Consider the following 64,648-nt stretch of genomic DNA (forward strand, 5'->3'; position numbering starts at 1 on the left):
TGGCTGAATGACTGGCAGTATTTTGTAATCAAAGATCTCAGAGTATATCAGCATCAACATTTTATTTTTCTTTTTTAGAGAGTTGGGGGGGTCAGGGGGCAGTGGGGGAGAGAGAATATCATCTTAAGCGGGCTCCATGCTCAGTGTGTAGCCCGACACAGGGCTCAGTCTCACGACCCTGAGCCAAAATCAAGAGTTGGACGTTTAACTGAGCCACCTAGGCACCCCTTTTTTTTTCCTCCTTCTTTTAAAGGTGGTATAAAATTTCCTCAAAAGGCTAATCAGAGTTTTCTGAGATAGAAGAATATGTTCCTGAAAGTATGATATGAGAGACGTTAGCGTGGATGCTGAATTATGGTCTGAATTCATTTTTCTTTTTTTAGAATATATTTTCTCCGAAGTCGGCAAAAACTCTACATTTTTTTTAACTTTACATTTTTAAATTACAGACTCAAAGAATTCCAGAGATGGAGGGACCTTAGAAATCATCTAGTTCAAATATTATAGCCTCATGTTTAAGATAATGGTGGGTGCCCTTAGTGAGAGTACTGGGAGGTGGGACCTGTGGAAAAAGATCTATGTCTGTCTGTCCTGTCTTTTTCTTAATTTGTGTAGCGTTTATAGCTGGTACCCCACACTTTAGCACTAGTCAGATGCTATCAGCTTTTATTATCTCATGTATTAATCTTACCTCAGAACTAGATATTAAGTGTTGGGAGTCAGTGATTACAGTTGATGTTTGTACTGCAGCCCCTGTAATACTGAATATAGACAGTGCCTGGTAAATACTCGGTTGATTCATTATGAGCTAAAGTATGGAATCATTTGAGCCAATCATCCATGCATTTTTTTTAATCTTGGGAGAGCTCCCTCTGGCCAGAAATTGAGCTTCTCATACACTTCACATTGAGATGAATCTGAATGAATTGTTCTAAGCAAAGTAATTCTTGGAAAATAAATATTTGGCTTCTGATTATATGAACCAGCATCTTGGGAAATTAAAATTACATCAGAGGGGCGCCTGGGTGGCTCAGTCAGTTGAGTGTTCAGCTTATGATTTTGGTTCAGGTCATGATCTTGGGGTCAGGAGATCGAACCCCACATTGGGTTCCATGCCCAGCAGGGGAGTCTGCTTGAGATTCTCTCCCTCTGCCCCTCCCCCCTCTAAAATAAATCTTTTTAAAAAAGTACATCAGAATTTATTTTAACTTGTACCATCTGCTGCCCCCTCCCAAGAGACCCCAAAACATAGTCTTAGAATTGGGATGAGATCTTGATTCTGAAAACAGCAAAGGGCCAGTGAAGGTTAGGGTTGTTCACACAAATGGGGAATAACCTTTTTTTTTTCCATGTTCAATTTCATACTTTAAATGATATTTTAAGCCTCACGGCTACTGCTGATCCGGTAAGAATCTGACCTAGTAAAGTTTTCACACTGTCTTTTCTGTTCCCATGGCTGGGGGATTCTTGGTGTAAGTGACTGAGATTATTGGGAAGTTCCTTGACTGAAATAGAATCTCTCAAACCCTTCTTCAGGTACCAGCCTGTGTGTTTCTGGTTTTTGTCTGGACCATGTGAACAGAATGCATGTGTGTGAGATAATTGGGCTTTTCCTAACGGCCCCCTTTCAGCAACCATGTATGGGTAAAGCTGTTCAGGTCCCTGCTCCTCCCTCTCTGAGCACGGAGCAGAATGTGTTCTGCTGAAGCTGCTGTTCCACTTTTCAGCTTTCTATATTTGTACAGGAGCAGCGGCCCACTAGCGAGGCGGTGTGGCCGCCCTGTGCACCCATGCTGGCGAAGGCCTGAGCAGGGCTCGCAGTTTGTGTTCTTACGTGCGTCCCTCTGTCTGTCTGTGTACATTTCTGTGGAGGATTGAGGTTTTCAAGTGAAGGAGGTGATCGTTTGTCTTTTCTGTTTTGTCAGTTATAAATTGTGGAGAATGTTTCAGAATCTTGGGGATGGGGCAGGGAGACAAGATTTGTATTATTTAACAAAATATGTTTTAGGGAGGAAAGCCAAACTGGTAAATAGAGGGTCAGAAATGGTCTTTGGGTTCTCCTCGAAACTTATCTTTCTAAAGACATTGTGGTTTTTTTTCTTTTATTTTTTTACTGGTCACAGAGGTCAGTTCTTAGGGGTAGAAGTGAATTCCTTGTTTGGCACACAAATTTCCTGATACAAAATTTGAGTGAAAGACTGAGACACCTCCACCTTCTTTTTTTTTTTTTTAATGTTTTATTTATTTATTCATGAGAGAGAGAGAGAGGCAGAGGCAGAGGGAGAAGCAGGCTCCCCGCCTAGCAGGGAGCCCGATGTGGGACTCGATCCCAGGACCCCGGGATCATGACCTGAGCCGAAGGCAGACGCTTAACCATCTGAGCCACCCAGGCGCCCGACACCTCCACCTTCTTAAGAAATGATTTTGTACACATCTTTTTGGAAGAGGGTGTAGTAAGGGCTGAGTCTCTTAACTCGGCCCTTTTCTGGGAAAGGAACTGTGGGCACAGTGCCCTGTTGTTTTGGGCTTTGCAGCAAGGGTCCTGTGCTGTGTTGCATGGATTCAGAGTGCTTTGTAAAGTTTGGCCTTACAGAGGGCTTGTAATGTTTTTTGGTGTCATGTCTATTTAAGGAATAGTAGGGGATGTGACATGTAGACAGATTTCAGGCTGTTTTCAAAGACTATTGGGTTTGTTACTCTATTTTTAAAGGATCATTTTCTTGGTTATGAGATATTCTAATTAGGCAGAAACGAATTCCTCACTTTCGATCAACTTCAGTCTAAATTCAAGTTTGTTTCTTTGTTTTACACTTTCTTTTTACCCCCCCCCCCCATGAGTCATAAGCATGCAGAGTTGGGAATAGAACTTGTCAGCTGAGTAAGGATGAGACAGTTCTCTGCACATATTTGTTGCTGTGGCCGATGAAGAGAGAAAAGGGCTTTAAATGCTGGAGGAACACAGTTCCCTGAGGCAGCTTTTTCCTGTGGCTGTGTGGTATGGTTGGAGAGTTTGTGTGACTATTTGCTGATAGATTCTGGCTTTGAATCACTTAGGAATCTGTTTAGTGACTTGTCCATTGTTGGCTTTGGGTGTATGTGTTTGTTTAGAGTTTGAGACCCGGTGCTGAGTCTCTGGTGGGGCCTGCATACTTAATGACTTTCTAAAATTCTGTTGAGTATGACTTTAAATTGGCTTCACCCTCCCCTTCTTGGCGACTTTTAGTGCCCATCTCATTTTACCATCCTACTAATGTTTTCCCATTTATACTATGAATCACTATACACCCTCTGTAGGGGCTGTCATTGGAGATTAAAATCAGTGGCAGCTCTTTGATTTTACAGCTCAGCCTCAGTAAAGGACACTGGCTAGCACGTCTCAATTCCTGCTTTCCCTTTGTTTTTGATATTTTAAAAAAATGCATATATGTAATTTCCCTGGTCTCATTAGTTTATATTTTTTTCATTGTATGCATTTTGAAAGCTTCCACAATTTTTTTTTTTTTGGTATGATGGGGGTAATAAATGTTCACAAATAAATAAATGCTCTTAGAACAAGTGGTTCAGTATTTCCTAATGAAGGTTATACTTCACTGGTTGCTGACAGGCCTAGTTGGAGGTTGAAGATGGGTCAGCCAGTCATTGCTTTCTTATCTATTCCTCCCAACCCTTTTTTTTTTTTTTAAAGTAGGCTCCACACCCAGCATGGAGCCCAACGTGGGGCTTGAACTCATGAACTTGAGATCAAGACCTGAGTTGTGAGCAAGAGTCAGACGCTTAACTGACTGAGCCACCCAGGCACTCCAATACACCCCACTTTTAATAAAAAATATTTCTGTAGAATCTTAGGTATTCCATTATGTAAAGATAAAACTCATCCTTTTTCACCATAGGCACAAACTTTAGTGTCTGTTAATGATAGCAAACATTTATTGAGCACTTTATGTGTGCCAGGCACTATTCTAAATGCTTTATGTATATAAATCCTTTAATTCTAACAAACACCCTATAAGGTAGATACTGTTATATAGCCATTTTCCAGGTGATGAAACAGGTATAACAGAGTTAAGCAATTTGTCCCTAGTTACCTGGCTAGTAAGCAGCAAAATTGGGATTAGAAAGTGGTGGTGTGATTCCAGTGTCTGAGTGTAGGATATAAGGTTTATAGTAAATACTTGTCTATTAATTTTATTAACATATATGGAATATTTGGGATTATTGAATTATAAATTAGTCTGACCCACCTTAATTTTAGAATTTCCTTAATGAAAATGATTATGACTTTGGTTTTATGGCTCACTGTCGACTAACTCATTTATTGATGATAAAAAGCTGCAAGGCAAATAGCAAGTTCATGGAGTATCCCCAGAATTACTGCTTTATCTCTGCTAGTGCCTGCCTGTTTACTGAAGATATTGGAAGCAGAATTAACTTTAGCTTCTTTAACTCTTGTTACCTGCGCTATTCATCATCAGATGTCTTGACAGGAGGAGTATGAGAAGGGGGGAGTTGGCAGGTTTTGCCTCATCCATTAACTGTGATCTGTGTGAGTTTAACAGGGTAACGGGGAGATCTGTTCAAAAGGAATGATGATGGGAGAATTATTGGTAGGCTGAATAATTTCAGTGGAGGGTAGCAAAAATGTTACTCTTTCCTAGACAGTGTGATTGAATAGCACGAAAATTTGAGTTAGGGAAATAGGAATCAGCTCTCCTGAGATGTTTTAGTCTCTCTCAAATTGATGGCAGATTTTCCCTTGGCATATATGCTTTCCCTTGGATGTGTGCTGTCCTATGCTTTTTGTTCTTGTTCTTTTCTTTCTTGTTCTTGTAAGTCATGTCTTCTGAACAAGACTTAAAAACTCATTAAGGACAGGGATTGGGCCTTTTTTGTGACCTCTCTAGTTCTGAGTATATAGAAGATGTTTTCTTTCTTTTTTTTTTTTAAAGACTTTATTTGAGAGAGAGAGAGAGCAAGGGTACACAAGCAGGGCGAGCGGCGGGCAGAGGGAGAAGCAGGCTCCCCACTGAGCAGGGAGGCTGATGTGGGGCTTGATCCCAGGACCCTGAGATCATGACCTGAGCTGAAGGCACTTGCTTAACTGACTGAGTCACCCAGGTGCCCCTAGAGGATGTTTTCTATATGCATTTTTGATTGATAGAGCTCCCATTTTATAAAGAGCTTGTTTTTGTAAAAACGAAGTCAAAGTACTGACAAGTTTAATTTTGTGGAACAGTGGGATTTTTTTTTAAGTAGTGATTTTTCGTTTTTTAAGATTTTATTTATTTGACAGAGAGAGAGGGAACACAAGCAGGGGGAGTGGGAGAGGGAGAAGCAGACTCCCCACGGAGTAAGGATCCCTATGCGGGGCTTGATCCCAGGACTCCAGGATCATGATCTGAGCTGAAGGCAGATGCTTAACGACTCAGCCACCCAGGCACCCCTTAAGTAGTGATTTGAAGGAGGTGAAGGAGATCATATAAATGGCTATTTAAATGTGAGGAACACTTTTAGGAGCACAGTTCAAGAGTGATGAAAGGATGATAATTGAAGTCACTTTTTTAAAAAGTGACAGTATTAAGGAGATATTTAGAATTTGCCCCAAGGCTGTGTATCCTTTGGGGTGAGTCAAGCATAGCCAAACATACTCCCTGATTGGCTGAAGCAAAGGTGTAAGTTTTGTACTTTCTGGCATATAACCTAACCATCTCAGAAAGCATCTCCATAGAAAAGTTGTTTTGTAGGATTATGATACTAAGAACAGAAAGATTAAATAAAGTTTCCTGCTATTCAACAAAACAGGATAAACTTTCTGAGACAAGACCATATGGAAGCATCCTGCTTGAGTGACCCTGTGTTTGGGGTGAGGTTGGGGCAGATGGTACAGGCAGGGTTCTTGGCTGCTTGGTCAAGGGTTTTGGAGATGCTAGAAGTTAGATGCTAGGTGCTGTGGAGGGGCTGTTGTATGTCGTGTGTACTGGGCATGTCTGCCTAAGAGGTGGAGTGAGCTCAGTGAAATGATACTCATGTGTTGGGTAGTGTGGGGGTAAGATAAGGGGAGAGGCTGACTTGGAATGATACCTGCAATTCGATCTTAACCTCCCTCAGAGATTAGGGAGAGAGAGACAAGATATGGTGTGAGAAACAAGATTCCAGATCCCTGGCCTCTTCTGTTCTCTAGAGCCTTCAAGTAAGATATTGCAGGACTGTAGGATTTTTCTATTTAAGCTTGAAGCTGTTTTGATTCCTTTTTGAGATACTAGGCCAAAAGCTGTATTTATAGAACTTGTTTTGACATATTATCTCACCCTGTCCCTTGCCTTCCTTACTGGAAGCCAGCTAATGTTGCACTCTGCCTGGCAGGAAAGGTTGATTGAAGAAAATGTACACACAGATATACAGCTGAGTGATTGAAAATAGCTCCAAACTTTGTAAATAGGCCAGCCATAAGGTTTGCAGTCCAAGCTGTGGGAACATCAGTTGAGTTGCTGGGATAATTTCAGATGGTGTAAGATCCTTACCCAAACAACTCACATGTGGTGTGGATACTGCTTCACCTGGACAATGGCTGTTTCCACACACAAGTTTCAGGCAAAGCAGGAAAAAATGCAAAACAAAGTGCTTGTTTTGGAATAAAGCATGAGTTGGGATTTTTCTTTACTTTGTCCCTCATAGTTTCAAGTTTTCTTAAACAGTTTTGTTTTGTTTTTTTTGTAGAATAGGTAACATCCATATTTGAACAATTCAGCCAGTATTCCACTTCTGCAACATTGTTAACAGTTTCTTCTTTATCCTTCCTGACCTGTTTTGTTCCTATACAAGCCATGTGTAATTCCTTTCTTATTGTATAAATATAATCTTGACCAGTCCTTAGTGTAGTGTATTGGAATTGCCTTAGTCTCTTTAATAGCTGCAGCATTCCATCACAGTGCTATACTGTAGTTTATTTAACCAGCCCCTAACTGATGGACATGTATGTTTCCAGTTTTTGCTATTATAAACAATGTTCTCATTAATGCCCCTTTGCATACTTTGTGTACATCAGATACAATTGTATTTGAAGGCTATATTTCTAAAATTGGAATAGTTGGATTCAAAGAGCATGTGCTGTTTTCAGTATTGATAAGATACTTGAGATCCTTTTTTATATTTTGCGATATTATCCACTGAAGAATGTTATTAGTGGATAGAAAGATTTTTTTTTTTAAAGATTTTATTTATTTATTTGAGAGAGAGAATGAGAGAGAGCATGAGAGGAGGGAGGGTCAGAGGGAGAAGGAGACTCCCTGCTGAGCAGGGAGCCCGACGTGGGACTCGATCCTGGGACTCCAGGATCATGACCTGAGCTGAAGGCAGTCGTCTAACCAACTGAGCCACCCAGGCGCCCCAGTGGATAGAAAGATCTTAATGCAATGACAAACTACCACCCCAGTTACTTGAATGAACATGTATGACCTGAAATGGAAAATTTAAGAAACCTTTTTGAGATGAGTTTAGTTATCAAATCCAGCAGTCGTTGTTGGAGAAGAGGCAGATTGCCCCGTAGGGAAGTCCAGTATCTCTCTTACTCTCAGAATGTTAGTTTCACCCGTTTATGATCTCTAGTAATTAGAAAAACATTTGTGGTCTGTGGCTCATCCAGCCCTCTCTTAGAACACCTCAGATGGATATCATGAGATCATTTAGTCATCAGAATTAGTTGCAAGTAGTTGTGATATCTGAAGTTTAATAATCACCTCAGAAAATAAAAGCAAAGTAATATTCTGAACCCCCTCCCCCCAAAAAAGGGCGTTTTACAAACTGACTTATTTTACCAAATAGAGTGCTGTGACTCCAGAAAGTACAAGCCTCACTGGCTGGTGGTGGAACTTGGGTCACTTAATCCGTTCTCTTCACTTTATTTCTCTTGTCTGAAAAATGGGAGTGAAAATCCTGAATCTCTGAGTGCTCGGAAAAATAATTATAAAGTCATTTCCAGAAGGTTATGCATTATAGAAATGAGTCCTTAGAGACATCAAGATTGTAAGGTAATTTTAAAAGTAACTCTGACAGTGTTTTAGAAAAAAATTAGTCACATTCTGCCTACATGGAACTAACATATGGTGCAGCCCTGATGAGCTGCACAAGTGGGCTGAAATCAAAATGCATTTGGAGAGAGGAGCAGTAGTGACTCACTAGATGAGACAGATTTGGCCTTATGGCAGGGCAGGGAAACTAAGGCGGAACTGGTGGTCTTAGAACATGCCAAATTTGAGCAAGTGATACATGAATATTATGGGAAAGTAGAAGGACTGAACCGTTGTATTTGGATTAGGTGCTTTGTCTAGGGTCTCAGTCCTTGTAGTTAGGCTCCGTCTGTGTCTGTAGAGCCCCTCCTTCTCCACACAAGGGGGAATTTTTGCTGCCTCTGACTTCTGTGGGCATGGTTCCCTGTGTCTTTGAAGGTAGAGGCCATTAGGCAAATATTTAACATTGATATGCCTGGAACATCGGTTCAGACTAGAAAGATACATAGAGGAGTTAGCAGTTCTGCCTGAAGAAAGCTGCCTGCTAGCTGGGCTACCGTATGTAGATTGCTCCTGCTACATGCAGCAGTTTGTTGCCCAGGACTGAACAGTGTGGCCAAAAAACAGGAGGAGCTGAAGGCAGAGTGAGAGTCCTGTACCCCACTCCACCCCCAGCAGAGAGCTGTGTGGGGAAGAGAAGGGGAATACTTACTTTGAGGATGTAGACATTTTGGAATGATGTAGGAACAGAGATTTTTTTAAAAATTTATTTATTTAATTTTTTTTGTAGTGGGCTCCACACCCAGTGCAGAGCCCAGTGTAGGGCTTTAACTCACAACTCTGAGACCAAGACCTGAGCTGACACCAAGAGTCAGACACTTAACTGACGGAGCCAGCCAGATACCCCAGGAACAGAGATTTTTAAAAATGTATTTTGTAGGGGTGCCTGGGTGGCTCAGATGGTTAAGCGTCTGCCTTTGGCTCAGGTCATGATCCTAGGGTCCTGGGATCAGCCCCTGTGTTGGGCTCCCTGCTCAGTGCGGAGCCTGCTTCTCCCTCTCCCTCTGCCATTCCCTCCTCTTGTGCTCTCTAGCTCTATTTCTCTTTCAAATAAGTAAAATCTTCAAAAATAAAAAATTAAAAATGTATTTTGCCTTCCCTGTGTGCCTCACCTGATCACCTCCAAAATGGGATGCCTCTTATTTAGAAAGATACGGAAAGATAGCTAAACAGGAGATAAGATGGCAGATCAGGATTTTTTTTTTAAGGTTTATTTTTTAATTTATTTTTATTTTTTATTTTTTTAAGATTTTATTTATTTATTTGACAGAGAGCTAGAAAGCACAAGTAGACAGAGTGGCAGGCAGAGGGAGAGGGAGAAGAAGGCTCCCCGCTGAGCAGGGACCCGGACGCGGGGCTCTATCCCAGGACCCTGGGATCATGACCTGAGCCGAAGACAGCCACTTAACTGACTGAACCACCCAGGTGCCCCAATTTTATTTTTTTTAAGATTTATATTAGAGAGAGAGTGAGCGAGTGAGCACATGAGTGGGGGGAGGGGCAGAGGGAGAGAAGCAGACTCCCTGCTGAGAGCGTGGAGCCCAGCATGGGGCTTGATCCTAGGAGATCTTGATCCAAGGAGATCACGACCTGAGCCTCAAGACGTAAGCCTGAAACCAAGGGTCAAGATGCTTAACTGACTGAGCCACGCAGCTGCCCCTCTATTTTGGGGAGGGGCAGAGGGAGAGAGAATCCCAAGCAGACTCTGTACCCAGTGTGACGACCCTGAGACCACAACCTGAGCCGAAACCAAGAGTAGGACACTTAACCAACTGTGCCACCCAGGCACCCAGAGATGTCAGATCGGGGAAAGGAAGAACCAATAGCCCAACTCACCCATCCCCATTCAGCTTTAGTATACTACTTTTTTTTTTTTTTTTTTTGAGCAGTTTCAGGGGATTTAATGATTATGTTGGCTTTGTGAAATAGGTTTTATATTTATTGGTTGTGACATAAATGTAAGGATGCTGTTGGCAAAGTTAGTCTTCAGGCCAGTTGTGACTCTTGATGCTTAAATATGGGCTGTTCACAAGAAAATGTTTATAATTGTTAAGTGAAAAAAGTATGTTACGCAATAGTATATACAGTATGATCTGTAATTTGATAATAATTGTGTGTATTTGAGTATGTATGCATAGAAAAAAGCCTGGTAGGGAATGAAGCAAAATGTGGTTTTATGTAAAAATGAATAAATAGATAAAAAATTTTAATTGCAGTGGAAAAGTTAAGGGGGAATAAATATTAAATAAATATTACTTCTGTAAAAAGGGACTGCTCACAATGTTTTTACCCAAATGCCACAATTTAAAGGGGATAAAAGGACTTTTTACTAAAAAGTGCAAATATTTATGTGTAGTTATCTCTTTAAGAATATGTTAGTGTACGGGCGCCTGGGTGGCTCAGTCATTAAGTAACTACCTTCGGCTCAGGTCATGATCCCAGGGTCCTGGGATCAAGCCCCGCATTGGGCTCCCTGCTCAGTGGGAAGCCTGCTTCTCCCTCCCCTACTCCCCCTATTTGTGTTCCCTCTCTCGCTGTGTCTCTGTCAAATAAATAAAATCTTTTTTTTTTTTTTTAAAGATTTTATTTATTTGAGAGGGAGAATGAGAGAGAGCACATGAGAGGGGGGAGGGTCAGAGGGAGAAGCAGACTCCCCGCCGAGCAGGGAGCCCGATGCGGGACTCGATCCAGGGACTCCAGGATCATGACCTGAGCCGAAGGCAGTCGCTTAACCAACTGAGCCATCCAGGCATCCTAAATAAATAAAATCTTAAAAAAAAAAAATATGTTAGTGTAAAATTTACAAATTAGAGCAAATAAGCTAGGGAACTCATTTCAACAGTTGAAGGTCTGATACTTGTAACCTTTTTTTTTTTTTTTTTTTAAGATTTTATTTATTTAGGGGCGCCTAGGTGACTCAGATGGTTAAGCATCTGCCTTCGGCTCAGGTCATAATCCTGGGATCCTGGGATCGAGCCCCACGTCGGGCTCCCAGCTGAGCGGGGAGCCTGCTTCTCCCTCTGCCTCCCCCCTGCTCATGCTCTCTCTTTCTCTGTGTATCTCTCTGTTTCAAATGAATAAATAAAATCTTTAAAAAAAAAAGATCTATTTATTTGTGAGAGAGAGAGAGAGCACAAGCAGGGGCAGCAGCAGGCAGAGGGAGGAGAAGCAGGCCCCCCGCAGAGCAAGGAACCCAATGCGGGACTCGATCCCGGGACCCCGGGATCATGACCTGAGCCGAAGGCAGACGCTTAACCAACTGAGCCACCCAGGCGCCCCTAATATGTGTCATCTTTATTCCGGGTATCCTGAGGATATATAAATAGAAAAGAGAAGGAAGGACTCGTTACTTGTTCTCAAAATGGTAGCATTTGAAATCTATTTCATTAACAAAAATTTAGAAGTGAGATTTACACAATAGTTTCTCCCAGGTGTATCTCATGTGGCAGGGACTGAACTATAACTGTTTGAAATCAGAGAAAATAGAATTAAGCTTTTAGATGATTTGGTGATAGTCTGGATTAATCTAGTACCATCTTATAGTTTTATAGATCAGGAAACTGAGGCCCAGAAAAAAGTGACTCAAGGGCATGCAAATGGCATCAGATCTGGTCTTTGTCTAACATACTCTTTTGTTACCTCGAAGCAAGGAGAGTCAAAAGGGAACATTCTAACAGTAATTATGAGCTCCTGAGAGAATCTGGTGAATGCTGTGGATTCTCTCTTCAGGAAACTTCATGTGTCCATCTTCACGCAGTTTAGCAAAAAAATATCACAGCGTTCATAGACCTACTCTTTCTTCCCCAAAGCCCATGTATGGACTTTGAAGAGATGTGAGGGTCCCAGATTAAGAATCTTTTTTTTTTTTTTTTTAAGTAATCTATACATCCAACATGGGGCTCCAGCTTATAACCCTGAGATCAAGAGTCGTATGATCTACCAACTGAACCAGCTAGTTGTGCTCCCCAGCTTAAGAATCTTGATGAAAAAGGAAAGTTTTTAAAATTGTTATGTTGCACAATAATACTGAACTGTACGCCCCAAAATGAGTTGAGATGATAACTTTTATATATGTGTTTTTGACCACAATTTTTTTTTAAAGAGTTTATTTATTTATTTGTCGGAGAGAAAGAGCGCGTGCATGCACACAAATGAGGGAGTGGCAGGCAGAGGGAGAAGCAGACTCCCCGCTGAGCAGGGAGCCCTAATGTGGGACTCCCATCCCAGGACCCTGGGATCATGACCTAAGCCAAAGGCACACGCTTAACTGACTGAGCCACCCAGGCGCCCCTGACCACAATTTTTTAAAGCCGGAAAAAAGTTATTACCACTAGAGTGCATACTGGCCGTTGGAGAAGGAGTTGAGATTGAGATGTTTATAAATTTCTCTGCTAGGGTCAGGAAAAGGAGCACACATTGATAACTCCGTCAGTAGAGTCAGAAGCCCCACACCTAAGCCTGAATCATGGAAATGGTAGCCACAAAACAAGTGTCACAAGGAGGAAAAAAAGATTTTTGTAGACCCCATAGAGAAAGTGTTAAGTTTTATCCCTGCTAACTGAGGTCAGAACTCAGCCTGATGTAGTGCAGGACCTGGACTGTTCAACATGGAGCAAAATTACAGTGGAAGGAGATGCTCTGGGAATGGGTGACAAGCAGGGGATTTACTGTGTGCTTCAGTGTATCTCTTTAATCCACCTAACCACCTCAGGGTTACAGACAGGGAAACAATTACAGTTTAGTTTCTCTACAGTCATTCAGACTCTCTGAGTGCTCTCACACAATTTATTTCATTTAATGGTAGACTCTACCTACAGTTAGTTGTCATGTATGTTCCCAGGACCCTGGATGAGAACCTGGTGGCAGTTGTTTCCCTGCTACAGATTCCTAAGGAAGGTGGGGAGATTTGGGGAGATTGGAGTACTAAGCAAACTCTATTGGATCTTAGCACGAGGCCCTGGTGGAGTTTTGCATCGTAATGAGCTGGGCTAGCCAGGAAAGCTTCCCTTTTGATCTTTTTATCTGGTTACTCGGCTTTCTAGGATATGTGGGTGAGAACATGCAGTTTCCCAATGCAGTAAGCTCAAACTTTTTATTGAATTCGCCATATAATAGGAAAAAGAAAGAATCAAGAGTATTGCAAAGCAGTCTAAAAGGTAACATTTTTTAAAAGAGCACAATTTTCCTAAGTAATTTCTATTGTTTCTTTCCCTTTCCATTTAGAAATTTGTACAGTGGCTTGGTGTTGTATTCTGGGCATCCATTTGGTTCCTTTGGAGGTATGTAGTTAAGTCCTCTAATATTACAGATGAGGAAGCTGACACTTTGAGATATTGATGAACTTGCCCAGGTCACACATCTACTCATTAATGGCAGGAGGTTTTCACTACTCTTAACCATATTTCTCTTGTGACGGTTAAAACTTTGGGTATTTACCTACTTAGATTTGCCTTAGAAAAATGGTCAGAGTCAACTTTATGGTCCTCCATATTTAAAGTGTTTTCTGTGGTTTGTGTGCATGATCTTCTTTAATCTGAGTCAGCTTTTCACCCAAGAGTCGAACTGCCTGACTATATATTCCAACTTCTTCATTGTCTGGATTCATGTGATCTTGAGAGTTACTTCATTTGTGTCTTTTCTCAATTGTAAATGGAGATAGGTTAGGTATGAGGATTAAATATAAAGCACCCAAAACACCACATGGCATAGAGTAAGTGTTCAGAAAATGTTAGCCCTTAAAATTATTGCTACTTTGTAAATGTTTGGACATTTCTCCCTACTTCCAGGTGATAAGGTTTACAGTTTTCTTTTTTAAAGATTTTATTTATTTATTTGACAGAGAAAGACACAGCGAGAGAGGGAACACAAACGGGGAGTGGGAGAGGGAGAAGCAGACTCCCTGCCGAGCAGGGAGCCCGATGCGGGACTCGATCCCGGGACTCCAGGATCGTGACCTGAGCCGAAGGCAGTCGCTTAACCAACTGAGCCACCCAGGCGCCCTACAGTTTTTTTTTCTTTTTTTTTTTTTTTTTTAGATTTTTTATTTATTTATTTGAGAGAGAGAGAATGAGAGAGAGAACACATGAGAGGGGTTAGGGTCAGAGGGAGAAGCAGACTCTCCGCCAAGCAGGGAGCCCGATGAGGGACTCGATCCAGGGACTCCAGGATCATGACCTGAGCCGAAGGCAGTCACTTAACCAACTGAGCCACCCAGGCGCCCCCTACAGTTTTCTTTTTTAAAGTAAGCTCTACGCCAATAATGGAGCTTCAGCTCATGACCCAGAGATCAAGAGTTGCATGTTCTACCAACTGAGCCAGTCAGGCACTCCAAGGTTTATAAATTTTAAATACTATATTCTGTCAACTCAAGGAGGCACACATTTATTACCATTGATGGCATTGGAAATTCCTTGATTTTTGGTAACCTTTTAGATTCTAAATATAGAAAAATCTGTTCAAAAAACTTATTCATCTCAAAGCTGGATATAAAATTGGTGAATTATCTATTGTTTTGAATTATCATTCCAATTTTAGTATATGTGCTGCCGAAGCGAGCACTGTTTTGAATTTTCCAGGTCTATTTTCATATCTCCCAGGAGACCTGGGGTTACCCTGAGTGCAGGAAACGCAAAAGGTGGGGCCTGCCTTGCCCTTTTCTGTCTTCAATCTGAACATCAGCTTCACTTTTATGTTTAGGGGAGAAACACTTTTGTCTTTAAAAACATTTTGAAAGTCTCCGGGTGCCTGGGTGGTTCAGTCATTAAGCATCTGCCTTTGGCTCAGATCATGATCCCAGAGTCCTGGGATTAAGCCCCGCATCGGGCTCCTTGCTCCGCGGGAAGCCTGCTTCTCCCTCTCCCACTCCCCCTGCTTGTGTCCCCTCTCTTGCTGTATGTCTCTCTGTCAAATAAAATCTCTAAAAAAATTTTTTTTGAAAGTCTCTGATCTGGATAGTTGTTGAGTTCTTCATTAGCGCCCTGCCTTATATGAAAAAAGTTTTTCAAAGTATTGGGGGCATTTACTAACAATCGTTAGTAAGAGTTGGTGAGTCGGACTAATGAGGCCAAGGTCATGAGTTCAGGCCTTAATGTAGGTCATTGATCATTACTGTGCCTGCGACCAGCCCCTGTATCTAGAGTTTGTGATTCAGTGCATACTTCGTAAGAGTTGCTGATGGTGAGTGAGTCAGTGGTCATCTTTCTGGGAAGGATCGTGTTTTGTCATTTACTCAGCATACAGGCTCTGGAGGCCAACAGAAAACTCTGAGAAATAAAAAAAGGTTCATTACCTTGCCTATTCTAAGGAAAGTGTATAGGAGATGTGAGTCCTTTTGTATCAGAGAGGTAATGCTGTTCATTTGCTCTTGCATCTTTTTTTTTTTTTTTTTTAAGTAATCTCTACACCCAGCATGGAGGCTCAAACTCACAACCCGGAGATCAAGAGTTGCATGCTCTACTGACTGAGCCTGCCAGGTGCCTCAGCTGTTGCATCTTTGAAACATGTCAAGATAACATAAAGTCCAAGATATATTCCAAAACCAAATATCAATTCTTTCCTGATTATCTTTCCTTGGGGAAGTTGTGGGATAGGTAGTTTGCCCTTTAGAGTCCCCTGTACCACTGACTTGATAAGTACAATTTTCAGACTCGATAGGAGGTCCTATTTTGAACATGTTAATAGTCTCACAAATAGATTAATACTGCCTGTTTTTGTCAGCGTTAGCTTGCCCTTCATCCTTCTCTCCTGTATTGCCTTGTGCAGCACCCCAGCCCCACTTTTGGTGCACCTTTTCCCCCTCAACTCTCTCTTTTTTGAGAGAGAGTGTGCCAGTGCACAAGCAGGGTGAGTGACAGGCAGAGGGAGAAGCAGGCTCCCTGCTGAGCAAGGAGCCCAAGGTGGGACTCCATCCCAGGACCTTGGGATTATGACCTGAGCCGAAGGCAGACGCTTAACCGACTGAAACACCCAGGCGTCCCCCCTTAAATCTTTTCACCTCTCTTTGGAACTGCCTTTATACCCTTATGGTGACTGAGAAAGGTAGAGATAACGTTAACGGAAACAGACTTCTGTGGAGCTCCAAGGAAGTACAGGACAAATGTGGTCCAGGTTTCCTCAGAGAGTGCATGCATTTTGTTTGGTTCCCCACAGAAATGAAAGATGTGAAAAGCAAACCTAAAGCTTTTAGTTTCCATTCAGTTTTCCTCTCTCCCCAAAGCATCTGTTTTCTTACAGACTAGGCAACAGTAGGAAAAGCAAAAGTGGGAAGGCAAAGCTTTTAAAGAAAATACCTTCTTGTGTATTAAGCTTCCCACTGTCCTTCAAGTGACGAGGGTCTTTGTGGAAGACAGTGCTAATCCTTTTTTGTGTGTGTCTGAATTTTCCTTTAAAAAGTCTTTGGTGACTTAGGAGTAGGGTGATTAATATCCTACTTATGTGTTTGTTTTTTTTTTTTTTAAAGAATTCATTTTTCTCTTTCTCTTGGCTAGGCAATTAGGGTCTTCCTTAGCCCCTTTAGGGCTGCTGTGTTCTCTGGGACCTAGATATGTGTCCTTAACTCTTTTGTACATTGGCCCTTCTTAATAATCCCATGCCTCTCTTTTGCTCTCTGCTCCTGGAGATTCCCCAGCTAGCATGCAGTCTGAGTCTGGTCTCAGAGCTTCACACAACAGCAGTGTTTCTCAACTGTTCCACGCACGTTTCATATGACATTTTGGGAAACATGACTCTCCGGTCTTTTCTTTGTCCTTTACATCTTCCAGAATAAAATGAACAAGTAGAAATTTAACTTGCTCTCTACCCTCCAAGGTGTAGCCACTACTCCAGAGCCCTCTCAACACACTGTCTCAGTAAAAGTTTGTACCTCCTAGATGATGGTCACATTTCTCAAGAGAGACCAACCATGGGCTCTGGGGTTAGAATCCCTTATACAGATTATTTTAACATCTAATTCCTTAGAGTAGTCCCCAACTTAAATGGTGATGATACAGGTTTAAGTGAGGTATTGTGAACTTAGTAAATGTAAGTTTCTTTCCTCTTAATAACTTTTGGTGATGTAGGCAGCTGCAAGTAAATCCTTTGAGAAATTTTTTTGTTTTGCCTTAAAATGATTGGAAGCATCACTAGTTCATTAGCAAAATTGGAAACCAGTTAGATCCATATGAAAAGTCAAGTACGTAAGCACCTGTTTTGTGTCAAGCAAGAAACATCTTTGTCTTCAGGAAGGGTAGGTAGAGTGCAGTGTCTCATAGTTCTGGTTCTGGCTTTGTCTTTCAGAATTCTTATTTTCCAAAGTAGACTTCATCCTTGATGACTTCCAGCAGTTCTTTGTCTTTAGGCCAGGGCCAAACAGAAGTCCCATCTGGCAGGGGGTGTAGAAGAAAGTTTGAAGGAATTTGGGCAGCTTTATAGAATCAGTCTTTACTTGCAAGATTGTTCGATAATGTTTAAAAATAAAACAAATTGGTTTTGTGGTTCCTCTGTTTGCTTTTAGCTTCAATTAACTTCCCCATCTTCTGGATTTTTTTTTGGTTTCAGTGGTTCACCACCGCCCTAGGGCCACTGAGATGTATTTACACAGGCAGGAACTTGGTTGTCTTTGAAGAGTTTTATGCCTGGCACCTACCTATTGAGGAAGGTTGCTTTGGGGAAATAGCGTGGTCTTTCCACATTAATAACATGATCCTTGATTGCTAAAAGAATTATAAGGCTTTTAGCTCTATTGTAGTTTCTCATCCAAAAGCAGATGCTAAAAAGGACTTTTTTGGTGACCTAGATTTACTGAAATTCAGCCTCATAAGTTGTAATCATTGTTTTGCTCTTTGTTGTGACATTTGGGGACAAGCCTGTATTAAGTCTTTTAGTATTTTTATTTCCCCAGCTTTTACAATGATGGTGTTTTTAAGTTAACTTTGAGATATTAAATGCAATTAATATTTTAAGGTATTGTGTACTTTAAAAATGGGAGAGGGAGGAGGTTTTTGGTTTTTTTATTTTTTAATTCTCGGCCATGGTGACAAAAGGGGGCTTTTCTTAGGAAAGAAGCTACATATCTGGAATTATGAGAAGTATAGGCATGGCCCACTTATTTTTCTTTCCTTGGTTTTTTAGAGTGAAGACATAGTCCAGAAAGGGAGGTGTAAAGCCACAGGTATGGGCTAACTGCTGGATGAGTGTGCTCTGTGGTCATCTCTTTAACCTTCTTGCATGAGGCCTGTTGTGCAGATTGGAAAACATTGCATTCAGAAAGGTGATGGCTTTTTCCCTACATTGTGGGATGTAATTTCCTGTTCCTAGGAAGCTAGAAATATTTCCTTGCTCTTTCTCAACTCTTTCTCTTTAGCTATTTCCCAAGGCAGGCTTATCTCCCACTTGAATTAGCTGCTGCCTGGTTCTAGAGAGAGAGCGTGCACACCTGTGTGCGCGCGTGCGTAGCAAGTACTGTAAACACAGCAGCTACCAGCTAACTTTCTTTCCCCATTCTACTTCGTGCCTGAAAGACCCTGAGTAAACTAGAACAAGGATGAGGACAGAACTTAGTGGATTCCACACAAACATTACCCTCCTGGAACAAGAATTTGTTCAACATACTGATTTTTTAATTGGCACTGGAGCTTAAAGTTTAAACTTATATAGTATATTGTTACCAACTAAGAATTACCCTTAAGTTCCAAAACCAATTTGGGATCTGAAAATACGACCTGATTTGAAGGGTGGTCACCATTTGATAGGACAGTTTATTAGGTCAGAGTTAGTTTCAGAAAGTCCAAGGGAGGCTCTGAGTTTATACTTTTGATGACAGCACTAAACACAGAAGAGTGTCTGTCAGTCCTTGTCTTTGACAGTGATTGGGGGAGGAGGTAGTAGTGATTAAGGACATAGGGGGGAGGAAGTGGAAAACTGTTTAGATTTCAAAAAAGTGATAGGTTTCCTACCTTCAGCCTTGTCATATTCTCTCAGTGTACCATAAATGATAATTTTATAGTCGAACCAGTTTGAATGCAACAGTGACCAAACTTAGTGCTTTTTGTCTCACATCAATTGTAGATTTGAAATAGAAAATTAAAAAAAGATCTTTAAAAAAGATTTATTTATTTGAGAGAGAGAATATGAGCAGTCGGTGGGGGGATGCGGAGAATAGGGGGAGAAGGAGAGAGAATCTCAAGTAGACTCTGTGCTGAATGCAGAGCCCTATGTGGCTGATCCCAGGACTTGGAGATAATGACCTGAGCAGAAAGCAAGAATCAGACGCTTAATCTTCACTGAGCCACCCAGGTGCCCCATAAGTACTCAATTTTTGAAGTGAAATTCAAGCCCATAAAGGTTTTTGTTTTTGTTTTTTTTAAAGATTTTATTTATTTATTTGACAGAGAGAGACACAGCGAGGGAGGGAACACAAGCAGGGGGAGTGGGAGAGGGAGAAGCAGGCTTCCCCGCAGAGCAGGGAGCCCGATGCGGGGCTCGATCCCAGGACCCTGGGATCATGACCTGAGCCGAAGGCAGACGCTCAACGACTGAGCCACCCAGGGGCCCCTATTTTCAAGTAGTATCAGTTGCTTCTTTTCTACATCCCTTCTGTCACCTAACTGCTAGAAGCTTTGGGGGGAAAATATCTAATCCATTTAACTGTCTGAGGTGTCATGGCTTTTCCCTAGATTATTACACTTTTCCTTATATAGACTGTTGGTGGTTTTTAATGACATAGGTTCTCTTTTATAATTTGGCAGTAGGCTCTGATTTCTCTATGCTCATATAACCAGACGTCACATTTTGCCCTTTAAAACACATTTAAATTATTGGGGTAGAAGTATAAAATCCTTTCACTTGTCATTGAACTCCCTGGTTCTATCAGTCAAGATAGACAGCCTGACGTTTGCATGTGCCACCTGGGCCTTTTTGCTCAACTACGCTTTTCTTTGCTCTTTCACTCTTTTGACAAAACAACTGCTGTGATTTCTAGCATTTCTCTCTCCTAATCCAGTTTTTAAACTGTTTATTCCATTCTGATGTTCTGAATGCCATGTGTGCTGTTCTTTAGAGGGTTTCCCTTATCTACCAATCAGTTTTAATGATTTTGGTTCTTAATGTTACAGCAGGCTGATTGCCCCTACCCTCACATCATTGGGCTTTTGAATTGTCGCCCTTAGAAAAGAAGTAGAGAATATTCAAGGCAAAGAAAACTAACACAGACCATCAGGGAAAGAAGAGGAAACCATGAATGTAAATTCATAGTGAGAGGACAGACGGTAAAAAGGGAGTGAGGGAAAATTAAAATCTCTTGCAGTGGACCCTTGGTTATAAGCTTTCCTGCCATGTCTTTACTTCTAATGCATCCTTTGTGGGACAAGCCTGGAATGTGTTTCTGATTAAGAAATTTAAAAAACAACTTATGGGCAGTTTTCTGTGAGTAACTGCTAATTCTACTTTTTAATTTTCCCTTAACATCTGCATTTTTGTATTTGAATAATTGTTTTTATCATCACTTGACTTTTTAATCTTTCTCTAAAATTGTGACTTGTGATTAATTTCCGTGCTCTTTTCCCACAAGCATGTTGAATTTAATTATACTGAGATGACTCTTGTGACCTGCCTAAAGAGAAGCACCCTCCTTCATGTAATAACATTTCCATCTTTTAAGTTTTTAAAGCAGTCTTGTCTTATAAATCATAAAATGGATTTTAAAACACTACTCTAAAACCAATGCTTTTCAACCTTTGGCTTGGTAAAAATTACTATAAGGAGTGCACATTCTTCCATACGCTGAGCAGTGCCTGGCTGCTCAGTAAAGTCTTCTGCATTAAATACTCTCGTTATACATGTGATTCTGATTAAAATGGGGATAGAACTGGATATATTTTTAGTGAATAGTGAAAGCATAACAATAACCAGTGAGATTCCTTATTGTTGATTCCTTTTTAAAGGAACCCTTGAACTAAAAAAAAAAACCCAACAACCCTAATTTAGTTGTTGACCGGCCTCACAAAGTTAGTCCTTGGTCCTGATAGCTTTCTATAGGAAGAGGCATGTGATCAGCTCCAGGGTACATAGGAGAAGCTAGGTCAGAACTAACCAGTCACTTAACCAGTCCCAGCTAGGGTTACTGTCTTCCGCCCGCCTGACAGCACTTGGTGAACTGTGTGCTGTGTGTGCGCCCATTGCAGTCTCCTCTCACTGCAGCCTGGTTTAGCGTCCCCCTTTAGTAGGTGGAAGAGAGCTCCTGCAACTTCTGTCTCCAAAGGAGCCAGGGCCTCTGACAAAACAGAAAAGCGGTTAGCTGCTGTTGTAGTTCTAACTTTCGGATGGTTATGCCTGTTTATTAGAAGACACAGTTTCTACCTTCCGTGGTCAGATGCAGACGGGGGTCAGGCACTGTTAGCCAGGCTACAACACTTAGGCCTATGCAATGACATGTTGCCTTTCATTATTTTTGTTTTTAAGTAACGCTATACGTTTAGGAGTTCATTTGTTTACCTCTTTACAGGCTGAACATAACTTCCTTTTTTCAAAATTCCCTGTGTTGTGAACTGAGCTTGAGTGAAGTGAAATCTTTGAGGTAAGGCGATCCTAATGATAAAAATGGAAAGAAGGCCTGCGCAATTTGGGAGCCTTCAGAGATATAGTTTTAGAGTCACTGCCTAAATATTGAAATGCCACCATTTGTTGTTTGGAGGATGGGAAGCTAAATTGAGAACGGGAGCACCACATCTGCCTTGACTGCTAAGTATATCCATTTCTACTGCTCACCCATAATAGAATTTTTATGTGTGTGTTCATTAATCTTGGTTTTAGCATCAGTTTAAAGGAGGACGGAGAACGAAGAGACTTAGTTTACATTCCTCTGTCCTTCCCTTACGTGTTTGAGTGTTTGCTCCTAGTGGGCCCCGCTTCTTTCTCATTATCATCACTCTGGTGGTTTTTGTTTCTCTGGAAAGGTCGAACAACAGAAGAGACCTTGTTTCCTAGTATTCTGTCAAAAGGCAGAATATTACTATTCCATTTTTATTTTTGCTTTTTAAATTTTCTGGTAAAATAAGATTCAGAGTAAAGTTTTGCCTCTCCCACCTAATGAAGGTCACTGAATCAGGAATTTTTAAAAAGTCCTTCACTCTGATGAGGAACCATTAGGGAGCACATTTGCTCTCAGCACACCATCAAGAAGTCGGGGTTGGTCCAGTGCAGGTAGTAGTTAGTATGTGAGGCCTTAAGTTTTTGGCGACCAGTTCTTCAGCCAGCTGGCCTCTGGCCTGCTTCTGACGGTCTGAACCATTCCTTATGCGACTATGCTGAGGTTAGTTTGGACCCAGCACTGTGCTCATTGCTGTCTTTGGCACATGGCAACTAAATTTAAACCAAGGCCAACAACCCAGTTTTCCTTTCCAAAAACATTTTCAGACCACATGAGGTGAGCTTTCTTTTTTTTTCCTTAGCGGTTTTCATTTTTGGTTTTGGGGTTTTTTTTGTTGTTTTTTTTGTTGTTGTTGTTGTTGTTTTGTTTTTTGCTTCAGGTAGTTTTAGGCTTTGGGGCCCCTCAAAACCTGATTCGCAGAAAGGAGTTTGGAGGATGTGAAACAAGTTTGTGTTTCTTCTGCTCTGTTAGCCACTGCTATCTTCATGGATCTGACACCCTATTTATCTGACAGTGCACTTAGTACTGCTTCGCCAGGGAAAATCACACAAACCCAGCCTGGCGCATCAGCACTTTCATTGTGTGCCGGGCTGAGCCTCCCTTCACATGCTCACATCCCCCTTTTAATCTAGTACTCCCCTTCCCCTCCCCAGTCCTGCCTGTATCTGTGGCACTTACTGCTGGTTTCCCTGAGCTCCTCTTTCCACTTTGTGTTTTTTGTGGGGCCCAGGAAGCTAAAGCTGTGTGTATTTGTGGATCAGACAAGTGCAGCAAGTTAATATCATTGGCTTCTGAAGGGGAGAGTGAGGTGATGGCTGCGTTTAAGTTGGATTTCCTTCCAGAAATGATGGTGGATCATTGCTCTTTGAATTCCAGTCCTGTGTAAGTATTTTTGTTGTCTAATTTTTATCATAAGCAGAGGAACTGGGCTATTTTCTTTGTTATTTGATGAAACTGGTCCCTTTCCCTAAAAGAGGGAAGAAAAAATTGGGTGAGGAAGCCAAAGTCCACACTGTTATTATTTTCTATTGTAGTCTGATTCTGTCTCATCACTGCTGATTTCCTTGGGGCTATAACTAAGTTCTCTACAGAAGGGTGTATTTGATATATGAGCAGCAACATCAACTCAAGTGTGTTGGCTCTAATCCTTCAAGCTGTAGTGTTTTCCCATATGATAGATTCCAAGGTATTTTTTTTTTAACCTTAGCTTTACTGCTTTGCATCGGGTATGCAATTTCAAATAATCTTTTGGGAAGTTATATCAAATTCTTAGATCACAGAGGAGACTGGTTACTAGACTGTATTTAGTAATGTATACAGAATGCTGTATTGGCATCTAAACTGTAACCCTGGGCTCTGATTTTTTCCTAGTCTAATTGAAAATGCAACACAATACATGATTTCAGGGATGTCAGATTGACCCCCCCCCCCAAAAAAGCAAAACTGGATCAATCTTGATTGGCAGTTTGCCCAAATTTTCAACATGGGAATGAGAAATCTAACCAGTGTGCAGTACTGTTCAGGAAGTGACGCTGCCATTGTACACAGCTAAATTGCTAACCTGGCCCTGAGCTGTAGCTTCAGGGAACCTGAATTCTGCACTTGGTAGAGAAGAACACATTTCTGACTCCTGATTTCACTTACTTTAACCAGGCTTCAAAGTATCTTGAAACCTCAAGCAGATGAGCCTTAGGTTATTCAAAGCCAAGAATATTAAATGGTAGAGTAGTCCCTAGATAACAGGTGGTGGTAGTGTAAGGCCTTGAGATCAGGACCTCCATTGGAAATCAGTTTACCCTTGGGATTATGTGGAACAGGTGTGGATAATAGCATATTCTAAACAGTTCTCTTTGGAATAGTTTGGGGGATCTCAAAGTTAGCTGGCTTGCTCCTTTGAAATGGATGCTATGCCTTCTCTGTAGTATCCAAAAATAATGGTAATTTAGATGTGTCTTTTTATGCAAGTTCTTTACTGCTAAAATTTTATTTTAGCTGAAGATAACAGGTGAAATCACAATGAATGCCACCATAAAGACTTAATACATAATAGAAGTACTCCCATGTACTAGATATGTCTCCTTAGAAAGAGGACTTTGTGGCTCAAATTGTCTTTCATTGTAACAGTTTCTCTCCATGCTTTGCCACTGCCTTTATTCGGCCCTTAGATACAGCATTTTTCCTCAGCCTGATTTCTCATCTTTCACGAGGTTAGACTAGTTCAGTATCCTATGAAATCTGGATCACAGATCACTGCAGGAAAGTTACCTGGAATATAAAAATGCTGATCCCTGGACCCATGCCCAGATAGTCTTATGCTTAGAATAGGACCCCAGAATCTGTATTTTAGCAGTGTCCCATGTGGTTTTCATGCACACTAAAGTTGGAGAGCTAATGGACTGAATGCAGCTCATTCTGTTAGAGGTGATGGGACACCATCGCATCATTTCTTCCCTAGTACGTTTGCATTTGTTTAGTCCTCCATCCTACAAAAGCTTCAGGAAGTTAATTGGTCACAGGCTATTGCCCCTTTTACAGATGAGAAACCCAGTTGAGAGAGGCTATAGCTGACTTGCCTGAGGACAATTGGTATCAGCCTTGGACCTAAAATCAAGTTTAATGATATCCTCTTTTTATTTTTGCCCCCTAGACCAACCAGCCTGCCTCAGGTACCCTCTCATTATTGCAAGTCCTCGGGCCCACTCCCATGGGTACTATATGCCAAAACACCACAGAGTTAATAAGGAAGTTCTTGATGGTGTGTTTGCCACTTTTTTGTTGGATTCTCAGCTCTTCTTTTAACTCATTAGTAGGAGACTTGACGTGCCTGGGAATATAATTGAGCAATGTATCTTTTTCAAAATTTCTTTACAACAAAGAAGAGAAGAAAGAATGGCTGGTGGAGGTGTGGAAGGGTCGGGGGACCTGAACTGTAGTTCCTATTCTTATTTTTTTTTTTTTTTAAGATTTTTATCTATTTATTGAGAGAGAATGATAGAGCATGAGAGGGGGGAGGGTCAGAGGGAGAAGCAGACTCCCTGCTGAGCAGGGAGCCTGATGCGGGACTCATCCTGGGACTCCAGGATCATGACCTGAGCGGAAGGCAGTAGCTTAACCAACTGAGCCACCCAGGCGCCCATTCCTATTCTTATTTTTAACAATGTCCTTGATTCTGCTCTGACCACTCTTCAGCTTCCCTGGTTCCTCTTACTTTGCTTATATCCTAGGAGCTGAGTGTTGTTCAGGAGTTATAGCTCAGGCCCTTTTCTCTTGGCTTTCCCTTGGCTTAAGGGGGTACCAGTGTACTTCTCTGATTCTCAGATCTCTGTATTTAATCACCCAATGTCCCCTGAACTTCCCATGCAAAAACACTTTCCCAGATTGTCTCTACTAGAACCCAAGAGTGATCAGTAACTTCTTCCCTTTTCCTCATCTTTTTATCAAGGGATCTCCCAAGTTCTATGAGTCCTGCCCCCAAATTTTTCAGCATTGCCTGAGACTGGGCCCTAATCTTAGGAGCTAGTTTGTATGGAAATCTCCGTATTTTCCCATTTTATTTCATCCTCTGTATTATTGCCAGGTGTCTTTTATTTTTTATTTTATTTTTTTTCTTAAGATTTTTATTTATTTGACAGAGAGCACAAGCAGGGGGAGCAGCAGCCGGTAGAGGAAGAGGGAGAAGCAGGCTCCCCAATGAGCAGGGAGCCCGATGTGGGGCTCTATCCCAGGACCCTGGGATCATGACCCGAGCCTAAAGCAGATGTTTAACCAACTGAGCCACCCAGGCACCCCTGCCAGGTGTCTTTTAAAAGATAAATCTGATCACTTCCTTGTTTAAAAATCTTGGAATAAAGTCCACGCCTGTCAGTATCACATGAAAAGCTCTTCACTGGGTCTCTCCAACCTATCTGTTTATTCTCATTGATTTTCTAATGTTTTCTCTTTTTTTCCTAATCTTTTAAAATGTTTGTGTACTCTCCCCTAACTTTCTCAGGTCCTTTTCTCCCTTTCTGATGCTGTCTGTCTCGCTCTCCTCTGATCTCTTTTTTCTGAGTTCTTACCATGCCCTCATCATTCTATGCTATACAGCAGTGTTTCCAGCTCCTCTGTCCATTCACCTTAAACCCCTTCCCTCCTCCCCCAAATAAAAAAAACTATCCTAGTCACTTTCTTTCACAGAACTTGTATATATCTGTGAAAATATTTGCAGGGCATTATAGTTGTGTCCTTCCAATTGTTCAGTGCCATTGCCTTCAGGGCAGTGTTGCTCAGTCCCCTTCTATAGCCCCTAGAGTGTGTGGTATCTCGCACATAGTAGGAACTTGGGAAATACAGCTGAATGAATGATAAGCCCTGTGAGGTTTTTTTTTTTTTTATAAAGGTAGTTACTAATTAAAGTCTCCAGATGTTATCTCCCTTCCTCAGAAAAGGCTGAAAACCTTCACAAGCAGATTGTTAGCCTGGTCAGTTGCTGAAAGGTGATTTAAAAACCTTTATTACTAGCCTTTTCTAGTACCTAACATCCCAACTAACAGGAAGATTTCCCTTTATCCAAATGGAAGTTCTTCCTTCCAGCATACATGCATTTTGTCTGGTTTGCACTAGAGAACAGCTGGTAAGTAATTCAGGCCAGTGTTTCTGGGTCCTTTCTAGTCTCATGTTCTTCTATGCCAGTTTCCACAGCACAGAGAGGGACCTGATAGGGGTGGGTGGGTGGCTGGAGATCAGGAAGCAGCAAATATTTATGCCCCTTGGGGAGTTGGAAGGTTTGGTAAGTATCTGAAATTTTTCTGTTTATGTAATGAACAAATGAAGGTCAACAGGTAGTGAGAAGGGGTGAGAGAGAAAAAATGAGTAATGAAAGGTTTTGGAAATGATTTTTAAAAATTTATTGAAGTATAATTGACATATTAGTTTCAGGTGTGCAGCACAGTTTTTGACATTTGTATTGTGAAATGGTCATGACAAGTCTAATTACTGTCCGTCACCTTGCAGAGTTAATAGTTTGTGGGTTTTTTTGTTTTTTGTTTTTTATTCATTTGACAGAGAGAGAGAGCACAAGCAGGGGGAGCGGCAGAGGGAGAGGGAGAAGCAGGCTCCCCACTAAGCAGGGAGCCCGATGCGGGGCTCCATCCCAGGAACCTGAGATCATGACCTGAGCCGAAGGCAGAGACTTAACCAACTGAGCCACCCAGGCGCCCTGAAGAGTTACTAGTTTTATTTACCAAATTCCCATGCTGTAACCCCATGATTTACTTATTTTGTAACTAGAAATTTGTACTTAATCCCCTCTACCCATTTCGTTCCCCCCAAGGAAATGATTTTTAAACAGATATAAAGGTAGTATTTGCCAGCCTGTTTGGCTGCAAGGAACAGATACTCACTCGAGCTAGGGGATACATTAAAGGGTTTTCTTGTAAGGACACACATGGACCAGACTGTAATGTAATCAGGAACTCCACAGCCGGAAGACCTGGAAACTCCCATCTTTCTGGCCCTGGACACATGTTCTGCTCTCTCTGCATGTGCTGCTACTTCTGCTTTTCACCCACCTCGTAACTGTGGGTGCAGCACGGCTTTGCTTTGCCACGGCCCTTCCAGCCAGTTTTCTCCTCTTGCTCTGTATCTGTCTCTCTCTCACATTAAGATATAATTCACGGGGCGCCTGGGTGGCTCAGTCGTTAAGCGTTTGCCTTCAGCTCAGGTCATGATCCTGGAGTCCTGGGATCGAGCCCCACATCGGGCTCCCTGCTCTGCGGGAAGCCTGCTTCTCCATCTCTCACTCCCCCTGCTTGTGTTCCCTCTCTCACTGTGTCTCTATCAAATAAATAAAGTCTTTAAAAAAATAAATAATAATTCACACAACATAAAATTTACCCTTTTATTTATTTATTTTTGAAGATTTTATTTATTTGACAGAGAGAGACACAGGGAACGACTGAGCCACCCAGGCGCCCCAAAATTTACCCTTTTAAAAGTGCACAGTTCAGTGACTTACTATATCCACAAAGTTTGCAGCTTGTCCCCACTGTCTAATTCCAGAACACTTCCATCACCCCAAGAAGAGATCCTGTCCCATTAGCAGGCATCCTCCCCACCCCCAGGTCCCATTCCTAGGCACCTGCTAACCTGCTTTCTGTTTTTATAGATTGTTCTGTCCTGGAAATTTTACATAAATGAAATCACACAACGTGTAGCCTTTGGCGATTGGCTTCTTTCACTTGGCATCATGTTTTCAACCTTCATCTATGTCATAGGATGACCTCTGTTATCTCTTGCCACTGCCGTTTTGTCAACTTATGCTATCTCTAGTTGCAACTCTCCCACTTCTGACTTCACCACTGCCTATTTCTGTTAACCAGTTCCAGATTCTTTTTTTTTTTTTTTTTTTAAACATTGTATTTTATTTATTTGAGAGAGAGAGCACAAGAGGGGTTAGGGTCAGAGGGAGAAGCAGACTCCCCACCAAGCAGGGAGCCTGATGCGGGACTCGATCCCGGGACTCTGGGATCATGACCTGAGCCGAAGGCAGACGCTTAACCAGCTGAGCCACCCATGCGCCCCAGTTCCAGATTCTTTAGAGCAGTGTTCTGTGCCGTAGAACTTTCTGTGATAATAAAAATGTTCTCTACCTCTGCTGTCCTGTGCAGTAGCCACATGTGGCCAGTGGCTATTGACTTGCTCAGTGTAGCGGTAAGGAACTTGATTGGCCAGGCCTATCTTTCTGTTTTAGGCATAGGTCTTAGATTTCTGGCTAGCCAGTAGATCAGTTTGTTGGGTTAAGATCCACCCCCTGGTCTAGTTGGCTGGGGTCGAGGGATGGGAGAGAGGGACAGAACATTAACTCTGTCCCCCTGAGCTGGGACTTAGGCCAGGAAGTTTTTTTTTTTTTTTAATTTTTATTGTTATGTTAATCACCATACATTACATCATTAGTTTTTTTTTAATTTTTTTATTCTTATGTTAATCCCCATACATTACATCATTAGTTTTAGATGTAGTGTTCCATGATTCATTGTTTGTGCATAACACCCAGTGCTCCATGCAGAATGTGCCCTCCTCAATACCCACCACCAGGCTAACCCATCCTCCCACCCCCCTCCCCTCTAGAACCCTCAGTTTGTTTTTCAGAGTCCAATGTCTCTCATGGTTCATCTCCCCCTCCGATTTCCCCCCCTTCATTCTTCCCCTCTTGCTATCTTCTTCTTCTTTTTTTTTTTCCTTAACATATATTGCATTATTTGTTTCAGAGGTAACAGATATGAGATTCAACAGTCTTGCACAATTCACAGCCCTTACCAGAGCACATACCCTCCCCAGTGTCTATCACCCAGTCACCCCATCCCTCCCACCCCACCCCCCACTCCAGCAACCCTCAGTTTGTTTCCTGAGATTAAGAATTCCTCATATCAGTGAGGTCATATGATACATGTCTTTCTCTGATTGACTTATTTCGCTCAGCATAACACCCTCCAGTTCCATCCACGTCGTTGCAAATGGCAAGATCTCATTCCTTTTGATGGCTGCATAATATTCCATTGTGTATATATATACACCACATCTTCTTTATCCATTCATCTGTCGATGGACATCTTGGCTCTTTCCACAGTTTATAGGCCAGGAGGTTTTGAAAGAGAGATAGGAGAAAGAGAAAAGAGGGTTTAAGAATTCTGAACAAATACGTGCTTTGAAAATAAGTTTTCTCTCTCCTGTCTCTCTTCCAGATTGGTTCTCTGTTTTATTTTCCTGGGGCATGTTCTGTCAAGAATCAGGGTAGACAAGGCAGCATCTGGTCTTGGTTTTTCATAATTTCTTATTCTTAATGATTTGCCAGTTGCTACCAGAAACATTAAAAAAGGTGGGTTGGTGCTGTGCCTGTCCCCTAAAACACTTGCTGCCGCCTCATCTCTCTCCTTCCCTCACTGCTATGGGCCCTGCTTTTCCTCTCTTCCATCCTACTCTCAGGTCAGTACTTTCACAGAGGATAAGAATTTCCATAGACTTGGGTGCCTGGGTGGCTCAGTCATTAAGCGTCTCCCTTCAGCTCAGGTCATGATCCCAGGGTCCTGGGATCGAGCCCCACCTGGGGCTCCCTGCTCAGCGGGGAGTCTGCTTCTCCCTCTGCCTGCCAATCTGCCTACTTGTGCTCTTTCTGTCTCTCTGTCAAATAAATAAAATCTTTAAAAAAAAAAAAAAATTTCCATAGACTTGCCTCTTAGGAATGACAGGGACAGTATAGGTCCTTCTCCGAGGGGCTGCTGAATTCATTGGTTCTTGAGTGGGCATAATAAATAGCGATAATTTGGGGCGCCTGGGTGGCTCAGTCGTTAAGCGTCTGCCTTCGGCTCAGGGTCCTGGGATCGAGCCCCACATCGGGCTCCCTGCTCCGCGGGAAGCCTGCTTCTCCCTCTCCCACTCCCCTGCTTGTGTTCCCTCTCTCGCTGTCTCTCTCTCTGTCAAATAAAATCTTTAAAAAAATAAAATAAATAGCGATAATTTATGATCACGGACTCTGAAGAGCTCTCCATCAACGGGGAGGTAAGGCACACATTTGAGAGTGTTTTTAGTGATATATGGAGTAAAATGCCATACGTGGATGATGTGGGGTCCTTGCCATATCACACTGAGAGTCTTGTCCCCAGGTGACTTGTGCAGTGGTGACTTTTAACTAAGGACAACATGCATACTGGAACTATGTGTGGAAGGTTGAGGATAGAAGAACATTGTTCTCTGACACAGTAACAGTTGATATCCACATTTTTCTTATTCAACAACCACATTCCACATAGTGTCAGGCCTGTATAACTAAGTGCCCACTGTTTGTTAGAGGAAGGAATAAGTCAGTGCAGAAACTCCAGTTACCTGATGTCCACAGCATCTTCAACCTGGCCTGATAATTTGCTACACTCTAGAAGTGCTTCTCAGATTGGTGAAGGACAGTGTTCTATGTCTGCTGCCACCCGACTTACAAACCACAATAAAAACATTTTAGTAGGAAAACAAAATAAGGCATAAGCTTGCATTTCATATCTTTTTATTATCACTAGATGGAATATATATATAAAGTTACTTAGCTCAATTGCTGTAAAAGTTTCTAAAGGGTTAAGTTTGAAGATTTCCTCTGCTCCTTAGGCACTTTTTTTTTTTTTTTTTAAGATTTTATTTATTTGCGAGAGAGAATGAGAGACAGCATGAGAGGGAGGAGGGTCAGAGGGAGAAGCAGACTCCCTGCTGAGCAGGGAGCCTGATGTGGGACTCGATCCCGGGACTCCAGGATCATGACCTGAGCCGAAGGCAGTCGCTTAATCAACTGAGCCACCCAGGCGCCCTGGCACTTTATTTTTTTTATTTTTTTATTTTTAAAGATTTATTTATTTATTTATTTGACAGAGACAGAGATAGCGAGAGCAGGAACACAAGCAACGGGAGTGGGAGAGGGAGAAGTAGGCTTCCCGCTAAGCAGGGAGTCCGATGTAGGACTTGATCCCAGGACCCTGGGATCATGACCTGAGCTGAAGGCAGACGCTTAACGACTGAGCCCCCCAGCACCCTCCTTAGGCACTTTAAATAGCACTGGTCTAGGGGATTCTTCCAGCTAATGAATTGCTGTACACGGGGGGGAAACAGTGGTTCATGGAGTGGGTAGACATGAAGAAATGGAGAAGGATTTGGAGAGTAAAGAGAAAGGGCATTTGTCTAGAATGCCAAGTCTCCACTGTACTTTTGGATAAACCATAATTCATATATATTGACTGTGCTTATGCTTTTGCACTAAACTGTGATGTAGAAAATTTAGAAATGGCACACAAATATAGAAGGAAGGGACAGACTGAGAGCTGTTGCCTCCAATGTAATTACGAATTGATAAACCCCCACCTCTTTTCAAAAATAGTGTCAGCGTCCTTATCATCAAGACATATTCTGAGCACCATTTGGGTTCTCTCTTAACCCTCCCTAGAATAGAAATATGATTAAAGACCAGCAGCATTTTAATAAAATGATAATTAAACTTATTGGAGGCAAGTTGTAGGGAGCGACCACCATTGTTTCATTAGTCATGAGGCTTGTTTTTGTTTTTTTTATTTATCACAGTAGCATGATTTCTGTTAGAACATTGCGATTAAGCTTCTAAAAGTAACTGCAAGTATATTTTTACAACAACTTGCCACACTTGGTTTTGAATTAGTAAAGGAAAGCCAATAAAACAATGCATTTCAAAACACTTGGGCAAAAAAAGATATCGATCCTGTGAGAATCAAATAATCACAGGCGATACTAGCTTATCTTTAATTCGTGAGCCCTCTTTGTGCACAGCATTCCTTTTTATCAGGATTAGTTGCTTAAATTAAAGGGGGGGTTATTGAGAACAAGAAATTGCTCCCATCCCAGATCTGAGTACTTCTCTGAACCAGGTGCTGTACCAGGTGTGGCTGTAAGAATGAATAGCCAGTAAAACAGGTTCTGCCTTCAAGGAACTATCAGTCTAGTTGGGAGAGGTAGATACAGCCAGATGATGCTAAAAGGTGGTAAATACTATAATGAAGGTGGGAACTTAGTACTGTTTGAGTCCTGACGAGACTGACTAACCTGAAAGAGTATGGGAAACCTTTACAGACATCGTGACAAGAGTTGGTCTGTATATGCCACTTGTCTTACACTTTTGATATTTAGTGCTAGATTCAGGCAAGGTGACGTGTAATAGTCCCTGTGGGTGTTCAGTTACAAGAAATTTAGGAATTAATGGGGTGCCTGGGTGGCTCAGTCGGTTAAGAATCTGACTCTTGATTTCCGCTCAGGTCATGATCTCAGGGTAATGGGATAGAGCCCTGAGTCGGGCTCCACGCTCAATGGAGAGTCTGCTCGAATTTCTCCCCTGCTCCCTCTGTGCTTGTGTGTGCGTGCTCGCACGCATGCACACACTGTCAATCAGATCTTTTTAAAGAAGAAATACAGGAATTAAAATACAGAGGTTGAACTACCTGTATAGATCCAGCATTTTCATGGGTCTTCAGATACTGTTCAGAAGATAACAGTGGTGGAAAAACTATTGTTTTGCTAGAAAACTAGCATTTTATTTAGTGTTTATATTAGGACATGGCAAATTTGAATATGATGAAGTGATTTCTGGATTAAGCAGACACTAACAGAAAAGTTAACAATGCTAGCTATTTGGAATTTAAGTTGTTAATGGTTGAGATTAAGGCTAAGAGTAAGATCTTGGGCAGTGGTAGGAGAAGGACTTTAATTCATTCTGATTGGAAACATTTGTAGTCCAGGAAGGAATCTCCCTAGGTTCTTGGTAGTGGGAGGGATAAAAATGAAGATATTAAGTAGGAGCATTAAAAGTTTGATGTGATAGGATTGTGACAGTTTAAAAGGCACATGCCTTCCTCTTCCCACCCTCCCACCCAACCCCCACCAAAGTGGGGCTCAAACTCACAACTCTGAGATCAAGAGTCACATGTTCTACAGACTGAGCGAGCCAGGAGCCCCGGGCCAACATTGTTTCACTCTTCTTAGTTCAGGCCTTGGAAATCAAGTGCTTCTGTTCTAATGTCTGCTGAAAGAAAACTTTTACCTGTCATTGTATACATTGGGAGTCCTGAATCTTATTCCATAATCAATAGTCCTTTGTGATTTTTATGTACATTTTTAAAAGTTTTGTTAACTGTGCTTTAAAACTATGAAAACTTGCATTAGAAACTTTACCTCTTAAGTTTGTCTGAGAATTCTCATGCTAGACAAGGAATGAGTGATGCTTGGTTCCTTAGTTAAAACCCAGGATGTCCTAATCAGAATGTGACTTCAGTTTGGGATCTAATGGAAGGCATGGCCATGGGTGAAGGGGAGGACCAGGGAACTCTGGTATATTGAATGGCAGTAGTAAAAAGAAGTAGAATTCTTTCCCCCTACTTTTTCAGGAAGTAGTTGAGATGTTTAAAGAAAAGAAACATCCCCCTGGAGAGCACCATGAATACGTAATAGAAGCTATATTTTGTTTCATGCAGCTCAAAGAAAATGAACGGCACACTGGACCACCCAGACCAACCGGATCTTGATGCTATCAAGATGTTTGTGGGCCAGGTTCCGAGGACCTGGTCTGAGAAGGATTTGAGGGAACTCTTTGAACAGTATGGTGCTGTCTATGAAATCAATGTCCTAAGGGATAGGAGCCAAAACCCCCCTCAGAGCAAAGGTAAGGGCTTTGGGTTTTATAGGTAATTTCTGTCATGTGCTTGCTATCTCTCATTGCCAGAATGCTCCTCTGATCACATTCTAAAGGGAGGAACTATGTCCTTTTATAGTAGTTATAGTTTCCAGCCCAAACACATTTAATGGCATAAGAATAAAAAGTTAAGGTGACATCATGAGGATAATTTGTAAATTGGATCGTAGGTGGTCCTTTGCAAGAGCTCTAAATTCAGGAGACAGACTCATGAGTGTGTGTGTGTGTGTGTGTGTCTCTTGATCTTGGGAATGGAATGACAAAGTTGAAATAAACCAACCACATAAGGTTTTCTTTGGTGTTTTGGCTAGACTAAGCTGAAAGAAAAAGATCGTCCACACCATACCTGTGGATTTCTGTTAGTGTTACAGAGGCCTTGCAGGATGGCTTAGCAACCAGGAGGGACCTGTTTGTTGTAGCCTACAAGATGAATGGAAGAAAGGCTGAGCTACTTGCAGAAATACCTACCAAAGTAGAAGCTTTATGGAAACAATGGTAGAAAAGCCATTAGCTTTGCCCTGTACATGCGCATGTAATATTCTTTTCCAGATAATCTATTTCAGAATAATTTTCTGTGGAAGCTGTTCTACAGTGCAGATGTAAGCAAGCAGGATTATTATATTTGAAGCCAGCTTAGTAACAGAGGATCTAGAAGCAGAGAAATCATTTTCTTTTTCTGGCATAGTTAACCAAAAATATAAAGTATTATAGTTTCTGAAAATGACTGGCGATATAACATGCAGTGATTTAGAATCTTAATTGGACTGATTTTGAAAGGAATCAGTATTGTATCTCACGGGACTAGGAGCCCATATTTACAAGACACACTTCTCCCCTCCTATCCCTAATAAAGATACAAAGCACAAAATCTGCAGATCTCCGTAGTCAGGGCCATGTGCTGTTAGAAGCTTAATTATATTTGATGAAAACCAAGGGTCCAAAAAAAGATAACTAAGAGTTTCTTGCTCTTTCGTCATTTTATAATTTAATAAATGGTAATTATGTTTGAGGCATATGGTAGAAATTGGCTACAATGTAAGGAGTGATTTATTCTGAAAAAGAATGAGTTCCTGGTAGACTACAAGCTGCAAGAATGCAGGGCCCCTGTCTCTTTTGTTTGTTCCTGAATGTCTTACCCCACATAACCTGGTGCTCCAACTAGGGTGGGTTGAATGGCATGGTACAGTGACATTTGTAGGGGAAGTTATCTTTCCCAGAGAAGTTAGAGGAGCAGCTAAAGAATTTTAGTAGAACTCAAGAGACTATTAACAATAAAGAAAATGCATAGAAAGTAATGTAGGGTTTTTTCTGCTTCTCCGGGGGGTTGCTAATTTTATTTTATTTATTTTTTTTAAGATTTTATTTATTTATTTGACAGAGAGAGAGATAGCGAGAGCAGGAACACAAGCAGGGGGAGTGGGAGAGGGAGAAGCAGGCCTCCCGCTGAGCAGGAAGCCTGATGCGGGACTCGATCCCAGGACCCCGGGATCATGACCTGAGCCGAAGGCAGACGCTTAACGACTGAGCCACCCAGGCGCCCTGGGTTGCTAATTTTAATAAGCTTAGCCTTCTCTTTGAAGTTCCAGTATGTCCATGGAGGAGGGAGTACTCTAGGAATTATCTGCTTTCAAAGGACTGGTTTGATTTGGTGAAATTTTATTTATTGCAGGGTGCTGTTTTGTTACATTTTACACCCGCAAAGCTGCATTAGAAGCGCAGAATGCTCTTCACAACATGAAGGTCCTCCCAGGGGTAAGAAAGCTCCTACTAGTAAGTGGAACTGTGGTGGTTTTGACATATGGAACATACTTATGCATGTCAGGCACACACTGGAAAACATTTTGGGGAAAAGGTGACTGCCCGAGGGATTGATACGAAGGAAGACATAAAGGGAACATTTCAAAGAAGATAGGCTGAAAGTGGTTTAGTTCTCTCTTAGCCAAGAGAATTTTGACTTCTTGATTCAGATTCTGTCTATTTTGATATTTTGGGAAGAAATGATCACGAGACAGATGTGAGGTCAGAGAAAACTCAAGGCTCTAGTTTCGGCATTTCCTTTAGAGTCCTCGTTTATATTTCTGAATGCCTTCAATGTGTACAGTGATAATACGTATGTGTTTTCTTTTTTAGATGCATCATCCTATACAGATGAAACCTGCCGACAGTGAGAAGAACAATGGTAAGCAAGTGTGTAAAGCCCTCCCCTTATAAGGTTTCTTCTAGTTTACTATTCGTTCTGATGGCATCTGGATTGTATTTGCTTTAAGCAATTGTTTTTAAGATTTTATTTATTTATTTGACAGAGAGAGGGAACACAAGCAGGGGGAGTGGGAGAGGGAGAAGCAGGCCTCCCGCCGAGCAGGGACCCCGATGTGGGGCTCGATCCCAGGACCCTGGGATCATGACCTGAGCCGAAGCAGACGCTTAAAGACTGAGCCACCCAGGCGCCCCTGTTTCTGTTTTTTTTTTTAATTGACATCTAAGTGACAAAATATTAAATTGATCTCAGGTGTGCAACATAATGATTCAGTACTTGTATATATTAGAAATGATCACCCATGATAAGTCTAGTTAGTATCTGTCATCCTACAAAGTTCTAAAAATGATTTTCTTTCGGTGAGAATTTTTAAGATCTACTTTCTAAGCACCTTTTAAATATGCAGTATAGTACTATTAACTGGTAGTTTGTACCTTTTGATCCTTTTCGCCCTTTTTGCCCACTCCCTTACACCTGACCTCTGGCAACCATCAGTCCTGTTGTGTGTATCTGTGAACTTCGGGGGTGGGGGGGTGGGTTTGTTCGTTTGTTTTTTAAGGTTTTACATGTAAGTGAGATCAGACAGTATGTTTCTCTGTCTGAATTCTTTCACTCAGCATAATGCCTGCAGGGTCCTTCTGTGTTGTCACAATGGCAAGATTCCATTCTTCTTTATGGCTGAATAATATCCAAGGTGTGTGTATGTGTGTACCCCACATTTTCTTTATCCGTTACCTCTTGATGGACACCTATTACCTCTTGATGGACACTTAGGTGCTTTCTGTCTCTTGGCTATTGAAAATAATGCTGCAGTGAACATGGGTGTGCAGCTTTTTTTCTTTTTTTAAGATTTTATTTTTACGTAATCTCTACACCCAATGTGGGACTTGAACTCACAACCCCAAGATCGAAGAGTCGCACACTCCACTGACTCAGCCAGCCAGGCGCCCTGAGTGTGCAGCTTTTGGAGTTAGTGTTTTCATTTTCTTCAGATAAATACCCAGAAGTGGAATTGCTGGGTCATATGGTTAGCTCTCTCTAATTTTTTGAAGACCCTCCGTAGTAATTTTTACAGTGGCTGCAACCAATTTATATTCCCACCAACAGTACACAAGGGCTCTCTTCACATTCTCACCAACTCTTGTTATTTCTTGTCTTTTTGATTATAGCCATTCTGACAGGTGTGAGGTGATTGATACCTTATTGTGATTTTGATTTGCATTTCCCTGATAATTAGTGATGTTGAGCATCTTTTCATATACCTGGTGGCCATCTGTATGTCTTTGGAAAAATATCTGTTCACATCCTCTGCCTGTATTTTAACCAGGTGTTTTGTTTCATTTGCTGTTGAGTTGTATGAGTCTTTATTTTATTTAATTTATTTATTTATTTTAATCTTTATGTTCCTTTATTGGAGCAAGATTCCTGACCAGTATACGGTGACGTATTACTAAACAAGACCTGTGCAGAAATTACATACTATCCATCTAGACAGGTTTTCATTACGCTTTGCCTATTGATGGAATAGTTCCATTTATAAAGTTTTATACATCAAAAAGCTTTGAATTTTGACCAGGCTGTCCATTAATTCATCTCTGAAAAAGTTAAGTGGCATTTAATTTTAGCTCCTATAATTTACAGCATTAAAAACCTTATGCATTAGGCAGCTTCCCAAAATGGTATCCTATGCACAATGGCATTTAGCAGAGCAGGGCCCAGCATCTCACCCGGATTCACACAGACAGGCCTCGCTGGAGAGCTATATGCTAAATAGCTAGTACTTTGAGACAAAAGTACTCCTGAGTTTCTTACCACCAACACAGACTTCTTACTTTGAGAGTCTGTCTTCTCGGCCATATTTCATAGTACCAACGAAGACATGCCAGTAACTGCCTTGTGTGTAACTTGGCATTAGAGCACCAGGTCTGTCTGATGGTGGTGGCAGGCACTATTATTATATCCAGGTAAATAAAGGCCCATTTTTAAAAATGCCAATTTGAGACACAAATCAAGGGCACAACATAATCAGAACTGAGTTTTGAGCAATCTGGTATCCCGATTGATGTGAAGATTTTAGAAACTGACAGCAAATTGTACCCACGATGGCTCCTGGCTTTGGAGACATTACTACATTGATTCAGATCCCTTTCTCAGTCACACAGCCCTGAGGTCACCCTGCAAAGTGCGTATCAAAAAATACAGAGTCAGGGTGACAAAGTTTGACAATACGTTATACAAATCAAACTTGGAAAAATCATATTAAATACACCTGGTTTTCTTTCTTTTTTTTTTTTTTTAAAGATTTTATTTATTTGACAGAGCACAAGCAGGGGGGGGCAGCAGGCAGAGGGAGAGGGAGAAGCAGGCTCCCTGCTGAACAGAGAGCCCGATGCGGGGCTCGATCCCAGGACCCTGGGATCACGACCTGAGCCGAAGGCAGACGCTCAACGACTGAGCCACCCCGCCCCAAATATACCTGTTCTGAGCGAAAAGCATCAAATCCTTTGTGTACACATTTAGTTTTATTGTAACAAAGCAACTTGTACACTTTTAACGTTTAAAACTGAGCATCATCTCTCCTTTCCAGTGAAACAAAAAGAAAATTTAAAAATAAACAGGAACAAAATTACAATAGAGAATGTCAATTCCAAATAAGATCCTACAGGTTCTGCTGATTCTCTCATCGAGTGGCAGGGCTCAAGTCATCATTAGGAGAGAGTTTTATTTTAAAAGTGTCATCTTAAACTGCAAGGATGTCTGTTAAACATCACAATTAAACATGCCAAAGGAGAAGCCATGTTGTCAAAATGCCCACTTAACCCACCCAAACATCTCAAACCCATCCTTTGCTGTCCTCCTATAATCCCATTTTTTAAAGTTTTTTTTTTCTTTTTTTTAAACAAGAGAAAGTAGGTACATGTTAGTAAATGCTAACTGTCCATATTCACATAGGAACACAGTGTAATCTCTGAGCCCAATATACAGAGAAAGGAGGAAAAAAGCTAGAATTCTTTGCACTACTACACAGGGGCTTAGCACCCTCCAGCTTCCAGCAGAGCTAAGGGAGCAGAAGGTTTTCCTTTTTTCCCACAGACCATGGTGGTGTTGATTCCATAAAGTTTTTGTTGAGACAGGAAGGGATAAAAATGAATTTGGAACAGAAAGGGGTAGAGATTCTTTTCCCACTGTATTCTGCTCAAGGTATTTCCCCCCAAAATAAGTTGAAAACCATGGTATAAAGGAAGAGAAAAAAGACTTCAAAAAACAGGGCAAATGAGCACAAGAGGAGAAAAGAAAAAAAAAAAATTTGCTCCCAGGGACTGAAGAAAATTAAAAAAGGAAGTTTGGAATCCATCAGTGTTCCATTAGTCATCTTCTCCTTCATCCTCCTCTCCTTCCTCCCCCTCATCCTCCTCTCCTTCTTCTCCCTCATCATCATCTTCAACTTCACCTTCATCCTCATCTCCTTCTTTATCGATATTTTCCAGTCCTCCTCCTCCTTCATCATCATCATCATCTCCTTCCCCTTCATCATTCATATCGGGAACCAAGTAGTACTGTAGTGGATTTGGCCAAATATCATCTTTGATGACCTCTCCTAACTCATCTGCACCTGTATCAGAATGGTCAGTAAACCAGGTGAAGAAGCTCTCTGGTTCCTCATGCTTTCTCTTCCTGCTGGCTTTATTCTGTGTTTGACTTGAACGTTTCATCAAATATAGGTCTTTATTTTAGATATTAACCTCTTATCAGATAAATGATTTACAAATATTCTCCCATTCAGTAGGTTGCCTTTGCATTTTGTTGGTGGTTTTCTTTGTAGAAGCTTTTTAGTTTGACGTAGCCCCACTTGTTTATTTTTGCTTTTGTTGTCTTTGTTTTTGGAGTCAGATCCAAAAAATCATCTCTAAGATCCATATTAAGGAGCTTTACTACTTCGGTTTTTAGGAGTTCTGTGGTTTCAGGTCTTTTAGGTTTTATGGTTTCAAGTCTAAGCCATTTTGAGTATGAAGTAAGATAGTAGTCCAGTGCACTAAGTAATCTATCATCTAGATTTTTTTTTTTTTTTCAGGGCACCTGGGTGGCTCAGCTGGTTAAGCATCTGCCTTCAGCTCAGGTCATGATCTCAGGGTTCTGAAATTGAGCCCTGCATCGGGCTCCTTCCTCACTGGGGAGTCTGCTTCTCCCTCTCACTGTCCCTCTGTGCTTGCTCATGCTCTCTCTCTCACTCTCCCTCTCCCTCTCTCAAATAAATAAAATCTTAAAAAATATTAAGATTTTATTTATTAGAGAGAGGAAGAGTGAAACAGAATGAGTGGGGGGAGGGGCAGAGGGAGAGGGAGAAGCAAACTGTCTGCTGAGCAGAGAGCCCGATGTGGAGCTTAATCCCAGGACCTTGGGATCATGACCTGAGCTGAAGGCAGATACTTAACCGACTGAGCCACCCCAGGCGCCCCTAAATAAAATCTTTTAAAAAATAAATAAATAGTTTTTTTCCTTTAAATATGGTAAATAATGAGATAAAGTTGATAGGTAAACAGTATAAGAACATTTTAGAGTAAACTAGGATGTCTTTGATCAGTATAATTTCTTATGGACAGAAATGGGGGTGGGAGGATGGACAAGTTAAGAAGGAGAACATAGTCCTCAAGAGAATAATCAGAAAAGGAAAGTGACAGTTACACTCACTGAAAGGTGTGTTGTGTTTCTCTTGTCGTATCAGTTAAGTGTGAAGACTCATCCTTTGGTACAGTAGTACTGCTAGTAACAACAAACATCACTAAGTGCTAGGCAAGTGCTTTGCATGTAATACCTACAGCTACCTTTTTAAACATTTTTTTTTAAAGATTTTATTTATTTATTTGACAGAGAGAGAGAGACAGCGAGAGCAGGAACACAAGCAGGGGGACTGGGAGAGGGAGAAGCAGGCTTCCTGCGGAGCAGGGAGCCCGATGCGGGGCTCGATCCCAGGACCCTGGGATCATGACCTGAGCCGAAGGCAGACGCTTAACGACTGAGCCACCCAGGCGCCCCTACAGCTACCTTTAAAATAAACACGTTTATCCCTATTAATCAGAGGTGACAGTCGTGGAATGGTTAAGTAACTTTCACAAGATCACAAAACTACAATTACGTCATCTAAATGCTTCCAATTTTAATTTTAAGGTACAATTGATATAAGAGGAGGTAGGTGCTAAATGATGAAAAAATGCTTATCTTGAATCCAGGTAATATGGTATAGAGGCATACAGCCAGGATTCAAACATAGTCTGACTCCAGAGTCTGTGCTACACGATCTCTTGTAGTAATAATGTTCAAGCCTTTTGTGTTTTACTCTCTTAGCAGTGGAAGACCGGAAGCTGTTTATTGGTATGATTTCCAAGAAGTGCACTGAAAATGACATCCGAGTCATGTTCTCTTCATTTGGACAGATTGAAGAATGCCGGATATTACGGGGACCTGATGGCCTGAGCCGAGGTGGGTACATTTTTAGCTTTTAAAGATATTTAAATTTGGAGTCTCTTTTGGTTGGACCAGTGGAAACCAGTGTTCCCTAGCCAACATGGCCTTGTCATGATGGAGAGGTTGGGCTTGGTGTTGTAAATCTAGGTCCCATCATGGCTCCTCCTACCAGTTGATTCCTTTAGAATTGTCCCAACCCCCTAAGGAGTCTACATTCTACACTTCAGTTTCATGTGTTAAAATTTTCTCTTTTTGTGCTTGGAGAGGTCCTTAATGCCAAAATGGAACACTTTCTTCTCAAGAGGAACTAGAGGATTGTGATTCCTCCTTTATCCCCTTATCATGTACTTTCTTTCCTCTTGTGCTTCCCCGGTTTTTCATGAAAGCACCTAGCACTGTTATGATGTATCTGTCTCCTCCACTAGATCTTAAACCCCCTGAAGGCAGGAACCATAACTGTATTGCTAGCACAGTACTTGGCACATAGTAGGTGCTCAGTAAATGTCTATCAGATAATTAATAAGCAAATGAATGAATGAGTTATTGACACTTCTCTTACCAGGTTGTGCATTTGTGACTTTTACAACAAGAGCCATGGCACAGACGGCTATCAAGGCAATGCACCAAGCACAGACCATGGAGGTAGGGAGCAGATGAATGAAAGGGAAGGTTCCTTAGCCTGAGAGTACTAGGACAGCTGGCCATCGGAGCTCTGCAGCATGTACAGCGTCCGATTGCCCTAAAGGTTAAGTAGGCTAAACATCTTAAAGTTAAAAAATGATGTTCTCTTGAAGTTAACATATTAGAAGTAGCCCTTTTAAATTTGTCTTTTGCCACTTGTGTCTATCAGGAAGAGAGTCATTTGGCAGTGAATGAAATTAGAATGCATCTTGTGTGTCACTACAAAGGATTTTTTCTTTCACCCAGAAGGAGGAATTTGACCCTTTGGCTTTGGTGTTTTCATAGGGTTGCTCATCTCCCATGGTGGTAAAATTTGCTGATACGCAGAAGGACAAAGAACAGAAGAGAATGGCCCAGCAGCTCCAGCAGCAGATGCAGCAAATCAGCGCAGCATCTGTGTGGGGAAACCTTGCTGGTCTAAATACTCTTGGACCCCAGTATTTAGCAGTGAGTCTTTGTGGTTTGCTTTCTGCAGACTGTGCAAGCTCCCAGCTGTTTCTTCTTGTGCTGTCCCTAGCTAATAGACACAATGGCATTTACGACTTTAACGTGTCCAATTTTTTTGTAAAACTTCAGGCAGTGCAATATTCTTTACGTTAGTGTATCTGTCTCACCATCTTTCTTTCTCTTTTCTCTCTCATCACATATCTTGGGTTATATCTTGAGACTTCCGCTACTTTATTAAAGTGAAATCCTGATTTCCTGATACAAAGATTTAGAAAGATTTCATATGTCCCTGTCCCTTTAGTTTTCTTAAAAGAAGATCTTGAGGGAATCTTAACTACCAAATACCTTTCTCCATTTCTTTCTCCCAGATGCAGAAGGCATCTTTAAAATCCTAATTGAGTCTTCCCTGAAGAGTATGATAAATGTTTCTTCCTGCTGACTGAGAGGTCAAGATACTGATACGGACATTATTAAATGAGTATTACAGGTGTATATTTGAGTTTACTACATTGTAAATAGATCCTTTAATTTGATCTCTCTTTTGTTGAGTTTGAGTCATGTAGTCCAAAGGCTCCAGTTTGTTATTTAGATTTACTAGATCTACAATATATATTATAGGGGATCACCACTGCTTTAACCCTTGAAAGAATAGCAGACAGTACAAGACACTTAAAACTGTCTCATCTGTGAAGCTATCACCGAAGGAAAATCAGTGCTGAAACCATTAGATTTGTATGGATAGTCCCAGAAATATACACATAAGAATAATTATAGTCTTTCACTTCTCATCCTTTAAAACACTGTTCTACAGAAACAGAAGAAAGGCAATGATTTCTGTCCTTCAGTACTGAGTTTTGGCTAATTTGACACCAAATATGGCCTTCATATTTCTAAAACGTTAGAAAAAATCCCAGTTTTCTAGCTAGTATTTCTCTGAAGTCAAAAAATGTAGATGGGGGGTGCTTGGGTGGCTCAGTTGGTTAAGTGTCTGCCTTCGGCTCAGGTCATGATCCTGGAGTCCCAGGATTGAGTCCCGCATCGGGCTCCCTGCTTGACGGGGAGTCTGCTTCTCCCTCTAACCCTCTTCCTTCTCATGCTCTCTCTCTCTTTTTCTCTCTCTCAGATAAATAAAATCTTAAAAAAAATAAAGATCATCACATGTCATTTTAAAAAAATGTAGATGGTTGATATATCTCAACAGGTTAAAATGTTTCTTAGGGCTAGAACATTGCTTATAAGTTCAGAAAATTCAGGAAGATTTTATTTTGGTCTTTTGCCAAAATGATGATATGTTGAAAATGATCTCCATGGTAATGCATTTGCTTTTCTTAGAGAGTTTTGAAGCTCTTTTTAGGGAAGACTCCCCTTTTTATTGCCATTGCCATATCCAGCAGTGCATGATGGTATTTGTTGAGAGCTGAAGTCTCTTTGTTTTAGTTAGACATGATCCCTGCCCTCAGAGCTGTTCTCATTTAGGGAGGAAATGAAGGTGCCAAGTACAGTATGCACAGTCCACCACTTGGAATTGAGCACATTGCCCGAGGTATTTCAGACAAAAATAAAGATGTGGGTGTATAAATGGTATATTATCATTAATTGTGAGGTTCTTTCTGGAATAGGTGGACTTGAACCTGATCTCTTTTGGACTAGAGCAGTGGTTCTTAATCTTTGTGGGGTGTGGACCCCGCTGAGAGGCTGATAAAAATTATGTGCATGCACATTTTTTCATTCTGTATTGGAGGTTTGTGGACCTCCTGAAACCTATATGGACTAAAGAGGTTCATAATGACAGGGAAACCAGGCCAGGTGTTTATGGGAATGAGCAACAGGTTGAATAAAGGATCCAGAAACAGGAATATCGGTTGTCCATAAGGAAAAGTGATTGGCTTTGAATGGAGCAAAGGTTTTCAGCAGGTTTGTTAGACACAGGTTACTATATGCTAAGATAGTGAATAAGGTCACAAAGATCCATAAGCTCATGGACAGGCCCTCTTGTTTTATTTGTTAGGGAACAACCATTGAAAGGGAATATACACCGAACTGATCTATCAGTCAGTCAGTCATTTGGTCATCTGCAACAGTGGAGACCAATTTGTGGGGGAGGAGATAAATGGGGCTGGATGGATGTGTGAAGAGTGTGGAAAGACTGATTAGTCATGGGTCTGTTGTGACCAGCAAAGAAGGACTCCAAGAAAGAAAGACCCTGAAATGGTTAGATTTGATATTTAAAGTAGTTGTGTGATGTAGAAGTTGAATATTTAGGTGGAAACAATCTACAAAATAAGATGTGTGGCCCGAACTAAGGAGAACTTGGGAGAGAGGAACTAGATGTGGCGGTCATCCATGTGTGGACACTCACTGCAGTGATTACATAGCTGCTTGAGTTGAGCTTAGTTCTCTGCTCTCCTCCTGTCCTCTGCTGTGCTGCCCTCTGTTGCCCAGGGACTTGAGCCTGGCTTAGTACTCAGTGAATGTAACTGTCTCCTGGGGCAGGGCTTTAGCCGTGTCGTATTGTCCTGTGCTGTAATAAGCCTCATGTTTCTGTTGTGTTGGCTTGGGTTCTTGTCTTCAGCTCTCTTCTCTCTGGGGGCCTCTGCACTCTCGCTTTGCTGTGCTGTAGAGTTATCCCAGATGCAGAACCAGCCCTCACTCTCACTCTTGTTCTGTTTTTTGGTGTAATGTCTAGCTTTATTTGCAGCTCCTTCAGCAGACTGCCTCCTCTGGGAACCTCAGCACCCTGAGCGGCCTCCACCCGATGGGAGGTAAGTGTTTCACTGCTGTGGAGGAGCGGCAGCAACCAGGCCACGAGGCCCAGCCAACAGCAGTCTGAGAGTTTTGGACCGTTTGTACAGAAAACAGATGTTTTCCCACCCGTTTCATAAACCCAACGTGAGATGAACATCCCAGGACTCAACTGCCTTGTCTCTGGAAGGTGGCTCTTTTAGTTGCTACACAAGATTGCTCTGGGGTTGTCTGATGCTCTCCACCCCTTTAAGTCTCTGTTGAGGAGGAAGATGGAGAAGAGCTGTTAGCACGAGTAGACTATCTGAAGCCATTTTGATAAGGAGAAAATTGCAGGAACTCTTTATTTCCCCAATAAAGTGATTTTTCCAGTGACTCTTTGAAGCCTAAGACAGCATCCATGCAAATGGCTTACCAGAAACTGCTAGAACCTAGGCAGTTAGTTTACCTCTGTCTTATGCATGTTATTTCTTAGGTGAATTACCTTTTGTTGCTGTTAACGTGCACGGAAAACTTAATTGACAAATACTTAAGTTATGACAAAAGATGGGGCTCCACAGACAGACTTGAAGGTGGGGCTGTCAGACAAGTTAGTGGATGGGGGGAGCGAAGCATTTCCAGTGCCCCCTGCCGCTACCCCTTCTGCAGTGGATTAAGGCTCAGCAGGTGCATTTGAGAAAGGGGTAGTCTTAAGTGAACTGCAATTTGCTATTTGAGAAATTTTGATAGGGGTTCACTTTGTCTCAAGGACTTGGAGTTTGCTATGTTTTTGGAAATTTGCTAGATTGTAAATCTGTGTTGTAGTTCAGTTTTTATTCTCACTAACTCTACCCCCAACCACCACCTCCCATCTGCTTTTCCATCATCTAATAAATGGTTTGCAGCATACTGTCAGTGCAGTTCAGATTTCTTCCTCCTTTTAACTGTTGCTTGGAGGTTTTTTCCCCTTGGTGTTTTTTTCTCCTCCTACTAATGAGTAATCTGCTCTTCAGTGGTGGTTTTTCTTTAGTCTTTCTCCTATTGCTTTTCTCATGTGCATCCTCCTCTGTCATTATCCCCCTTGGTCACCTGGATCCTGCTGCGTTTTCTGCCTGTCCACCTCCATTGGAAAGAGCAAATCCCCTATAAAGTATGAGTGAGGGGCTCGGATGCAGTTCCATTCTGTGCCACAAGTTTTATCATTTGTTGTTCTCTTGGACACCTGGCTTTGTGGTGGACCACAGACCTTACCCTGTCTTGGTTTCCTAATTGCCAGTCCCTTTTCTGAATATTCACTTGGGGTGGCATGCTATTGGATTGGATATCTTCTCTTGAGGCAATGATGTCAAGTTTCTTAATGAGTTGAGTGATATCTGAATCTTTTTTAGAGCCTTGTAGTGTTGCTTGTAAAGCTTATCTAGAATAGTTCCTCTTTGGGACCAGCCTTCACCAGTGTGTGCTGTCATTGATGGAACGGATATGAGGAACCCTTACGTGCTGGCTGATCTCTTGCTTTGGATGTTGCAGGGTTAAATGCAATGCAGTTACAGAATTTGGCTGCTCTAGCCGCTGCAGCTAGTGCAGCTCAGAACACACCAAGTGGTACCAATGCTCTCACTACATCCAGCAGTCCCCTCAGCGTACTCACCAGTTCAGGTAAGTGTGTTACTGGAACCAACATGCCCTTGTGTGCCTTGGGCAGAATCCCCAGAGAGGGGTCTGTCATTCTGGAGAGTAGTTAACATCTATTTCCAAAGGGGTCAGACTGTGAACAATTAATCTTCAAATGTCATCTTCTGACTTCAGAGAAATCTCATAATTTTTAGTTTGTTGTAACTGTTATTTGACTTTATGTCCTGCAGCGACAGTTATCGGAATCTGAAAACCTCTTTACTGAGAGAATACTTGAGTAGTATCAGTCTTGTGCTTTGGTTCCTGTTGACATGCGAAGCAGGTGTTGACTTGACTTTAACACCCGGGTTTCTGATCACAGGGTCCTCACCGAGCTCCAGCAGCAGCAGCTCTGTCAACCCCATCGCCTCCCTGGGAGCCCTGCAGACATTAGCTGGAGCAACGGCAGGCCTCAATGTCAGCTCTTTGGCAGGTGAGGGACAGCCCCTGGATGTCATTAGGCCATTCGTTGTTCAGGTAGCACATTTTAAACAACTGTGGTAGGTCACCATTAGAATGAACAGGGTGGCCCGGTAAAGGTAGAAATAATCATGGGATTTCAAGTCAGACCTGAGTTAAATCCCACCTCTGCCCCTTAACTAGCTGTAACGTAATACCACCTAAGGTCATTTTCTCATCTGCAAAGTGGGAAAAGAACACTTTGAGGGTTGTTAAGTAAATGAGAACGTAGGTAAAGTGCCGAGCACATGGCTTAGTACAGTGTCAGGCATGTAGAATGTGTTTAAATAAATATTAGCTGCTATTTCGACGATAGGGTTTACCCACATCTTGTCCTAGACCACACACACCCCTTTTAGCACCCAAACCTGAGATTCTTATTTTACCACATTCCAACTCTGTATGAGAAAGTGACAGAAAAGTCAAAGAGAAAATGGAGCAGGTCATGTGTAAGTGGTATCGCTTCCTGCACAGGTTGGAAAAAGGTAATGGGGAGAGCCACACGTGGGTGTGGCGTTTTTAATGTTCCCATGAGCGATAAGGCCTGGTGAGTGTCCTGAGATCTGACCAGTCAGATGGGTGGTCCTTCTCAGGGAGAAGCTGAGAGAGACCAAAAAGAACTTTGGAGTTTGTTTTTGGTGCCACTCGAGTCTTTCCAATATGCTAATCCTGCTCTTCCACACCGCCAAGGGATGGCTGCTTTAAATGGTGGCCTAGGGAGCAGCGGCCTTTCCAACGGCACCGGGAGCACCATGGAGGCCCTCACACAGGCCTACTCGGGAATCCAGCAATATGCCGCTGCAGCACTCCCCACTCTGTACAACCAGAACCTGTTGACACAGCAGAGTATTGGTGCTGCTGGAAGTCAGAAGGAAGGTGAGTAGAGAAGGGAGGCTACAGTTAAGGACTGGGAGGACAGGGGGATTACTCTACCTGCAGCAGAGGTGAAGGCAGGGCAAAGGCCAAGAGGACCAGTCAGGCAGTCAGACCCATGCTTTTCTTTGGCACTGTCAAAGGTAGACTGATAAGCTCTGTAAACTGTACTCTGCTTTTGGAATGTTCTCTGGATGTGGCTCAGATCAGAACCTCTGTTTGCCCTCCTGTAATCAGGCTGCAGGTCTTATTTTTTTACTTTTTTATTTTATTTTTTAAAAAGATTTTATTTATTTGACAGAGACAGCGAGAGAGGGAACACAAGCAGGGGGAGTGGGAGAGGGAGAAGCAGCCACCCCACCAATCCCAAGACCCGGGATCATGACCTGAGCTGAAGGCAGACGCTTAACGACTGAGCCACCCAGGCGCTCCCAGGCTGCAGGTTTTAGATGAAGAAGCATAGTGACCTTACTGTTTGACAGCATTTCGCTGTCTTTTGTTGTTGTTGTTGTTAAGAAGTCGTCTTGGGCGCCTGGGTGGCTCAGTTGGTTAAGCGACTGCCTTCGGCTCAGGTCATGATCCTAGAGTCCCGGGATCGAGTCCCACATCGGGCTCCCTGCTCAGCGGGGAGTCTGCTTTTCCCTCTGACCCTCCTCCCTCTCATGCTCTCTGTCTCTCATTCTCTCTCTCGCAAATAAATAAAATCTTAAAAAAAAAAAGTCTGGATTACAAACTTGTCAGAGGATATTTTCTGTCTGGGTGTCCCTTTTAAGCTCTGTTATTTGGCGTTTTCCTCATTTTTTTGATCTCCATTTTTCCTAATTGAGGACACACTGAAGATGATGGGACAGAAAGAGTTATGGCCCATGTGTTGGTGAATTGGGAAGTGTGTACTTTGACATAAATAAGGAGAGACTTTCTAGGCAGAAAGAGGCCTGACAGTGGTTTGCATGAATACAGAGTCCTGCTGACACCTCAGTGCTCGTAGTTTACTGGATTTCTGTGGCCAGAAGCTGGCAAGGTTTAAGCACTAATGTGGGGGAAAGACACGTATCCTCTCTTGCCACGGCAGCAAGGACTCCTGGTATTGTGCATCCTCACCTCAATCAAGCTCTCAATCAAGATGCTTCTGTGCACTAGGATGTGGTAGTAGGGGAACTGAAAGAACTGTGGAGACAGACAGTAAAGCAGGAAAGGCATGAGGTGTTCCACATGATGCTCTGAAGACTGATGAATGGGAAAGAGGGATGGAGAATGCCAGAGGCATAGCATTTTGTGTAGAATGGTCAGAGGTCTCTAATTTCAGTTCTAAGCAGAGTCCAGAGGAAGTAAGGAAGCAAGCCATGCCTAAATCTAGAGCAAGAAGAGTAATGGGGGCAGAGGAGCACCAACTGCAAAGGCCCTGAGGCAGCAATGTTCTGTAATGTGTTTGGCAACAGCAGGGAGGCTGGGTGGTTGGAGAATGGCCGGACTGCAATTGTAATAAGGCTTCTTTGGTTAGAAAGTCATTGAGCATAAGTGGTTGGAAAAGGAAAGCATATTCTATTTTTGAGCTCAGTGTTAATCACAGGCACTTTTTATTTTATTTTATTTTTTTAAGATTTTATTTATTTATTTGACAGAGAGACACAGTGAGAGAGGGAACACAAGCAGGGGGAGTGGGATGGGGAAGCAGGCTTCCCGCTGAGCAGGGAGCCCGATGTGGGGCTCTGGGATCATGACCTGAGCCAAAGGCAGATGCTCAACGACTGAGCCACCCAGGCGCCCCCATAGGCACTTTTTAAAATATAATTTCTGGGCGCCTGGGTGGCTCAGTTGGTTAAGCGACTGCCTTCAGCTCAGGTCATGGTCCCAGGGTCCTGGGATCGAGTCCCGCATCGGGCTCCCTGCTCTGCGGGGAGCCTGCTTCTCCCTCTCCCACTCCCCCTGCTTGTGTTCCCTCTCTCGCTGTGTCTCTCTCTGTCAAATAAATAAATAAAATCTTTAAATAAAAAACAAAAAACAAAAAATAAATAAATAAAATATAATTTCTTTTTATTGAGGTGCACTTTACATACGGTAAAATTCACCCTTTTGGGAATATATAGCTCTGTGAGCTTTAATGAACGCATACAGTCATGTAACCACATTCACAGATGGAGAATGTTTCCATCACCCCCAGAAATTCCCTCATGTCCCTTTGTAGTCATTCCTTGTCCCCACCTCCTGCCTCCCAACTGCCAGTCTCTTGTTGTCCCAGTAGTTTCTAGCACAGTTTTGAAACCTGTTTTGTTTGTAATCTCTTTCTACCTCTTTTTCTGTGTTTCTCTACAAGCCTTTAGTCTCCGGTTTTATTGCGCCACACGCAAGTCTGCCTACTTTATTGTCCTAGCACTCACTCCTCCCACAAGGTCGAATTCTGATACCCCTCAATGGGAAGGAGTCTGTTTCAGTGATTGCTCTTCAGTTTCCTGTTTTGTATTTGGAGAATCTTTAGTTCTCCAAACGAATCTGTTTGTTGGGATACAGACAGGTTTTGTTTTTTGTTTTTTTAAGATTTATTTATTTGAGAGCGAGGGGGAGAGAGAGGAAGAGCAGGAGGAAGGGCAAAGGGAGGGAATCCTTAAGCAGACTCCCCGCAGAGCGCAATGCGGGGCTCGATCCCAGGACCCTGAGATCATGACCTGAGCCAAAATCGAGAGTTGGCTGCTTAACTGACTAAGCCACCCAGGTGCCCCAGGATCCAGACAGTGTTAACGCAGGTAGAAATGAGAAACAGTGGTACCAGGGTTGGGGCGGGTGGAGCGGGGGTAAGCTTGACCCTGATGCCTTTTCAATCAATGGGTATTTTGAAGGTCCAGAGGGAGCCAACCTGTTCATCTACCACCTGCCCCAGGAGTTTGGAGATCAGGACCTGCTGCAGATGTTTATGCCCTTTGGGAATGTCGTGTCTGCCAAGGTTTTCATAGACAAGCAGACAAACCTGAGCAAGTGTTTTGGTATGTTGGCTTCTCTTCTGGTGTTGGGAGGGTTAAGTATTGTTACCACTGAGAATGAGAAGGGGCTGATGATAGCAGGAAGAACTGGGTTTGAGTTTGGGTTACTGTTTAACTCAGCCTTGGGCAGACATCATGACCTCTTGTTGAGCCTCAGTTTTTTCATTTCTGTAGCAGGGATGGTGGGTTTCTACCCACACTGTTGTTCCACAGGTTAAAAAATAATAATAATGTATGGAAATAGCTTGGTCAAAAAACTTAAAAGTGCCACGTAGATGTCAAGTGGTACAGTTGGGAACCTAATCTATCTCATGTGATGTAATTCCCGGATTGCTTGTCCCTGCTGAGATATTTGGGATATCAGACTGTGCTCACTCATAAGGTATCTCCTGTGTAAGGAGGACCCAGAATCTCCTTGCCTCATCATGCCCCTCCCCCTGGGTTCTGCTTGGACACACAGGTTTTGTAAGTTACGACAATCCTGTTTCGGCTCAAGCTGCCATCCAGTCCATGAACGGCTTTCAGATTGGCATGAAGCGGCTTAAAGTGCAGCTCAAACGTTCGAAGAATGACAGCAAGCCCTACTGAGCGTGCTCCCCTCTGAGACTGGAGTGAGAGGGTCTTCTGGTAAGTGGGGGAGGAGCACCCTTAATGATTCGAAGCCCTAAGGCTGTGTGTTGACAGCCCTGGACCCTGACCCCCGCCACTCTGCAGGCACAGCTTTGCCCTGAAGACTCGGCTACTGCCTTCTGTGGGAGTTTCGCTTCGTACAGAGGACGAGTTTGTGCTTTGGTTTCCAGTGTTTTACTTTGGAGTTTAGGTGCCATATCCTAAGTTTTTTTCTTTATTTAAAGTTTGCTGTGTTTGTAACCAGTGTGTGTTGAGAAGGACCAACATCAAACCGCCCTGGGGGAGGAGGGGGAATGAAGAAACATTAAAAAAAAGAAGATCAGAGCTTTCCTCAAACTACCCCAAGAGAGAGGACTGAGTGAAACCAAAAACTGACCCCAGAATCTACCTTAGTGCAAGAGTGGGTAAAATAACTGGCGCCTAAGAGCCTTGGGGGGCGGAGGCAGGGCTGCCTTTGGAGGTGAGGAGAATTGACCCACACCCACTGGCCCCGGGAGCTGGAGGCTGGAGCACCTCCCTCGCTGCCTGCTGAGTTCTTGCCACCTATTTTGCAAGATTTCTGCTCCTCTTTCCCAAGAAGGGGATGACAGTTCTCTGGGAATAAAGCACCTGTTAAATTAGCCTGACATATGCAAAAAGCAGGGAGACGTCCCCCATTACCAGCTTTTCCAGCCATCCATTGGTGTTGGATTGGCTCTGCCTGGCTGGTGGCTGGCTGTTAGGAAGAAGCAGCCAGTTAGGTCGTTTTTAGTTTATTTCAAGACCACATGGCCCATTTCTAACAGGTCCCTTTAAACAAGGCTTCTAGGGAAGACACTGTCTGGTTTCCTTCCCTGTAGTTGACCACAGCAGAGAGTGTCACTTCCATCCCGAGGCACAGTTTTTTCTTGAGGGTAAATCCAAGAGGGGCTTATAGTATCCAGCTGAAGGGGGCATCTCTCCCGAGCAGAGTGATCGAAAGCCATCGAGTTAGGGGAGGAGGAGCCTGCTTCTTGGTGTACCTGAATCAGAAGGTCTCTTTAAGCCAGAGTGCTGCATTTGTCGGTGGCCAGCACTAACTACTTAAAAAGATGAGCAATCTGCACTTGCCTCCTTGGTTGAGGGGTCCCAGATGTAGTATTCCCCCCAAGGCAGGCCCCTCTTCTAACCACTCCAGCCCCTTCTGCTCTTGGGGACAGAGGAGACAACAGGACGTTTACAGCCTCCATATGGATTTAGTGTTCATTTACCTCAGTATTACCATGTTCATTTTTGTCCTCGTGCTTACAGTTAGCTCCCTGCTGCCTCCCACAGGTCTTACTCCAGCCCTTGCCTGTGACCCACACAGCCTCTGGGCCCTGCCTCAGCTCCAAGAAATGCTGTGGGGGTGGAGAGCCAGAAAGGACGTGCTGTTGGGAATGTGCATCTGGGCAGAGGTAGCCCTGTTGGGATCTGACTCTTAGCCAAGGCCAGGGACTGGGTCCCTGGGATCTTCAGCCTCACAAACATCAGTCCTGACCCCTAGCAGCAGAGATGAGATTCAAGGGGTTGGTTTGGTATTAAGTCAGACTTGGGGGGGCTCTTTCCTTGTCACGCTGTCCGTTTGGGTCACAGACAGGGATTGACCATCTTGCTGTTGTACAGGTAGTTTGGTGGTGTTGGATTATCCCATTGAAGCAGGGACAGCTGTTCCCTTCTCATAGTGATATCTTGGGTCTGTTGTCCTCTAAGAGACATGAAACATACTTCTTAAGCTGAACCACGTAAACTTGAATTCCGCGCACTGGGAGAAATGTGTCCTGTGTTTCAAGGATAAAACTGTTCCAAAGGCTTCCAGGGTCATGATGGGATTTTTTAAATAAATGCAAAAAATAAAAATAAAAAAGAAAAAAGAAAAAAAGAAAAAAATGCTAGGTTGGGGAGGCGCTGTTCTGAATCCCAACCGGCTGGAACCAAGAATGTCGTTTCTATTTTTATAGAAGTTTTATACAGCTCCGGGGTGGAGAATATTTATTACCTAAATTATATCTCTGGAAAAGGCCAGGATTTTGTAGAATCCAGAATGTGATTGTTGTACACACAGGGTGCTGTGTATGATTGAAACTACTGACTCTCTGTGGCCCGTTTGCAGCCCAGCTAATAATCTGCCAGAGGGGAAGGAGTTAATGCTGTGAATTGGCAGAGGAGAGAGCTGTGCTCCCCAGGGTGCTGCCGGTGCTGCCATAGCTGACCTTCTGTTCCGTCTTCCTCCTTGGCCATCGCGGGGTTTTCCAAAGCCCAGAACTCCACTCCCTTCCTACACTCTCTCCCCTCCCCCTCCTCCCCCCATTTCACTGTTACTTGTCCTGGGCTCTGGGACCTTATGAAACGCCTTTTTGAATAACATGAAAGGCAAAGGTGCAATCAGCCTGCCTTTGCTAGCAGACCCAGAGGTTCCATACCTGCTTGTGGGGTTCTCTTTTCTAAAAGGGGTTGTGTACCACAGCAGGGCCCTGGGCTGCCGTGGCGGCCAGCTGGTGAGACCAGGCACTTCTCTCTGTTGGCCTCCCCCTGCCCAGTGAGTGCGCACAGTAGCGCTGCCCTTGAGCACAGTTCTCTCCCCAGGCCAAAGATGGTTTGTGAAGAAGCTGCTCCCCTACAAGTCTCATGGTGTGGAAGGGTTCAGCTCGGAGAGTGGAGACTAGCAGTCAAGTCTTAAGCAATCCTTTTCTGTTGTGTGGGGGTTTCACCTAACATAAATGTGTTTTCTGCCTATAGTTTTGTTTCTTACTGGGTTTCATCATGAAATTGATTTGCCTTGAGTGCAGCCAGACATTGTCTCCTGGGTCCCACATGAGTGGCCAGGGCCTGCGTGGAAGCTAAGAGCTTGGATTTCTGGAAACACAAGGCCTTCCCCATTGAACTGGGGAAATCCTGGCCCTCTCCCCTAGAGAGTTCCCCCCACCCCAGCCATTGTCTTCTACTTTCTCCTGGGTTTGAGGAGGAGAGAGGCTGGAGCTCTGTTCCACCAGAGACCTCTCTTCTTCTCCCACCACGGACTTGTTTGGGCGCCTCAGGGGAAATCCAAGCCTTAGGTTCCCTTCTGTCTCTGGCACTTGGATGTTTTCTTGGTGTCCTCCATGTCCTTTTTGACTTTTCCCTGTGTCCATTGTTAGCATGTGCAAAAGTTCCCTGTCATTACCCAGCCCCCGCCCCGCCCGCCTCCTCATTTCAGGGCTGTACACAGTGAGTGTTCCTCTTCTCTCTCTCTCTCTGTTTGGATGTATTGCTCTGTGTAACTCAGTGGGTCTCCCTCTTTCTGGTTTGTTTTTTTTTCTAGATTCCTGCCGTTTGTTCATCGTTGTGCCTAAAGCATGTCGATGTGGCGTCAAGTACATCGTCCAAATCCCTGTCTCTTCAGCTTCTCTGATGCTTGAACTCTCACCTTTGACCTTGTGTTGACCTTTGATGCTGACGTGTATTTTTATTATGTTTGTTTCTTTCTTTGTTATTTCTTTTTTCTTTTCCTTTTTTTTTTCTTTTGTGCTGCCAAATTGGTTTTGCTAGAACGACTGCTGAAGGGGAAATATTTAAACTTACATTTGAATATAAAAAAAAATCTATTTTTCTAGAACTTCATAAGATAACCACTTGATTTTGTGATTCCAATTCTTTGTAACTGTCTTCAGAGCAGCCCTACTAGCACATACCGCGTGGTGTTTGTATTTCTGTGAACACACAGCCAGTCCGTTTCTAGGCTTTGTTTCTCTGTGTGCTTAGTTTTAAAGACAACTTTGAAGTAAACAATGAAATAAAAGATGTCACTAAAACCTTTGAGGCTCCTGAGCACATTTTGCTGATAGTTTGTGGGGCTTGAGGAGACTGCATGTGTTCTTTTGTTTTTCTGAGTTCTCAACTGCAGAAAACACCTGAACCCCCTTTCCTTTTTGACCGCAGGCTGCAGTTTTGGGCCCCAGCCAGCCCTTTTTCTTTTTTTTTGTGGTTCTTTCCTGGAGTGACTCTGCAGGGAGCCTTCAAATCCCCCTGGCCCCTTCCCCTCAGCCCTGCTGTGCCCACCTCCATGCTTGTTCCTACAGTCTCCACAGCAAAATGTGATGCTTTGATTTTTTGTTTTTGTATTGTTTTGTGTTTTTGTTTTGAATTTTTTCCTTTCCTACTAAGATTATGCCCAGAAAAAACAAGTTTTGCATGTTTCCTGCTGTTTCTTCACACCTTCGTATATATCACCTTCACCTCTCTGTTTTCTATAGTTTGTGCAAAAACTGACCGATTTAAAAGGGTTTCAAAGAAGCTGTTTTAAATTGTTGCGGGGTTGATTATTTTTTTCAAGATTGTATTGTTTTATTTTGAAGTGGCAACTTTCTCCTCTTTTGCCCTTAGAGCGTTTGCCTGTGCACTTAGACTGTCACCTCATGTGGCCTCCAGGCCTCAGTGGGGCCGGGGGGAGGGGGCCCCCAGGAGGCTGGCTGCTCTGCTCAGACATGGGTGGGAAGGGGGCCTGGAGAGGCACAAGGAGCAGAGGTAGAACCCAGAAAGTGGCTGCGGGGGTGGGGGTAGGGGGCGGGCAAGAGGCTTTTAGCGCATTAGGGGTAGTGAGCGCCCCTCAGCCCCGAAGAAGGAGGGTGCTCTTAACCGCTCGGAGGAGGCCATCCGTGCACTGAGCGGCAATATACCTGCCCGCGCTTCTCCCTAGGTGACAAGCACAATACTACAGTCTTCACACTGTTTACAGCCCTGGCCACCAACTGCCCCACACTGGCTCTTCACCACAGCTCTGCTCTTGCTTAGCTAGTGGGGTCGGGGGGAGGGCAGGGATCTCTCTCTTTCTTTTTTAATTGAGTGAAGAGCCGAATAGCTACTGTCCCTGGGTGCCAGGCAAGCCAGTTCCTTGGTTCCCTGAAGGGAGCTTGCTCTCCTCTCTTGTGGCACCATCCAGCCTCAGGGTCTTAGGGACTTTTGAGTAAGAATGTGAATGGTGGAGGGAGAGGCCAGAGGAGACAAGAGGTCACAGGATGGATCTGTGGAGGTAAGAGGTTGCAGAGGGAGGAGTTTGTGATGGATTCCACCCAGACCTAAGCTGCTGGTGGGTGGGAGAGCTGGGAAGTAGGATTATCCAGGGAAGGGTGAAGAGGGGGTAGCCGAGGGTACTGGGGGGAGGGGGGTGGGGAAGGTAGAAGCACTGTTAGCATCTTCCACGCAGGGGTTGATGAAGGAAGGGATCCTGGCAGAATTTCTGCCCTGGGACCCGCAGGTTGCCTAGTAGTATGCTGGAGGCCACTCTTACTAGGAAGAGAGGGCAGCCAGATGGAGGCCCAGTGCATGGTAGGTTGCTTAATTTCCTGGAAGGGGTGATTGGGTGGAAAGAGGCCAGGAACCCCAGCCTGAGCGAGACTGCCGTGCACCCCACAGTCTGACTGCACAGAGCCGCCTCTGTTGGCAGAAGGCCCTGAGGCTCCCCTTCCTGTGTATTCAGAATCCGTGTTTGCCAATCTATTTTGCTTTCAATTCCAAGAGGAGCTCTGGGAAAACCTGTGGATAAAACCAAATGCCAAACGTTGGACGTTGTTTCCTTTTCCTTTTCTCTCTCTGATTGTTTTAATTGTTCTGTGGTGGTTTTAATGGATTTGAGACCCTGGAGCGGCAGCTGCCTTTCTGATTTCCAGCTGCTTTTTGTGAATAATTTAAAAAGAAAAAAAAAAAAGAAACTTTACATTTTGGAGACAAACCTGTGTGAGTTTTTTATTGGTACAAACGTTGTATTTAACACTAGGGGTTTTGTACAGTTTTTTGCCTTTTCTACTAGAAAACAATGTAAAGTGATTTCACAATGTGAAGAGAAAAAAAATTGCCACTATGACCAAACGCACAGTCTGTTCTGCAGCAACAACGGGATTCAATCAACTCAAAGTCGTGATTCAGCCGTAGAAATGCTTTTCCTTTACCTTGTTTGAGCTTTTCCTTTCTTTCCTGTTTTGATTTGCAAAAGAAAATGTCTTTTTTGTGTGAACTTGTGTTGTACTATGTAGAAAATTATGGATTTTACTTTAATGGTTTAAAAAAAAAAAAGGCAAGAAGAGCCTTTGTTGCTTTTCTGACTTGATCACAGAGTTTGTGTAGTGGATTAAAAAAGAAAAAATTGTTACAAGTTTGGAGCAAGGGAGTATGTGTTTAAAAGGAATCTCCTTCCTTTTTTGTGTGTTTTTCCTTTTGTCCCAATGAGGAACCTAAATCTGTTTTAATTGCACAGACACACGGACAAAAAGTCATTTTGTATCTGCCAAGTGTGGTACCTTCCTTTGTTTATTTGCTATTAAACTGTTTGAGAAGAACTGATGTTGTCTGCAGAGTTTTTACTGACGGTCGGGGTGGTCAGTAGGGTCCCTGGGGCTGGTGCGGGTTGGTGGCATCCCCGAGGAAGGGGTGGGGGTCCTGGTAAGGTTTCAGTTTGGTGTGCCAGTTTCATGAAACTGAACTCACCTTAAGGCTCCTGCAAGAACATAATTTCTCCCAGAAAACTACCTTCTCCATCATCCTCCATTCTTCTAACAACGTCCCTGCTGACACAGGAGCACCTTCAAACTTTTTTGGCAACCTTCATTTTTGTAATGCTTCCATTTCTAGCATCGTGGCTGCCACACTGCAGAATTGCCAACTTGTGAGTGCACATCGCCTCTTGGGGCCTTTCACGCTCCACCCACTTTCCCCCTCATCCTGAGCTCAGAACAAGGTCACAGAGGGCATTTCAAAGATTGCGTTTACTACTCAGTAATTCTACATCAGTCTCCAAGTGAAGCCCAACATCTGAGCCGCCTCTGGCATCCGAGAGCTGCAGGCTCAACACTGGGCTGGGAGTGTTAGAGGCTTGCGACCAGCACGTGGGCTGTGGGGTGGGGTGGGCCAGGCCTCAACCTCCTCAGAGTCCCTCTCTGTGGGGTGTGTCTGGAGGAGCATTTCTCAGTGGCCGTTGCACTGAGTACTAGCCCAGGAAATGTTCTATGAAGTAAGAGTTCTGAACGCAAATGCATTTGGGAATAGTGCTTTCTCATTTGCTTTCATTACAAATAAGTTTGTTTCTTTAAAGGTTTGTTTATTTGACAGAGACACAGCGAGAGAGGGAACACAAGCAGGGGGAGTGGGAGAGGGAGAAGCAGGCCTCCCGTGGAGCAGGGAGCCCGATGCGGGGCTCGATCCCAGGACCCTGGGACCATGACCTGAGCTGAAGGCAGACACTCAACGACTGAGCCACCCAGGCACCCCCATTAAAAATAAGTTTAAAAGAGGGCGCCTGGGGGGCGCCTGGGGGGCTCAGTTGTTAAGCATCTGCCTTCGGCTCAGTTCATGATCCCAGGGTCCTGGGATCGAGCCCCGCATCGGGCTCTCTGCTCCACAGGAAGCCTGCTTCTCCCTCTCCCACTCCTCTGCTTGTGTTCCTGCTCTCGCTATCTCTCTCTCTGTTAAATAAATAAATAAAATCTTTAAAAAAAAAAAAAAGAGGGCGCCTGGGTGGCTCAGTTGGTTACGTGTCTGCCTTCGGTTAGGTCATGATCCCAGGATCCCGGGATCGAGCCGCGCATTGGGCTCCCTGCTCAGCAGGAGTCTCTTTCTCCCTCTCCCTACCCTCACTCATGCTCTCTCTGGCTAGCACTCTCTCTCAAGACCTTAAAAAATATTTTTTAAGTGGAAACTTGGTATTACTCTGTAGTAATTATCCTAGCTAATGTTCATTGTTTACCACAATCCAAGTGCTGTGGGAAACACTTGATACCTGTTACATGTTTTAATCTTTATAACATCCCTGGGAGGGAGCTACTGTTCCCATCCCCATTTTGTAGATGAGCAAACTGCTGAGGTTAAGGGAAATTGGGTTGGGGCGCCTGGGTGGTGCAGTCGGTTAAGTATCTGACTCTTGGTTTCAGCTCAGGTTGTGATCTCAGGGTCGTGAGGTCGGGCTCTGCGCTGAGTGTGGAGTCTGCCAGAGATTCTCCTTCCTCTGCCCCTCCCGCTGGTGTGCTTGCTCGCTGTCTCTCTCTCTCTCTCAAATAGTAAAAAAAAAGGGGGGGGGGATTGTGTTGCCTACTAGAAAGTGGTGTGCACTGAGAATCAAACCAGGTCTGCCCACCTCCCAGGCCCTTTCTCTTAACCATGACTGAGGAGAAAACGCCAGAAAAGCAAATAGATGTGCTTTAGTTAACCTGTGCCTTCTCATCACACGATTGCACAGCGTCCTCTAGGCTCTAGTGAAGGGAACCTGGGGGGCCTACAACTCGTGCGGCTCCCTCAGGTGGTGAAGCATTGCAGCCTGGTCCTCCTTCGAGCAGCTGTCTTGGTCTAGAAGGGATTTACTGATAACTCACTGCACCCAGGTAGGTGGTCAGCACGATCCATGAGGTGTCACTTCCTGTGAGGAATGGGGTGTTTCTTGCGTCATTCCAGCCACTCAGTCTTTCCTGGATCTGGTACCACCTAAACTATTCTTTACCTTTTTTTTTTTCCTTTGTGGCAAAATACATAGAACACAAGATGTTCTTAAACCCCTCATAAGTGGATCATTCGGTGGTATTCAGCACATTTACAGTCTTGTACAATCACACCACCTGATGTTTTAAATCAACTTGAAATGCATCTATTTCAACTTCACCTCATTCTGACCATTAATATTTATGAAATCACAAGTTTGGTATTTTGTTTTTAAATTGTACATTAATTATATGTGTGTAAATGCACATTAAACTGCATAACCAATATATATATGAAATGCCCATAAGGCGCCTTCTCAAAGAGGTCGTTTTACATGCTGGGAAATGGGGCCAAGATGGAGAGTCAGGGGCTTTGAGGAGTCCCTTCCCGACTTGTTTCCTCTGTAAGGACAAGGTGGTTGAACCTGAAGTTCTCTCCCATCCAGCACAGATTCTTCTGTCACTCAAGAAAAAGATGGCAGGTCTTGCCTTTAAGTCTTTGCCTTGGGACTCTTGTTCTCCTGAGATAGAACTTGGTATAAAAATAGAATGTGAAGTACAACTTACATCTTTCAGTGTGACATTGTACTTAGGCTGTTGTTTCTCTTCAAAATTTACCACAAAGAATGTGCCCAAAGTACTGTTTTTTAACCTTTAAAAAATGTAGGCCCGTGCACCTTTATAATCATACAGCTTTGTCTGAAACTGTATTCCATTTTGAAACCCACATGCAGTCATCTTTGATTTTTGAATCGATTCCTCAGCACCTAGTTGTTGCCACACCCCTGGTTCCCGGCTCACCACAGAGACCGCCCCTGCGTCGGCTTTCCCGGCCAGGCCGCGGCTGCCCTGCCGCTCCCAGGTCTTCCACACGCTGTGTCCCCAGAGCCTCTCAGTCCCTGAGGAAGAAAGGCATGGCGAAGGAAACGAGATCAGGTTTGTGACTTCACCGCTGGGAATGTCACACTACTGTCTGACAGCGTTGCCCTTCCAGGAGGGATCGTAGATGGCTTTTTCTTGCACCTTCTGCCTTTCTCAAGCATCTTCCTTCTCTCTCAGGAGTCCTTTCCAACCCTCACCATCTGGTGTTTAATTTCTTCTGCATACATTGACTTTCTCTTTTCCTGGTAAAGGCTTCAGCTCTAGGGACGGCTCTTGCTTTTTTAAATCAAAATGAGAGTCTTGGGAGGGGAAATGGAACAAAGCCAGGGCTTTAGGCCTGCCTGCATCCGCACCAACGCCCCCCTCCGCCGCCGAGGGGGTCCCGCTGTCCTGAGGCCTCCTGAGGTTTTGGTGTTTTTAACCGCTACCATTCACCCACTTCAAGGGGACAAGTCCTTGCATTTTAGCATTGTGCCACCATCACCACAACCTAATTTTAGAACATTTTCATCACCCTGAAAAGAAACCCCGTACTCCTTAGCAGCCACTCCCCTTCTCACCTCCCTCTCATTCCCAGCCCCTGGCAACCGCGAATCTCTCTGCTCTATAGATTTGCTTATTCTGGACGTGTCCTATAAATGCAGTCATAGAATATGTGCCTTTTGTGTCTGGCTTTCACTTAGCCTACCTCCCAAGCCATGTTCTTTCCTCCCCCTCCTTGAAAGCAACTCACAGCCCTAGGCTTATGCCACCCGCGGCGGCCATTCCTGGTCCTTCTGAGCGGCCTCCTCGCAGTCCAGCCACGTTCCTGCAGCCCCTGTCCCTTCCCCTTCTCCAGTTGCTCCTGTTTACCTGCTGCACCATCTGCCTCACCCTGCATCTGGCTGTCTTCGGGACCTGTCTGCACTGTCCTGTTTGACCAGCCACTAGCCACTGTAGCTGTTTAACTAAGAACTTTCTTTCCTCACTTTGGCTACGAAGCTCCATGTGACCAGGGGCTACTGTACTGGACAGTGTGGGGCCTAGACCATTTCCATCATGGCAGTCAGTTACAGTGGTCAGGACCGTTCTAGATCTTACTCTACATTTAAGAAGACAAAATAGGGGCGCCTGGGTGGCTCAGTAGGTTAAGCGTCCGACTCTTGATCTCGACTCAGGTCTCGATCTCAGGGTTGTGAGTTCAAGCCCCACATTGGAGCTGTTCTTCTCGTCCACCCAGCACCTGGCAGCATAGGAAGGTAGAGACTGCAGCACAGGGAAGCTACAGTCCTTGTCACATAGCCTTAAGTAGGAGAGTTGGGCTTTTAACCCAGGCCAACCTGATTCTGAAGTCCTGCCGGACTACATTCCTTTGGGAGGGTCTAAGGTGGGCCCTGGTTTAAATTCCACCTCTAGACTGGAGCTGCATGAAGGCAGGGACTATGCATGTCTTGTTCCTCGCTGGAGCCCTAGGGGCTGGCAGGTAATCAGTATTCAGGAAACATTTAATGAGTAAATGAACAGATACCAAAAAATGATAGTTGCTTTTGTTCAAGAGCTTCCTGATGTGCTTCCCCGCACCCCACTACATTAGAGTTTGATTTGAAATTTCCATCCACTCCAGAAGAAAGGGAATAATTTCATACCTTGTTTATAGATTGCTAGCCACCAGCCAATACCCGAGTTCTCCATAGGCCCTCAGTGGCCATGTAACAAATGACAGCGAAGTCCCTTAGAGCCACTTTACAGGAATTCTAATACAACTTCTGAGGCAGCCATGGGGGTGGGGGGGCGTCCCACGAGGAAGTTGGTACCAGACCCTGCTTGGCCCTATGTTGCTGGAGAGCCCCTCTGGCAGTCTGGGAACTCCCCAGAGAGGGGGACCTGCTTGCGGTCCTCCGGCCTTGAGAGTGCCACTAACCCAGTCATCCTAAAAGTGTGCCCGAGTCTCTCTCTCTCTCTCTCAAAGCTTTAAAAATTTCATTTTAGGGTTTGAGGGGTTTTTTAATGCAAAACATTAATATAGTTATATAGAAGAGACTTTAGAGTATGGTGGGAAAAGCTTTGTACCGGAGTCTCTTAATCTGGTTATACCACCAGTTCCTGTGACCTTGGGCAAGTGACTTGAATCTGTCAGCCTCAGATTCCTCATCTGCCAAATGGAAGTGAAAACACCCACCCACCAGAGCTGGGAAGATGAGAGATTGGCTCAGGGCCGCCCCTGGCAGACACTTGTTCAACTTGCTAACAACCCTAAGTATATAAAAGTTAAAAGTGAGCGTTTCTCCATCCCACAGCCCATTGATAACTGTTAAACAGATGGGGTAAGTATGCTTCCAGAATTTTTCTCTCTATATACAAAAAAATATGTACATATATAATTTCTGTTAATAAAAATGAGATCATGCCATAATGTACAGAATGTTCTTCATGCATTATTTCAGTTACTATGTCATGGGCACCCTTCCATCTGGGTATGTACACCAGGATCTACAACTTTCATTTTTAGAGGCTATATGGCATGTCATGGTTTCTTAACCACTTTCCTACTGGACATAGATTACTTCTAGGTTTTCCACTCTTAGAGACAGTAAAAGCCAATTCCGGGAAGGTTCAGGAGGCCCATTATAGGGGCGTTAGTTCATTGACTTTCTTTTCTTTCTTTCTTTCTTTCTTTCTTTCTTTTTCTTTTTCTTTTTCTTTCTTTTTCTTTCTTTCTTTCTTTCTTTCTTTCTTTCTTTCTTTCTTTCTTTCTTTCTTTCTTTCT

The 64,648-nt window shown here is 43.2% G+C and overlaps 1 protein-coding gene across 10 annotated transcripts; it reads left to right on the forward strand.

The window, feature by feature from the left end:
- The first annotated feature begins 22,565 nt into the window (after positions 1–22,565).
- On the forward strand, positions 22,566–57,701 carry CELF1 (CUGBP Elav-like family member 1). 10 transcript variants are annotated; one of them, XM_044919278.1, is made up of 14 exons: positions 22,920–23,067; positions 34,191–34,378; positions 36,078–36,160; positions 36,539–36,587; positions 42,009–42,143; positions 42,691–42,770; positions 43,095–43,256; positions 45,943–46,018; positions 47,505–47,633; positions 47,929–47,931; positions 47,971–48,081; positions 48,798–48,983; positions 51,815–51,958; positions 52,416–57,701. In XM_044919278.1, the coding sequence occupies exons 1-14, from the start codon at positions 22,997–22,999 to the stop codon at positions 52,541–52,543; spliced, it is 1,545 nt and encodes a 514-aa protein (XP_044775213.1). In that variant the 5' UTR covers positions 22,920–22,996; the 3' UTR covers positions 52,544–57,701. The 10 variants fall into 10 exon arrangements, with proteins under 10 accessions (XP_044775210.1, XP_044775219.1, XP_044775213.1 ...); XM_044919279.1 differs by having other exon boundaries at positions 45,955–46,018; XM_044919280.1 differs by having other exon boundaries at positions 42,012–42,143.
- The last annotated feature ends 6,947 nt before the right edge of the window (positions 57,702–64,648 follow it).

Source organism: Neomonachus schauinslandi, chromosome 11 (assembly GCF_002201575.2).
Source record: "Neomonachus schauinslandi chromosome 11, ASM220157v2, whole genome shotgun sequence".
NCBI lineage: Eukaryota > Metazoa > Chordata > Mammalia > Carnivora > Phocidae > Neomonachus > Neomonachus schauinslandi.

What these genes read in the sequence shown, in the direction of transcription:
- CELF1 (XM_044919278.1), top strand. Translation starts at nt 22,997, where the DNA reads ATGGCTGCGTTTAAGTTGGATTTCCTTCCAGAAATGATGGTGGATCAT. An exon ending in TCTTTGAATTCCAGTCCTGT is followed by an intron (nt 23,068 to 34,190) that starts GTAAGTATTTTT and finishes TGTTTCATGCAG; the next exon opens with CTCAAAGAAAATGAACGGCA. An exon ending in TTGGACCCCAGTATTTAGCA is followed by an intron (nt 43,257 to 45,942) that starts GTGAGTCTTTGT and finishes TGTAATGTCTAG; the next exon opens with CTTTATTTGCAGCTCCTTCA.